At 29.1% G+C, this 64,158-nt stretch overlaps 6 protein-coding genes across 12 annotated transcripts in view; 4 read left to right on the forward strand and 2 right to left on the reverse strand.

Moving 5' to 3' along the window:
* The window catches only part of LOC112681910 (adenylate cyclase type 5), a 223,621-nt gene extending 213,848 nt beyond the window's left edge, over positions 1–9,773 (forward strand). For all 5 annotated transcript variants that reach the window (XM_025552266.1, XM_025552268.1, XM_025552265.1 and 2 more), the window contains 3 exons: positions 4,704–5,055; positions 6,803–6,927; positions 9,568–9,773. In XM_025552266.1, coding sequence (XP_025408051.1) covers positions 4,704–5,055; positions 6,803–6,927; positions 9,568–9,696 — 606 coding nt within the window. In that variant the 3' untranslated portion in view covers positions 9,697–9,773. The remainder of the gene's footprint in view (positions 1–4,703; positions 5,056–6,802; positions 6,928–9,567) is intronic.
* A 14,581-nt stretch (positions 9,774–24,354) lies between these two features.
* Positions 24,355–25,114, forward strand: LOC112681927 (nuclear factor related to kappa-B-binding protein-like). The gene is made up of 2 exons (XM_025552294.1): positions 24,355–24,816; positions 24,917–25,114. Exons 1-2 carry the CDS (start codon positions 24,454–24,456, stop codon positions 25,112–25,114), a joined length of 561 nt encoding a protein of 186 aa, XP_025408079.1. The 5' UTR covers positions 24,355–24,453.
* Positions 25,115–25,221: 107 nt separating this feature from the next.
* Positions 25,222–26,063, forward strand: LOC112681923. The gene is made up of 3 exons (XM_025552287.1): positions 25,222–25,355; positions 25,426–25,542; positions 25,849–26,063. Exons 1-3 carry the CDS (start codon positions 25,272–25,274, stop codon positions 26,002–26,004), a joined length of 357 nt encoding a protein of 118 aa, XP_025408072.1. The 5' UTR covers positions 25,222–25,271; the 3' UTR covers positions 26,005–26,063.
* A 5,432-nt stretch (positions 26,064–31,495) lies between these two features.
* Positions 31,496–38,810, reverse strand: LOC112681919 (ubiquitin-conjugating enzyme E2 Q2). 3 transcript variants are annotated; one of them, XR_003148444.1, is made up of 8 exons: positions 38,067–38,810; positions 37,879–37,983; positions 35,222–35,458; positions 35,000–35,159; positions 32,694–33,085; positions 32,524–32,590; positions 31,874–31,988; positions 31,496–31,803 (listed from the first exon to the last, which is right to left on the reverse strand). XR_003148444.1 is itself a non-coding variant. In XM_025552285.1 (7 exons), exons 1-7 carry the CDS (start codon positions 38,226–38,228, stop codon positions 31,957–31,959), a joined length of 1,131 nt encoding a protein of 376 aa, XP_025408070.1. In that variant the 5' UTR covers positions 38,229–38,810; the 3' UTR covers positions 31,496–31,956. The 3 variants fall into 3 exon arrangements, 2 of the variants coding, with proteins under 2 accessions (XP_025408070.1, XP_025408069.1); XM_025552285.1 differs by having other exon boundaries at positions 31,496–31,988; positions 32,718–33,085; XM_025552284.1 differs by having other exon boundaries at positions 31,496–31,988.
* Positions 38,811–46,044: 7,234 nt separating this feature from the next.
* LOC112681911 (von Willebrand factor A domain-containing protein 8) lies at positions 46,045–60,707 on the reverse strand. The gene is made up of 22 exons (XM_025552271.1): positions 60,608–60,707; positions 58,594–58,745; positions 57,932–58,012; positions 57,389–57,630; positions 57,153–57,320; positions 56,929–57,093; positions 50,502–50,660; positions 50,201–50,413; positions 49,888–50,094; positions 49,670–49,830; positions 49,431–49,594; positions 49,261–49,367; positions 48,989–49,179; positions 48,729–48,933; positions 48,442–48,590; positions 48,042–48,370; positions 47,632–47,982; positions 47,377–47,576; positions 47,135–47,290; positions 46,961–47,069; positions 46,333–46,888; positions 46,045–46,183 (listed from the first exon to the last, which is right to left on the reverse strand). Exons 2-22 carry the CDS (start codon positions 58,733–58,735, stop codon positions 46,075–46,077), a joined length of 4,164 nt encoding a protein of 1,387 aa, XP_025408056.1. The 5' UTR covers positions 58,736–58,745; positions 60,608–60,707; the 3' UTR covers positions 46,045–46,074.
* LOC112681912 lies at positions 53,449–55,410 on the forward strand. The gene is made up of 2 exons (XM_025552272.1): positions 53,449–53,950; positions 54,039–55,410. The coding sequence occupies exon 2, from the start codon at positions 54,301–54,303 to the stop codon at positions 54,892–54,894; it is 594 nt and encodes a 197-aa protein (XP_025408057.1). The 5' UTR covers positions 53,449–53,950; positions 54,039–54,300; the 3' UTR covers positions 54,895–55,410.
* Positions 60,708–64,158: the final 3,451 nt, after the last annotated feature.

Below are 64,158 nucleotides of genomic sequence, written 5' to 3' on the forward strand. Positions count from 1 at the left end.
AATATAATGTCTAACATTTTATTTAATAACCTAAAAACTTAGAAATATATAGGTATAATGCAACACAAAAATCAAATACTTAAACACTAAAATGAAATAATTTGTCTAGCAGTCCAATATTATACTAAAATGATTGACCAAAAATCATAATTTAATGAATTATCAATAGAACTTCTTTATTTATTCAAAAAATATCTAATTATTACGGCTATAAATTTGTAGTGAAAACCCTTATAACTGTATGTGCTTTAATTACTAGAAAATCCATTTGTCTTAATTGTTAAAGTTTTTAGTTGAATTACCACTGTTATATTTTAAATATAATCAATCATTTAAAAACTGGTAAAGCTATGATTTAATTTTTATGAAATTCAAATAAAATACTCCCAAAGGTGTGTGATTATTTTGGAGAGGGAGGTTTGTTGTTAATTAATGTGGGATAATATGTTTAATTATTTAAAAAAAATTTCGTAAGTTAAAAACCATAACACGCGACCTCATTTTGGGAAAAACTTTATTCCAGGCTCTGGTCGGTAATTAATTCATTTTTACTAAAAAACGATTTTAAGCGGTTAGTGCAGCACACCTATGTAATAAACCATACAATAGATTTAAATTTCTATTAAAATTATGAATAATATTAAAAAAAAAGAGAGAGAAATGGCTAATGAATTCATTACCTCTCGACTTAAACTTTATATTGAAATGCATTGACAATGTGTTTTATTTTAAACACCACTTGCCTACTTTTTAAGAAGTATATTATTCTAAACTAAGGAATATTTCGGTGTTTGACGATAAAAGTTTCTAAGACAAACAAAATAAGGAGGAAACTCTAACCCAATTGATGATTTACCAAATTGGAATAAGAGATACATCAGAGAGCTTTCATTTTCCGTTCTCCGGCGTTCATAAATAACAATCACGACACATTTACTCGATTGAAAAAATTAGAAAAATAACAGCCAAGTTCATTGTTGTTATTTTTTTCTTAAATTGCACGACTAGCCCTGCCAGTCTCTTCCCTGCGCAATTACCTTGTACAACGGAAACGATAAACACCTTCGGGGCTAAAACAGAAAGCAATTCAATTCAACAAAAAATGAAAGAAAAAAACACCTTAATGTGATACCTAGGCAATCCGCGTGCGTTCATTTTGCCGAACAGATTGTTTATTTGCTGCATGTAACCGAAAAGTTATAAAATTAGAACTTCAGTGATAAAAAAAAAAAAATACGAGTGTCCCCTGAATATCCGAGTTTGAGCAAATTTCATTAACTGATGATTTTTGGAAAAATATATTGATTCCTATTTGGTATACAGTCGACGACTTACTTATAGGCTTAAGTAATGTTGATATTATAATGATATCACAACTATTCGGGCACGTAGTGGGATCCACACATAGGCGTAGCCAGAGGGCCGCAGAGTATATAACTGAGCACCTATGGAAATAACAGTTTATATTTTACATTTCTGGAGACAGCTGTTTTTTTTTATAAGTTCACTTAGTTTTCTTGCATACCCTGAACGTGAAGTCTGGCTACGCCTAAGGATCTTGACAACTTGTCCCTAATGAAATTTGTTATATTTTTGTGCACACCCGGAGCCATTGCAAACAAACGTTAGGTTTTAATTCGTTGTGAGATTCGCAGTTCGTTTTATTATGCAGTCAGTATAACTATACTTTTCATCTCGGTAATATATCAGTGTAATATGTAACGTTATAGCTCGAAGGTGTTTCTGAACGATCACATCCGCTACATCGTTTTAGGAGGTTCGAAGAGTTGAGTATGGAACGAAACGTTTTCACCGCGGGTAAAAGAAAACTTAGAGTAAAGCACGGTTTTGTTGTGATCGACGGTGATTAGCGACCGAAAAAAAAAATGTTAAACATTCTGACAGGTACACAGAGATACACCGAGTTGACATTTACTCGGAGTTACATATGTATAAGACAGAAACCGACCTTTTCGACCACTCTAATGATACGGTCCGCGGTACGGTCACGTGACAAGGTCTGACACGAGAAACGCAATGAATAGTACTCGGTTACATTTACAGCGAATTCATTTCCACCAAAACGTACTTGACACTTAATGGAGTGCATTGCATTGTGCACAAGTTCGGAATGTTTTGTGTTTTAATAACATATCGTGTCGCGATCCTTACTTCGCGCTATCCGCTCTCGGTAATGTCACATCGGCCAACCGACACTCCGCACCCAACCGGACGATCACGATTATCGCTCTTCCTCCTACCGTGCTCCGACGAGCAATCATCGACCAATGTACACCAGTTGGATCCAAAATGCAAATATCAAGCATGCAGCCAAACCGGGACGTGATCGAATAAAAAAAAAAGGATTCTCATCGGTTTCCCTCATCTCGCGAAAAGTTCAAAATCATTGCAATGACCAATTTAAATAACTTGTAATTCAATTGTAACAGATAATTGTAATAACGTTGTACTTTTTCATATTGTTTTGTTAAAAGGAATCGTAAAACGTATTTTTTTTTCTTCGTGTAAGCATAATAATGCATTTCCGAAAGACGGGTCTATCGGTCCAATTGAAGTTTTAGTTTGGAATCCGTAACTTTTCAATAGGAACTATTATAGCTATATACTTAATGCTTTACAATTTCAAAGGACGATCGATCCTACTGTATTTTATCGAGCATTAATGTGTGTAGTCATTTTGTAATTTTTAAATTTCTAAATATAGAAGTTTGGAACATATATTATCACCGTTGTGTCCGTACTTTAGTTTCTCTAGAACGTATTGTTGAGATTGTTGATATTAAAATTTAAGGCACCAAATTATGTACATAATATATAAATACTTTATTTATAAATGAAAATATATATTTAACTTATTTAGATTTCTGTGTGCACTTAAGCATACTACCATAGGTTGAACTAGATATTTTCATTAGACTAGGTTATATAACTCAATTAATTCAGATATACATATCACCACATCATTTATGGGGGCAGGTAGAGATGAAAAGAAGTTAAAGATTCATTCTTTAATTTTTAATCCTAAAAATGCAATTAAAGTAATAATATTGAAGCTAAAATTTATTTTTCCCTGTTAATTTTTTTTTAAATTTACGAAATCTCTTAAGCTGTTTTATTTTTATACCTTTAATTTAAAATGTCTAATATTTCAACAAAAACATTTTTCTTCTTCAATGTACTATAATTGATTCATATTAAAGTTTTATAAATCAAAAGAATATTATTAAATGATTAAAAATATTTATAAAACTGGGCGAATATCGTATGTAACAATTATTATAAATTCTTCAATTACTTAATTGATTTTGATATTTTTCACCATGATCAGGTACTTCAAATAAAAATGTCTGCTAATTAATAACGATTATTGTAGAACATACATACTAATAAATCATAATCTATATATTTTTAACATTTTTATTAGGCTTACAAATGCCCATTTAACGTCGATTAACTAATACGAGAGCTGTCTGACAAATAAGATACAAAAATATACTAAAAGATAAAAAATAAATTTATTACTTTAAAACTTTTTAAAAACCATAAATATAACATAGGTATTCTTCTATTTTTCTACATAGTCACCATTTAAATTGATACACAGCACATTTTCCATCGAAGTATTCGTTAACTGCGTTCATTACTTTCCTAATCATTTTGAAAATAATCATTATCAAAAAGTGAAACGATCAATGGTAACTCCAACGCATTGAAACGTTAAAAAATTTGAAAGAAAAATTCGTTTCAAGAAAAAAAAGGCATTACGCTTAGGAAATGTGAAAATGCTGCACGACAATGGAACCTCACATTCAGCGGGAAAAATCAAAGCTTAACTGAAAAAATATACGTGAAAAGTATTACGACGTCAACTGTATAACCCCGGGATTGTTTTGTTTTTTGGTCCATTAAAAAAAAAACTTAGTAGAAACTCATTTTCCAGATGAGGAGCAAGTCAAGTTAGCAAATACTGCGATGGAAATTGTGCTGCGTATTTCCGAGATGACGTTTTCTAGTTACTCCGTCGTTGGGAAAAATGTATCAGCTTAAATGGTGACTACGTAGGAAACTGTAAGAATACACCTGATCTGTTAGGTAAAAGTTTCTGAGTAATAAACTAATTAGGGCCGTAGTCCCGCGCACGCTTTCGAATGTCTTGTTCATATTTTGCGTCTCCTCAGGACCGTATTGAGGTCTGGGGTGGCGCTCCTGGTGAATCACTGTATATAGGCCCCCCCCCCTCGATGGGAAATTTGCATTTTTTTACAAAACATAATTTAAGATGTATAAAGCATGTATAAAAACATAGTATGCAAGGTAATAATTGCTAATAAACTTTAATAACTATTTGTATTACTTTGAAATATAAACAATCAATATATTATAAATACATGTAATTTTCTTCAAATGTTTTTGTTTGACAATTGTGTTAGATGATTTTAAATTTGTTTGGTACAATATTACAATGGTAGTTTTCTTACTGCTTTTGTAGAGGCAAATTTATCAATGTCATTGTCGAATGAAATTGTTTTAACTACATCTTTTTCGTATTTCGTGAAAAATATTACATAAGTAGTGTTGAAATTCGCGACCCTGGCCCGTGCCATGCACTGAATGCAGCCCTGCGCGTCTCCTCCTCCTTCTCCTTCTGCTAATCACCGTTTCCGCTTCATTTTGCCCACCAGGAGCTGTACCACGAGCAGTGCGACAGCGTTTGCATAATGTTCGCATCCATACCGAACTTCTCCGAGTTCTACGTAGAGCTAGAGGCGAACAACGAGGGTGTGGAATGCCTGCGGCTGCTGAACGAGATCATCGCGGACTTCGACGAGCTGCTGGGCGAGCCGCGTTTCCAGTGCATCGAGAAGATCAAGTCGACCGGCGCCACATACATGGCCGCGTCCGGGCTGACCAGGAACACGTGCGACAGCAAACAGTACACGCACGTCACCGCCATGGCTGACTACGCGCTCCGCCTGCGCGAGCAGTTGGCCTACGTCAACGAGCACTCGTTCAACAACTTCCGCATCAGAATAGGTACGTGCTAGTAGGTGAACGGTTCTCCCCCCCCCCACCGTTATAACGGAAAACTTTTTGGGATCTTATCAAATGTGAGACGGGTGGGATGTTCAAATTTTATCTAAAAACTAAGTAAATTTATAATGTCAATGCGTCAAACGTCGATTTATAACTGTAACGATGCTAACTATCCTTTACAATTGCCTTGTCAACGCAGGTTATAAAATAATATTACCTGCAAATGTGCAAAAGATTTTTTTGATCCGATTTCTTAACGTGTTTCTTTTTCCGAAATCTCGTGGTTATTGTTACGGGTTACAGTTCGGTCCGTGAGTATTGACTTATTTCTCCTTGTGGGTCGACACTCGAGAGCATCCTCTTGATCTCTCATCCCCGTACAAATTACACCGCAAATTATCTCGCGCGTATTAATTTTAAGACACGAGAACCTTTGGACTCGCGCAGGACGTTGTGGATTCCGTTTTCGAATATAAAATTATGTTAATACATGTCGTACATCTGCGCGCGTCATTTCTACTCTTTCCGATTTCCTAGAAGGTCCTACGGAGCGTCTGCTCGAACGTATAATTTATTCCGGTCATTGTGCGCAAAACACCGGATGCGCGGTATTGCGTAATGTTTCCGAGAAGATTTTTCCGGTTCGGACCGTGAATCTATTATTAGTGTCCGTCCCGTGTCGCTTTTTAATGTTTTCATCTCGTTTCGATTGCGATCAAATATGTTTGTGCGCTTTTAAATCACTTTTGGCGTAAAAACATGTAAATCGGTAGCGAAACTCGTCTAAACCCCCTTTGGCTCGCGGTTTTGTACAGAACGTTTAAGCGCGTCCGGGTCCTATAAATATTATATGATGTTAATGTTAAACATTCAAGTTATTACCGTCTCAAGTGTTATTAAACCTGAACGAATACAACTTGAAAATATTTGATTAAAAATTACTCTTGAATTATAAACGTAACAATCACGCAGTATGGTACTACTATAGATGAACATTTTCTAATTCCTTCCGATTAAATTCGAACATTTTCCGTTTATTTTCATCTTATACCCGTTATATTACACTTAAAAACACTTGGAGTACGAAATTTCAGTAATATTATTTTTTTCCTGTAACAAAAATATCACGAACTACGTCTTCAACGATGTGAATCGAGTTTTCTATTAACCACCTCGTTTTTCACGATAAAATATAACCGAATCAAAACGTGTGAACGTGGGCTAAACAAAAAAAAAAAAAAAAAATAAACAAAAGAAAGTCCCATACACACTTCAACCCAAATATCAATGATATTACATCAACCCTGTAGGCGATCCGAGATATCCAGACAAATCCCAAAACAAGATTTTTAAATTAAATATTAACTATTATTTTTGAAGACCATTTAAAAATTCATAATCCGAGCGTACTCATTAATACATCCATTATAATTAAATATTAAGTACGACGTGTGTACGGTTAGTATTTTATGCTGTCTTTTTCTGCTGATGTTAGTGTTATTTCTGCTTGGAAAATGTTTTTATTTTATACGTTTCAATAGCTTTTTAATAATTTATCATGTTAACTTAAATATTTATTTTTTTAAATTTACATCATCTTTTTCATAAATTACTTGATACTATTTTCAACCGCTATAAGTACACAACAACAACTGCAATAATCGATTGACGTTTACCAAATAATCGCAAATTAATTCAACAGGACCGCACGTCTTTAAACACTAATTAATGTTTATGATATTCGCAGGCATAAATATCGGTCCAGTGGTGGCAGGAGTTATAGGAGCTAGAAAACCGCAATATGATATTTGGGGCAACGCCGTTAATGTAGCCAGCCGAATGGACTCCACAGGAGTGTTGAATGAAATACAAGTAAATTTATTAATTAATTTAATATCAATATCTTAGGTGTTTTCTATATTTAGACTTCAGTGTTTGTTTGACCCTTTTTATTTTACGGAAAATTTATATAAAATAAAAACATCATTAGTTTTTATTTTTTTAAACATCAAATTGATTTGATATTTTTACATAAAATCAAATATAGACTATGTGCTTAATTCATTGATAAGCATTCCTCACTTAATTTAAATTTCAAAAATTAATTAATTTTTTTTTTTTTATTCATTACTATATTACAATTTTAAAACGTTAATGTTTAATATGTAACTTTTCAATTTAATTATTTTAGATTTTTAATAAATAGTCATGCAAAACAATACGATTTTTACGAATATAATTTCATGTTTTGGGAAATGTATTCAACTAGTACTTTAAAAAGATTATTTTTCAATCGTTTTGCAATCTACCAAAAACAGCAACGTTTCAAACATTAATGTGATTGCTAATATAATTCATTTTGATTATTTTGTCTCAAAAATTAATAATTACTTTATTAATTCTTATAACTTTTAATGATAAATTAATTAAATAAATTGATCCAGCTACCAAGGCTGGGTAATTTAACAATTCTTTTTAACTTGTTAAATTATTTAAAAATAATAAAGTTAAGCTGAATTAAAAGTTACTTTTATTTTTTTGTTGACTCGTTAAGTTAAAAGTAAATTTTGAAAAAAAAAGGTAACTTAACTTAGTTCAAAGTTAAAATTTTCTAATTTGCAAAAATAAAAAATTGCATACATAATATTAGTTTTTTTACGTGCAAGAAAATTACTGGAGAAATTTAAAATGATACATAAGAGTATTAACTAGCTATCAAAAAACCTAATTTTCTAAAATAAATCTTAGTCCTGAACTCATATTCAAATCAATTCACAATTTTAATAATGAAATTAAATTGGAAATTATACCACAATCGTTTTGTGATTAATCCTCCATCGACACTCGCTCTCATGGTATTTATAATTTTCACAGAATATTCTTAGGGTTCCCATGGGTTTATAGTATTTATACAATAACAATGTTATAAAAATATGAAAAAATATACCACATTTAATGACTATTAAAGTTATCTTTCATATTATTTTCATCTACAGGAAATTCATATTAAAAACCTCATTTATTAATTTGCATTATTCTTTGCACTAAAATTAACTTAATTTAGATACTTTTAAATAAAATTAACTTAAAGCTAACACGTTAATCTTTAAAAAAAAGTAACTTATGAAGTTAAAAAATTAATTTGTAAAAAAAGTAACTAGTTAATTAACTTAAGGTTTTAACTTAATTTTAACTTTTAACTCGTTTATACCCAACCATGCAGGTTACATGGTCTGGTGAAATAAAGGAATGGATTTTGGGCTGTGAAACTTAGTACCCATGATATACCATTGCTATTGTAAGAATAATTCCAAAATGAAAAGTTCTGGTAGATCTATTTATATTTCTGAAGATTTAAGATTTAAGTTTATTAATTTAATTTATGGGACTTGAAAATTGAGTATAAATACTTGTATATTTATATTATTATATGTTTTCTCTCTACAATACTTTCATAATGATTTTCCTCGTAAGCTTTTGAAATATTTTCAATCATAAATTATGTCAATTCCATAGATTTCTTAGACATTTTTCAAAATTAATAAATTTATCCTTAATCATATCAATTTAACAGCTTTTACTATAATATATTGTTACAATATATAATTTTTATGTACATATTAACTACTTATAATTATGATTTCGTATTGATTCTATTTAAAAATAATTAGTTTTAATTTATTTAAAACCCTTTGCCCTTGAGGCATTTAAATAAAAATATACTTGAATGTGCATATTATTTTATGAAAGCTTATAAAATTTGAAGTACGATTAGTTTCAAAAGTTTTTTTTGTATAAAAATTATATTTATATTTTTTTAATGTAATCAATCAGGCTTGATGTTTTAATACAACTATAAAATAATGTTATGCATATATACATAAGCATTAAGTTGTTCTTAAAATATCTCAAAAGTCTTGATACTAAGAAACTGTTTTGGTAAACTTATACTTTGTACGCTTGATGTGGTAAACCGAGTTTCGTTCGGTATCATTTTTCAAATGTAATGAACCTTGATTACTTTTAAATTTTAAAGAAATCCGCGTCTCATGGAACTCTTCCTCCGTCCCACTCGAGAAATCCCATTCGCTTGTGCAAGCCTCTGTTTTACGCATATAAAACAATACATGTTAACGGGGCGTGCTCTGATTTTTGAACAGAGATATCGAGATCAAACTGGTACCTACACAGCCCATCAAACTGGTGTTTTATTGTAATGACAGTACCGAGCACTTCCGGATTGTCAAATTCGTAATGTCGTCACAAATCTAGAAACACGAATACACACTTTAGAAAAATTTTAAGTAGATACACGATTTCAACTGTCTACAGGTATTTTTAGTCTATTCCCACCTTGTGATTTAGTAGTTTCACCTTAATACCTAAATGATCATGACCCAATCACCCCGAGTTGGCTGCTACCCCTAACCTTCTTGAGCGCGTCTCACTGTATGTTACCACACTATAAACGTTTTTACTCTGTATAATCCGCCGTTACCAACTCGTTTTCAGGTTACCGACGAAGTGTACGAAATATTGAAGTTGAAAGGATACCCGTTGACCTGCCGCGGTGTCATCGAAGTGAAAGGAAAAGGGAACATGGTTACCTATTTTTTGAACGATTATGCTCAACAGAATTAACTGATGTTGACGTGTTGTACAATATTGTTGTTGTTAAACGAATCATATTATTATTATTATTATTATTATTATTATTATTATTATTATTATTATAATTATCATCATCATTATTATTATATTATATTATTATTAATATTATTATTATTATTGTAAATAAAAACGCCATGTATTGATGTGTTAAATAAGTTTACGGTCTAGTTTTTTTCAATATTAAATTGTAACAGCTCGTGTCAACAAAAACTGTTTTTGATACGATGTCTCGACCGATCCCGTGACAACATGTCATTTGTGAACTCTTAACGACCTCAAAAGTTTTCTTTAATATTGACTTTTGTTAAAGAACTTTAATGACCATTGGACAAAGATTCGTTAATCAACCGTCCAGCCCAAAAATGTCTTTCATTACAAATGCTTGGGCACCGAGTTGTGATCTAACCGAGATACCATGTTGTAAATTGCCCAGTATACGAAAGTACCCATTGTTTAGTGTATTGGTACACATATGAATAATTACTCATATTATAAAAAATAAGTTCTTTTTTGTTTTCCCGCATAACTTAAATGATATCTGACTATTTCAGTACAGAATTTGATTCAAATTTATTGTTTTTAATATTTTACAATTCTCTGAACGATTGAAAGAACAAAAAAACATGTATATAAATAAAACAAAGATTTACTTTAAAAACATAGTTGTTTGGACTGCGGTTTTAATGCTGTATGCAATTCAAATATTGGAAACCAGAAAATACTGCGTTCAATAATACCAAACGCATTCATATTACACTCGGAACGTTGTAATGGATCAGATAGATGTGCATATCGACTTTTCTGTAATCGCAGAATACGCGAAATCGCTCCTGGACTATATATTCTACGACACACGTCTAGTACTTAAAACTTGCCATTTTTTTATTAATTTTTTTTTTTAGACCAAGTTAATACGTATTACTCTTTTTTCGTGTTTTGCATTTAATATTAATTATACTCAGTCCATGTGATGTATACATATATTATTACTCCGGTATACCAGATGGCATGGCCCGATGTAATGACCGATGAAATTATACTATTAACGTACAATCGTATCGGCGTTGATTTAGAAAGCTATACTGAATATACACAATGCACGTGTCTGCCATCTATAGATGAACCAGAAAGTTTGGAAACTACTTACGTTTAAAATAATATTGTTCTTACAAAATTAGCTGTAATGATAATAATACAAATATGCGATTTAAAATTAAAACTTAACCCGACATGGAAAAATAACTTTTGAAATTTTGATTTCCATAACATTTCAAAAAAGTCGTTTCGTGAGAGAAATTATTATAGCTTTTTTAGAATATCGCTATTGAAAAAAGATATAATAATAATAAGTATGATATAAATACGGTTAGGTATAATGGCTATTATAATAAATTAGATGACCCTTTCAACGACCACACACATGTGTATAGTAAGCAAACCCGTAAATGTGATCAGAGATATATAAAAACGATCAAATATATACTAATTTATTGTAATAACCGTTATTAGATACAAACGTGGTCCTTCTTTTCAAATCTTACACAAGCCACAACCATGATATTTGTAATGTTTTTAGGCTGTCTATTATTTACCAACCCAGTAAAATAAATATATTTCTATATTCTGGTAGGAATTTATTTAATATAACTGACTTGGATATATTTTTATTTTTTTGATCCGCTAATACTGCCGACAATGCATGTTTAGTTGTTGTAACTGCATTTTCAACCGCACCATTTGTAATAGGATGTCCCGGAGCTGTGCGCAAATGTACTATGCCATTACTTTTTAAAAACGTAATGAATTTATTCTAAGTCAATTGAGTTCCATTATCCAAAACTAACGTTAAAATTAACCCCCATCCACCAAAAACCTCTCGCAATTCAAAAATGGTGTTGTCCGTTGTTATATTTTACATTTTACCTTACTTTTCATTTTTTCTACTTCCAACCACTTTGAAAATGTATCTATAACAACTGAAATGTAACTATTGTGATAAGGTCCAAAAAAATCTATGTGTATCCTCTGCCATACCCCGCTCGGTCTGCTCCGTGGTATTAATTGTGACTTTTTAGGATTTTTTCTGAAACGCAAACAATTATCACCGGATTTAACTATATTTTCTATTTGTTCGTCAATTTTGGGCCATCAAACATACGATCTCGCAACTGCCTTCATTTTCACTACCACAAGATGTGTGCTATGTAATTCGTCTAGAATACTTTTACGTGATTTGTTTGGTATTACTACCCTATACCCTAACATCAAACACCCTTGTTCAACAGATAAATCAGTGTGTTTGTCCTTGTATGGTTTTAAATCATCACTGACCAATTTAGGCCATCCATGGATCACATAATAATAAACTTTACTAATAATTTTATCTCTATTAGTTCGTAATTTAATTGTATTATGATTTATCGGAAAATATTCAAACTCTATAAATGAAATATATGTGCTTTGCGGTTCACTGTTTTTCGACATAATATTCTCCTTTATACTCGTAGGTAACCTTAAAAGTAAATATGACGTGTAATTATTGTTCCCTTTAATGTACTCTAGTGTATATTGAAAAACTGCTCATCTCTGAAATCTTACCGATGTAAGGTAGTTGGTATATTTTTGTCCTCGCCTAAAATCACAATGAGAGGTTTATGATCAGTTCTGATAATGAATCTTTGGTTTTGGAGATATTGAAATAATTTCTTAACCGACCAATAAATTGCTAAAGCCTCTTTATCTGTAACAGAATAATTATTTTCCGCTGCCACAAATGTTCTCAAAATAAAACTAATCGATCGATCATTTCTATCCGGAATTGTATGTAATAAACAACCTGCGATATCGTCTTTAGATCCATCAGTCGTCAAATTAATAGAGAAATTTGTGTTAAAATGTACTAAAACTTTATCTGAAATAACCAGTTCCTTAATTTGTTCTTTGACAGTCCCGAGTCCAATAAAACTGCTTATTTTTCGTTAATAATTTATAAATAGTCCTCATAATAATCGAATCGTTGGGTAAGAATCTAGAATAATAATTTACCATACTCGCAATTAATTTGACTTGTGTTAAATTATGAGGCGCTGGTGCGTCTACAATCACTTTAATTTTATTTTCGCATTTCCGTAAACCTACCGCTGAAATAATGTGACCTAAATACTCTATATCACTTTTGAAAAATTCACACTTAGATAATTTAGCTTTTAAACCAGCTTTGCATAAAATGTTAAATACCTTATCAAAATTATTCAAATGCTCTGCTCGGTCTTGTCCGGTTATTATAATATCATCGAAAAAGTTAACTACACACTCATGACCTTGAAAAAGTTGTTCGATTAGTTTTTGAAATATAAAACTAGCTGGTGAAACACCATATGGCAATCGGTGTACTTTAAAAAGTCCTTTATGGATGCTCCACGTTAATATTCTCGAAGATTCTTCATCTAACTCTAATTGGTTATACGCTTCACTCAGGTTAATTTTACCAAACTCTTTTCTTTTACTCACTTTTTAAAATATTTCTTCGATTCTTGGTAATAGATATTTTACCTCCTGAACAAACATATTTACCATAACTTTATAATCCGTATATATTCTAATTTTCCCATCACCCTTTAAAATCAGTACTAATGGACTTCCCCATTCACTCGACTCCACCTGGGAAATTATACCTAACTTCTCCAATCCACATAACTGCTCTTCCATCTGTTCCTTAAATGCAAAAGGAATTTGTCTTGGCTTATAAAAAATAGGCGTAGCGTTGATATTAGTTAATTTTATATTAAATTTTACCATAAAATCTCTACCTAATAAATTCGAACTTCCTTTTTTCACTATATATATTTTAAAATCTTCGAAAGTTTTATCTTTAAAATTAATGTTTGTGAAAAAAAACCCAATATATTTATTTTTTCAACAGTATAACCATTAACATTTTTAAAAACCTTTTTTAGAATCGTATTTTTATCAAATAATTCGTAGAAAATTTTTTCCGAAATGACTGTTAAACCTGAACCTGAATCTTACTATGCCTTTAATCTTATATTATTTATTTTTACGTTTATTATAATAAGTTTTGAATCGTTCGTTTCTATGTTCAAAATTAAGCTCTCATATACATCCTTCTCTACCTTCTCGATAGTTAAAAAAATTCGTACTCTTAGACTTATTACACAATACCGCTAAATGTCCTATACAACTACAAAGATTACAACGATAATTTTTATATTTACAATTTTGAATACCCGTGTGTCATTTACCGCAAACTAGATTTACCTTTGGTACAGCAATGACTCCTTGATCCTTGCTCTTTAAATGTTTGCTGCTACTCGTTGATTGAAAATGCCCCTGTGTCCGCGCTTCTTGGTCCCATGCTTTTTTTTATTTTATTCAAACTTCGTGATTCCCGTGACTCAAACCCATGTTTTTGTACTCCGCCGACGACATGTGTTGTTTTTAATGAAATATCCCTAATTGTTTCTTTTGCAAGTGCGATTTCGACAATTTGAAAAAAAATTGTTTCTTCTGTTGATTTTTCCTCACAAATCCTGTCCTTTATTTTCCCCGATTTTAATCCGAATACTAATTTATCGATTAAAATGCTTTCAAGGGTGATACCAAAATTGAAATTTGCTGATAGATTCCTAAGTCATTCCTAATCGCCCGGGTCGACCGTCGTGGAAACCTAATGCGATAATGAAACATAATAATAATAATAATATAATAAATATCACAATATTTATAAATAGTTATTCACGATTAAATACAAATGATAAATTCAAGAGTTATGTATCCTATCCGGTTAAGGATATAGAAATACGAATTTGACATTAAGTTTTTTATTCCATACCTGTCTATAATAAAAATATACTTAAACAAAAAAATTGGAAAACCAATTAATATACACGGTGATGTTTTGATCGAGAAAACATGTTGCCTGCATCACCTTGAAAAAAATTGTTGTAAGTGTAGGATAATGATTTGTGTACGAATGTGGACCATGGGCGTATTTTATAAGAGAGCGAAGGGGTGATCCCCCCTGAATCCGTATTTAAGGAATTAATTATAAGTGAGGTACACATTTCAAATTTTTTAATATGGATCATTTTATAACGAAATCAAATTACGTGTGGCTGTGAATACTAAATTGAGCTTTTTGTGGGGTCAATACTTAGTGAAAAATCAAATAAAACATAATTTTAACATTCAAAACACAGACAGGTATTAAAAAATAACTACACACAAGTCGATTCTAAGTGGATCCGGCATTAGATATTAAATATACGTCCACAAATATTAAGGATTCACCTGATTTAAATATTACCAACAATTTTACTTGTAAATTTTGTGCCTGAATTAAAGAAAAAAATTAAGTCACCCCCTCCCCTAGAATTAAGTCTAAATACGCCCCTGATATGGACCTAAAATACCACTTATCAAGAGATATGATCTACAGCAGATTGGGCAACAAATTACTTGTTATTATTATTTTATTTTTATTTTATTATTTTATAATTATTTTTATTTAACACATAAATTACATACGAATAATTGACTATAAAAAAGACTTGAGTGTTTTACAATACTTTATTGTTTTAAAAAATATTTAGTTAAATAGTGTTTAGATGATATTCTTTAGTATACATTATAATATAGAGGTAAAACGAACATTATACTTTTAATAAAATAACAAAAGTACTTTTAATTTCATTGATTTAATTGTAAAGGATTTTTTAAAGGAACGTGAAATTATTGGCACGGATGTTTTTCAATTTCAAACAAGATTTTTAGCGTAGGTGGAAGTCACTAAATATACGATTTCAAGTTTTTAACTTGCGCAAACACCATGGGAACGTCTGCAACTTGAAAAGTTCTATAAATGTGTATATTAACAGCAGCTCGCGTGTCGACTAAGAACCTTGAATTTATATTCTGAAGTGTTCTTCGAGGGATATTAATTCAAAACTTATCTAGTTTGAGAAACATTTCTGAAAGAACTCTTCAGAATATTATTGAATCAAGGTAACCCTCCTGAAGGAAACTTGCTGTAGTATAATACGAATATCAGAAGATCATCGCCACGTGTACCCCCGTTTACTTACCCGCTGTATTAAGAGGACATAAAACCCTCATAATTTAATCGTAAAAATACGTTTTTACTGGGCGAAACCATTCTGTGTAAATTCATAGTACTTACTGGTTTATTTTTTTCCGTTATTAAGAGAACATTATTCCCTGTGATGTATCGCTCTTATTTTTTCACTTACAATATGAATATACTTGTATATATAATTATTATATTATATTATATTATTAAATATTATTACTGAACGGTTTGGAACTGCGAAACATGGTTTTTCTGCCTTATAGTCGTAAAAAAATTATTACTTTTTGTATAGATCCACAGAAATATGATTATGAGGTGCGAATACGTAAAACGTTTTTTTTTTAGTGTGTTTTTATTTTTTCAATAATTTCTTATAGTTAAGAAAAAACCACACCCGCATATCTATGCCTGACAAATGTTCGAATTTAGTGATGTCAGCTTTAAATTTCGAGTGAAATGACCTATAATAATACTTTAAAAGAAGAACATTATTTGTGTATTGTTGGGCGATTTTTTCCAATATTAAAATGTTTAAGCTAGTTATGAGTAGACTGAAGTAATATATTTTCGTGGCATATACAATTTCGTGATGTTATTTGTTGAACATATATTACACGATGGTCTTAAAAATTACATTGATCCTTAAAATGACTGTATTTTTAAAGATCAATATCATTTTCAAGTATTTCCATTATAGGGAATAATACGTTTAACAAATAATTTCACAAAATCGCCTATACCACAAAAATATTTTACTTCACCCTATGTGGAAATATTACAATTAAAAAAACTCGCTTAAACATTTAAATATCGGGAAAAACAGACCAATAAAACGCAAAAAATTGTCTCACCTTAAAAATATTATTGTAGGTCAGTTCACTCGAATATTAAAGCGAACATTACTACATTTAATTTACTGAACGCAAATGTTCTATGTTATACATATGTCAAATGAGTAGACAACACATGCCATATTAGTGTTCTCTTAAAAAGATGCTACAGACATTAATAAATAAATAATTTTGAATCCATTTTTGTTCGAGAAAAAACAAAAACGCTACATCACAGGTTAGTGTTAAAACTATGTGATTTGCTTTAAGCGGACGAAAAACACCGTACGGAGCAGGACCAAGTAGTGCTCGCCGCGTCTATGGTAACATTACCGTTTCGCTGGACGAGTACCTCTGATATAAAATGATATAATAAGAACATTAGTTAAAAAAAAAAAAAATCCGTTAAGGTGTGATTCCTATGCACTCGTATGTGATAAAGATGCACGGCCGATGCGGCGTGATTTCATTTTTGGCTGCGCAGTAATTTCTTCAGATGAAAGCGAATTCAGGGAATTTTTTAAATTGAGCTGGAATCGATTTGAATATATATCATACTGTATATTTCGACATTTTTATCAAGCTACAGGTTCTCGGGTCGCACGACTTGTGCGTCTCAAAAGAAAAAATCGGTTACTTGTTTTTAACAAGTAAAATAGTACCTACGCGGCCGAAATTAAATCGCGAGTCTCCGGACGCATGCATATGAATCGCACCTTTAGACCATCCTCCCACTAGGGCAATGCGACGCGACAAAACGTTGATGCGATTAAAAAAAATAGTTGCCTAGCAAAAAATCGTACGATATGATTTCGTGAGTTCTGCACACTCTAGGCGATGTTTCAGCAACTAGAGTTGGTCAGTTGCAAACATGTCATCCTCTGAAGATGACGATACCATTGCATTATACTGGTATTATCAAAACCACAATAAACGGAGAAGGAGATTGTAGGTACATCCATACATACAGATTAACGATTAACAGTCGTATTTTTTCTTGCCGCTAATGAATTAATACAAGATAATGTCAGATTTCGATCTTTTTATCGTATGTCGAAAGAAAGTTTTAACTTACTTATGGAAAAAGTGGGACCAGAAATTAAAAAATTTTTGAAGAGACTTTTTATACAGTTTGCACATTTTTTGACATAATTTTATAATTATAGTTATCTATATAATTATTATATTATATACAATACTATTATAATATTAATAATGAATTAATAAAATATAATGAAATAAACATGAGTATAATTTAAGTGATCTAATGGCAACTATTCATCAAGCGACTGATAGCACTAGTGGCGCGCGAGTTTAGTTGTTATCGTGTCGCGTCGTAGTCGCATTGCCAGAGACGTATTTAGGAATTTTGCGCCCCAGGTAAGAAAAAAAAACGCCCCATTCTCCACATCGACTCCAAGTTTATCACCTAAATGTCCTAGGCACCATATTATATCAAAATGCTCTTCAAAATTTACCGCCCGGGGCCCGAGCCTTCCCCCTCCCTAAATATGTCTCTATGCATTACGTCGCGTCAGTGGGAAGTCCCCGATTTTTAATCCATGTCTTATATAACAAACGATTATCGCGCGATATTTAATTAAAATCGCGTTGCTCTAGTGAGAAGATGGCCTTAATCTTGATCATTTCCATGATGGTCTCACGTCATCATCTTCGGCAGCAGCTCGATCTCCATACTGGACTGAGACGAGTCGTAGTCACGTATTCCCAGCTTTATGCGCACCGGCTCGCCGGCGTCCTCGCTCCCCGGCCTCCTCGACTCGCCTCTCGTATTCCCGCCATACCGGACCCTGTTCATTTCGATCCCATACTCATTTTTCGTCTTCTTCAGCGTCAAGAGCGGCTTCTCGCCCTTCTCGAACCCCGAATACATCTGCTCGTAGTGTTCCGACATCTCGGATTGCGAGTGTTCCCATCTGTGTCTGTTCCTGGTGAACGACTGCAACAGCGATTGTTGGCTCGATTCGTTACGCATCCCACCTCTCCGTTTCGCCCTCTCCGGGTGCAGTCGATCGCCTATGTACGTCTTCCCCTCTGACGCCCGTTTCATGACTTTTGCGACTTGCACTGGTATCGCCCCGGGCCTCCAGTTCCGATTGATCTGCAAGACCCCATGGGATTATTAATATTTTATTTATAACACATGAGATAATACCGTTATACGTAGATAATCGGTGGCGTTGATCTATATTTCGTGTCATGGGGAAAACATGCTAGTGTTAGACCCACCAGCTAAGAAAATGTTTAGTTGTTCGAATAATGCTTTATTTATAAATTTGGAGACCTGCCATACTATTAGTAATTATTATCATCAATACTTACCATTATTGTTAAATAATGATGATGACCGATCACTTTTTATCACCCACCCAACCATAAATAGTTCTGGGAAATTTTCCCCAGTTCATATCCGTGTTCGGCGCCACTGTACGTAAAAATATACCTTAAATAAAACCCGGATTTTTATGCAAAAAATATTGTTGAATACTTATAAACACGAAAATTAAAAAATAAGCAAAAATTGTGTAAAATAAAAAATGATTACAAATATATTACATGAGATTAGTTATTATAATTTAGTATTATTTACAAGTTACCAAATAAGTAATTATTAATAAATTATTTAAATTCAGAATTGACAACAAAAATATCAATTTTTGGGGCGATTGCCTATATTTAACTAATGAAAAAAATAACGGATCATAGAAATTATGTGATTTTTTTTTTCTGTATGAACCCAATTATGCTACCATTGATTAAATATACCTATCTATATATACCTACAATAAAATAAAACGTATTTTAAATATAATCAATGACATAATGATATATCATTTAAATCAAACTTAACACATCCATTACAGTGATTTTGAAAAATATTTGAAACTATCAATGTTGACAAACTACACCCAATTTGTAACCAGAAACTTTCCTCAAAGTTAAATATTGAAGAATTTTCACTGCTATAAATCGTGTACACATACTCATAAAAAAAAACACATACCGGTATACATATATTATTTAAATTTGCTTTACAATGTATTGGAACAAAATATTTAGGTATCTTGAATCTACCAGAATTTATAATCCATTGTCTCGATCTTTCTAAATCTTCTGGAAATCCTAATAAACTTAAGTTAGCATTATGTCTTAGACTCTTCCTACATAAATAATAAACACATTTTTTCCACAAGTCATTTTGATGTTAACGTTATAACAGATAAACTTATTAACATCTAGACTACAACTCAGTTTCAACTTCAAGAGTTTAGGTTGTGTTAATACATATTCCCCAGGTATAGTTATTATAAATTAATATTCAATACCCGAGAAGCCACAAGCATACTATTCGGAAATCGATTTATTCATAATAGTCAATGGATTTTTTTCGCTTGTCGTTTCCCGTCGGTTGTCGATAAATTTGATACAAGCCAGAGGAATTATAAATAATCGCGTTTGTTGATCGGTAAGTGTACGAGTCGTGTACGAACGACATAACCGTCAAGTCAAAATACTCGACGAACATACGCGATTACGATGCTCGCCAAGTACTAGCGGCCGAGCGGGACCGGTTTTACGAAAATGAAATTTATAATATTAAAATTTTTTTTTTATATTAAAATTCGTGGTCCTTCGAGTGAATTTCGTACCTTCACTCCACCGGTGCTGCGAAGCGACCACAGCCAACCCATTTCCTTCGGCGTCTTGACGGGCTTTCCCAAGCAAGCCTTGTGACCAATGCTCTTGCGTAACTTAACGGTCCACATATTCTCGTCCATGAATACCTCGCTCGTTTTGTGCTTTTTATTTTCTATGAGGCTTTTTTCGTTGGTCTTCAGGTTCGATGTTGGCTTGACGACGTCACTTTTTGCGGATACTCGGTAGCTCATTTCAAGAATTTTGGTATAAGTAAAATGAAAAAATAAATAACGATTTTAATAATTTTGGAAATTTGGAAATGTAAAAATAAAATTTATTCCAATCTTAAATAGGATTGGGTAGGCTTGAACTATTAACTCTGCGTCGTTGCCCTGGATAACTGATCGTCCTCCTTCAGTTACCATGAAACCGAATTACAAACATCACAAAACGAGATTAAAATAAACAGTAACAAAATACCATGCGTTTGGCCATTCTATTTTTTAAAACGTTGTAAGCAATAATATAGATTATAAGTAATATAATTCGAAAAAAGAATCCAAACTATGATCATTAACATCAGTGATAATTATTATAACACAAGTGTCAATTATCATATAAAAACATCTAAAATAAATTTAATAGGCCGTCCTATAACAAATTTTTTTCACGTTTATATACTTACATGTATTACCAGTAGCATGCTAAGGAAATTTCAATGGAGGTACTGGAACGGATCCAGCGTCTCATTGTATGGGGGCCCTTTTGAAAAAACAACCAACTAAAATAAACAAAATGTAAATTTTAAATGTATCGAATAAAAATTACTACTTTTAAAAGTAATGATTTAAATTGTAGCACACCATCGTGCATCTCAATCCACCGTGTTTGACATAATCCTTTTAATTTGTGATTCAAAGTACAGAAGAATCCCGCTTATTACGATGCCGTATACGACGATATTCCGGTAAACGATTCCTAGCCAAGTACCTATTTAGTCGGTTTTATATCTCACGTAGATAATGTTTTCGTAATCCGGATACAATGAATTTCAGATATAACGATCTGATTCTTTAGGTCCCTTTAGATCGTTATAAGCGGATTTTACTGTATGTTTTAAAATAAATTACCGTTTTGCAGAAAATTAAAAAATGCAATAACTTTTTTCAGTATGCTGATAGTATTTCTGACAGAAGCTACTTAAGATAAATAAGAGAGAGAAATATTTAACGCATTATTGAAACATGGACATCCTACATTACATCCTATACAGCCATTGGACATTCTTTTAAAATTGCAGTTATGGCACCAATTTATTTTTTAAGTCATTACACTGCATCCATCAGTTCCTACGCCTACATGAAATTTCGAATTCAGTCAAAAGTATTTTAAAGTATCTAATACATTATAACCATTATCAAATCCTGTTAGTTTTGACTCTACAAATATAATATCATTCACATTAATCACTAATTGGGAGGGTGAGATATAATAAGTAATATTTACATTTAAATTAATTATCGTGATAATACCAAAAACACAAATAAAGGACTTTATGTTTCATCCCCTCTAAAATCATTTATAGCATAAAATTGTGTACATTTTTGAATTGTTAATAATAATATGTGGCAGACTACTGCGCTCCTGTGTGGGCCAGAAGTGCGCATTGCAAGAAGGTCGACGTACAGTTGAATGAAACTATGAGATTAATAACAGGCACCGTGAGATCTACTCAATTAGATTGGTAGCAGGTCCTGTCCAATATAGCCCCTCCATATCTACGCAGACAAGTCCAGACTTAGTCAATGTTATTGAAATTGAGCAACTACCAAAACTTATCGGTACAAATAAACATAGTAAACCATCCACCTAAGATACTTATATTCATAAACCTTATATAGAGCATGGTACTTATATATAACATGGTTAAATAAATCAATAGAGGAGATGTGGGCAAACAGATGGTCAAACACTAATGCCCGAAACCATTTCCTAGTTAGCGTCCCTGATAACAGAGTTCCAGGCTTTGAACTAAATGGACAGTCCTGGGGGTCTATTCTCAAACGTATCGAACCACGCTTTGGATCAATAGTTGATCGAAAACTACTTTGATTTCGATTGATAACAAAAATACTATTCTCAAACCGCTTTCGATCATTAGTTCGATAGGAATATTCGACAATATACAACGATAGTGAATTTGGTGTCGAAAACTGTTTTCGACACACAATTTTCACTGTAATCAACTAATTTATCAGTTTTTTCAATTTATTGTTCGTACTTGTATCGTATTTAGTACTATAATCTATAATTAATAATTAAAAGAGTATAGTTCGCGAACGATAATGAATGTTTAAATATTTATCATGGCATTTGATGATGATTTTGAGATTTACAATATAATGCAAATTAATGAATTAGAAATTCAAAACGAAATTAATATTACTAATGAAGTAAGACGAGTTATGAAACAAGAAGATCCTTTTGGTAAGTTTTTATTTTATATATATATATTTAGTTATAAACAAATATATAATTGCTTATATATTATAAAGGCTTTTTTATGTATTGCTCGAAGTATACGGAACAGCTGCTGTTCTCCACCCCCTAAATCTCTCTGTAAACGTCACCGATATGTATGCGTTATTATGAAATAACTCGTGTACAGGGTGCGAGCGCTATAAAAACATAGTCCTCAACGCGCATTACGATCGAATTCTCCGATGGGCGGTCGATCGTAACCCGTAATACGTTTCAACTTCATTTTCTGACTTGTTTTTACCTGATACGCGTACCCGCAGTACATTTCAATGTCTCTGGATTATATTCAATCATCGTCGGCATAATCCGAATAAATATAAAAACAAATAATTTTGATAGCGATATTTTTGATTTATAAGTTTAATGATTTTTACGAAGAATTACATTATGTTATATTGATTATATCGCATCCTTCGTAAGCTTTACGTGGTAATCACGATAGAAACTTTTAAGAACAATACTTGTACAATTGTATAACCATATTGATGAACATTGTACACTCGCATTTATCCCATGACACGTTTGACAGTCGATACGACATTACTCGTCTGAATGTTGCCTAATATTAAACAATAATAGATATTTGACTACCGTCAACGGTACATTTTACTTCGAGGACTATTCAATTCTACCATAATTATATAATGCGTATACATAGTTAAATAATTAATTCTTACTTGAAAAATCAAAAATAAATCCGCAATGTACATCATCATACATACATCATGTTAGTGCAATAATTGTTAATACACAAAAGACTGCTAATATTTAAAGCTTGATGAATTTTAAAAAAATTATAAAAACATTTAAAACTAGAATTTATTAATTTTTGATAAAATGAGGGGTTTACAGAAATTTCTATGAGGGATACAGCTCCCACATAATAAGGTACATTTTTTTATTTGTTTATTTATTTTTTTTAACAATAAATGGATGAAAACCTTAAACAATGTAATGTGATAGTATAATACAGATAATACCTAATTGGTGACACACTTTATAAATGTATACATATAAAAATATATTAAACTAAGGGTCATACCAAAATATTAAGATAAATAATAATGAATAGAATAACTACTATTTTATTGAGGGTAGTTAAAATGATAAGAACATAAAAGTGTAATGATATTTTACTTAATAATATAAATTAGATACCAAGTAAATATTAATAACTAGCAATCATTTATTTATTAATCAATTTATTTAATATTTTAGTTATATCTTTTATCCGCATTATTTTTCTAAATAATTTACTATTGGTAGTTTTTTTAATCAATTAACATGTTCGATGGAAAGTAATTATGTAAAGTAATTTATATAGAAATATTATTTTATATTTTATTTTTGTTTGTGATTTATTGAAAACAGATTTTAATACTTAAACAAAAAATTTCAAAGTGTCTTCTGAACTACTTTTTTATAGCCAATATTTTATTTATAACATTTTTAAAAAAATTGAATATTACCTAGGTAATTTAAAAATATAAATTGTTTATGAAAATTTTATGTTAGTATTAACTTTGAAACTAGTGATTGGTTTAATATTTTTTATACTAATTTCAGTAATTATATTTTGACTCAATAATGTCGGGGTATAATAATTATGAAAATTGGCCGCAAGAATCAACTTCAAATACAGATGAAGAAGAATTGTCGTCTCCTGAAATTGAACAGGATGATAGTGACGACGATTCTGAAACATCAACATCTAGCACGAGTACATCTGCATCCAGTAGTAGTGGTAGTAGTCAGTCAGGCTCTGATTCTGAAAGTACTAGTACTGCAGATGAAGACGAAACTATATCACTCAAAACTGAAACTGTAGTGGCTAATAAAACTGAGCTTAGTTTACCTGTTGGAATGTGCGAAGATGAAGAAGTTTTCAAGCAACTTTTTTCTGTTAATTCTTGGGTATGCTTAAGTGACCAACAAAAGCAACATTTAAAGGTATAATTGTGTAACAGAAACTCACCTTTATACAAATAAAACTTATAAAAAATGAAATTAAGTGTAAAACATACTAACATTTTTTTTTTTTTTTTTGTAGAATTTTCTTCCAACTTTTCCTGAAAATGATTTAATGGAAAAAGAAATCACTTTAAGAATGCTTTTTGGTGGTCAAAGTTTTCGATTTGGAGTTAATCCAATTGATGATTTTCATGACAAATTAAAAAATGGATATTATCGTCCTGATATTGTTAAAATGAAATCTTTGTTAAGACGTACTCTCAAACAAAAAATATAGGTATGGATTATTTAAAGAAATATTTTTTAATTTCTGTTAATGTACTTAATTAGTGTTATTAATTGATGTTCCAGAAAAAAATCAACGTATTAACCGTTTTAATACATTAAAAAAATTACTCTCTGAACGTCTAGATTTGTCTAAAATTGCTTTGCCTATGAGTAATCATTTTGATCCAACTGAAGATATGTATAGAGAAATGTTGTTATCTTATAAGATAAAACAGAAGAAAATTGAACAAGTATATTTTTTAAAACAATTTAATATTTATGACAGGTATAATATTTTTACTTATTTTTTTTTTATTTAAGGAAAAAGAACAAATAAGACTTGACCTAATGAAAGAACAGATAAAACCAGCTGTTTCATTGGGAAATGAGAAAAAGAGGTCAGCAACTAGCGATCGGTCTCGAGTGAAACGAACAAAGGTTAGTAAACAATCAGCACAATCATCTTCATCTTCATCTTCACAATTAGATGTAAAATTTCCTGTGCAGTTGGATGGATTTGATAATATTACAGTAAAACAAGAATCAATTGAATCAGAACCAATTAGTATTCCATTGATTAAAAAAGAGGTATTTCATGAGCCATCTCCAACTACACCAACATCACCACCACCGCCACCACCACCTTCAACACCTATACTTGATTTGATTCAAGAAGAATCAATTAAAACCAATTTAGATGCCATAAAATTAGAACCAAAATTAATTATAACTGATATTGTTTAGACGGAAGAAGAAATAGTACAAGAGAGGCAAATTGAAGTTGAACCTATCAGTTTAACGGTTGATGAAATACTTATGGCAGAAGAAGGTCAGGCTGCTGCAGCGATGTTGTTAGAGATAATGAGTGATGTGGAAGAGAAGTATAATAATTCGCCATAAATATTGTCATCACCTTCATCTACACCTCCACCATCTGAAAACAATTTAGAGTCCAAGTACAGTCCACCTATTTATCACAATAGTTATAATATAAAATATTATATTAATAACTGATTAATTTATAATTTAGTACGTTATATTGTATTCTGTTAAGAAATTATATCAAAAATTATATTTAATTATATTTGGAAAAATCATTATTTATTTTACACGATTTCTGTTAGCTGTTATTATTAATATTGTAATGTACCTGTTATAATAATAATACATAGTACATTATTATTAAATCATGTAACTGCTATTCTCCATTACTACACCGTTGTATTTTAAATTCTGAGTGAAATGTGGAATGTATTGGCTTAAATATGATGTGTTTTATTTTGTGTTTGTGTACACAATTTCAACCAAAATGATAATCACAATTATTAAAGATTTTATATAGAAAATGTTGTCTAGTTGGTATGTTGAAGAGGTTGATTACATAATTTCTCAACAGTTTTTAATAATTGAGAAATACTGACGATAAGTTATAAAAAAAGGCAACATTTATGTACGGTATATTTGACAAAATAAAATATAGGTACGTATATTATTTTTCTTCGTAACTCGAAAAATAATAATCGTAAATCGTTTTGGTTTAAAAAATTATCTTGAGAATTTAACAAACATTTTTTCAAATATATTTATCACTACTTAATGAGAAAAAAAAAATTGAAATTATTTTCAAAAACAATTTTATGAGCCCCATGCATACTACGCACATTCACCACAGTAGATTCGACCCAAGTTCACTGGCCATGGTTTCACTCAAGGGCTTGACCTTGCCATCAGTACTAAGATTCGTGAAATACATTTTCATTTTAACTTCGCACCAATTGTAAAATTAAGCAGGTGGCATATATGCAAATGATCGAAATACAGGAGACTGTTTCGCACGTTCTATGACATTTGCAATAGGTTTATGCACATGACGCAGAAGTAAAGTACTGGGAGGTAACATAATGGGTTACAGTTCGGGATTGTATCAACTGAAATTTTAGTCATGGACATTATACGAAAATTGAAAGGTTAAACATTTTAGAATTAAACTGACAAGACAATTTTTAAAAAATGATAACTTTGATAAGCAACATACGTTATCAGAAGAATAAATTTGGGAAAAAAAAAATAGGTATATTATACCAATTTTTTTTTGTTAAATATCTTACGTTTTTTAATAAATATTTTAGCAAAAATAAGAACATAAATATTTACATATTTTGACTTTTTTATTACATAAAAATCTACACCCTACTTACAATAACATTTTAGTGATTTAAATTATATAGATATACATTGATGTAAAGGAAACTTTTTAGTTGGGTCCCGAGATATTTGATTGCTTAAAAAAGCACGATTTGGGTCCGCGGTTCTTTAATAATACTCAAATTAGGTCCATGGTCACATTTGATACTACGTGAATTGGGTCCACGGTAGGCGCGGATCCAGCCTACCATAACGGGAGGGGCGGATTATAAATAAGTATACTCTATGAGTCGGCTGGGGCTGGCCGGCTGACGGTTATCGTCGATCATACAGTCACAATAATATTGTTTTTATCGACAATTCATTAATTTATGTTATAAAAATAAAAGACGAAAATTTGTAATAATAACAATACATTATAATGTTATTACGTAAGATAATGCAATTTAATAGATAATATCATGGAAAAAGCAATGATTTTTTTCGTCTATCGAATAGTGTATTGAATATTACTTTATTCGATGATCAACATTCGAAAGTCGTTTGAGATTACGATGGATCGAATATTCTGTGTCGAATGAACTTTTATGATCGAATAGTGTCAATCGAACTATTCTATTCGATCATCACTTTCGATGCGTTTGAGAATAGGCCCCCTGAACCGTATAAGAACTGGGCAAGGTAGGTGTAATTATCTATTACAGAAATGGGGCATGACCGATTCTCCGTTGTGCGAGTGCGGCCTAACACAGACTATAAGCCATATCTTTGAGCAATGCCAAAGAACAAGATTTGAAGGAGGGTAGCAACACAGCATATATGTGGACCAATGGCGATCAAATGGCTAAAGGAACTTGATATTCTACTCTAACAGCTTTGTTTAAAGAACATGTTCAATTAACATTTTCTAATCGGTTTTGTTTTATTTTGTTTATTTTATCCTTTATTTTATACAATTATTATTGTAGTTTGATTTCGTTATTAGATATTCTGTTTTATTTTATCTTATATTCTATATGGTGATGCCCGTTTCCACCAAAAGTGTATCATTCCCTTTTCCACCAATATCCGTTTCCACCAAATGAGATATTAACCACGTTTTTACCGAAACCATTGTATACTACGCTTAAATTAAAAGCTATATCACAGAAATAACTTTATTTAACATATACTATTAATTCAATAAATGTAAAGGCATTATATAATATATACAATATAGGTTGGAAAATGTTAAATTTTATTTAAAAAAATGGTCAGATATAAAAAAATTAAAAAATAATATATTGTGATATACGATACCTTAGTTATGTAAATTGTAACTATATATATGTAATTAGTTGACATTTGTTAACTGATCCAACAAAAAATTTAAAGTTGTTTAGTACTAGTGTTTAATTTCCACGTTTACTTTCGATAACTTTAGCCATCATAGAACTATAAATTTTAAAATTTACGTTTTATTTTAACACACACGCAGTTGTAATGCACTATTTAAACTGTGCCATCTTTTCACTTGTTCATAAAATATTTGATTATTTAGATATTATAATGGTTAATAGGCATAAAAGTACATGCATAAGTACGATAACGGTTTAACATACAATTATATACAATAAATGTACAATGTACATTGATTATATTGTATTTATATATATTTTACATCAATCCGAAAAAACTTATGAAAAGTATAAGTATTTTATCTTATTTAATGGAAACGGATATTGGTGGAAAAGGAACCGAAAGATACACTTTTGGTGGAAACGGGTATTGGTGGAAAACGAAAAGGTCTACTTTTGGTGGAAACGTGTTACACCCATTCTATACATATACCAACTTATTAATTCTGTAATAATACGAGTAGCTCATGCCGAGTGTTATATGCATAAATAAATAACTTTTCAGGGGGGGCAAACTTAAAAAAAATTTTCAAATTTAAGATAAATAAAGGTTTAATATTATTTCAAAATATAAATATAAATATGCTATTATTTATATAATTAATATTTTCATGGTATGTAATAATTAATTAAAAAACATTTTAAGTAGATACTGGAAAAAAAATCGAAAAAAATATAATCAAATGTTATTCGGTATCGGAAAATAAAAATTGTAAATTTCTTCTTTTCATTCCAAATAAATTAATGACATCTTAGATGAAATTATTTTTGTTCACCATTTCACGATGAGTAATGTTCAATTTAATAAAATATCCGTTAATTACTTAGGTAAAGGAATTTTTAAAAAATTTTCTAGGAAATAGGAAAGAAATTTATCACGATTGTAACTTTTACTTATTGCTAAATATTGATTACTTATATAATTATAGGTGAACATCTACCCGTATATATGATGGTTACAAAAAAACCATTAATCAGTAGGGATAGCTTACGGAGTCAATTTTAAATTATCAGTATTTTAATTAGAGCTGATTTAGGTAAATGCAATAAAAAATATAAATATATGCATTTATTTTATTGAAAATATGCAATGAAATATACTATATAAATATTATTAAATAAATACACTTTCCAGGCATTTTTTTAAAAAAAACATGAAATTTTCAAATATCCTCCAATAGCCTTAAAAGTTAGATATTTTGAAAATTAAATAAATGTAATTTATATAAATAGGTACATGACGTGTAAATAGAAAATTTGTATAACATATATTACTTAAATTATTTAAATAGAAATTAAAATTTTCCAAATAAATAAAAACCAGATGTAGCAAATTTGCTGTTAAACATAATCAAATTAAAATTTACTTAAATGTATAAAGAACTATATTGAAGTATCTTTTTTCATAATAGCAGTACGCACTTCGTTATCAACTAAATGAAGGATTAAAAATATAAAATAAATATATTCTATGCCATATGAAACAAATATTTTATGACGGGTATCACTCAGATACACGGAATCCGATAGGCAACTAGCCGTATCACTGTTTATAGAATATTTTACGTTTTTCATTTTGTGTATATATTTCATAAAAAGAAATAACTATTAGTTTTAATATATACTTATACATATCAAATGCAATAAGCCAATAATGATGGCAATAAAATGTATTTTTTTTTTTAAACATAATTACCTGTCGCATACTCAAAAAGTAAAATATCTAAAACAATAATTGAAACAGTGAAAAGTATTTAAATAGCAATTATCTGGAGATCTGGTCATCAAATATTCAAATACTTAACAAGTTACAAGACTTCAAATAAGATAACCAAATGTTCTTTAATTATTACCTGTACATCATTAAAAAAAACATAAAACCATGTTGAATATAATACATAACAAAAATTATATGAACAAAACATTAATATCACTTACATTTCCTCCCTAAAATATAAGACGCAGTAACAGGATAAAATTAATTGAGAAGTCTATAACAATATAGAATTACAAGAGTTCACTTGTAATGTGGAAATAATTACGACATTTTTGAACAATTAATAATTTAACTGTTAACTTATTTAATTATATCACTTGAAATAATTGACCATAATCAGCAATATGAATAAACAATATTTATAAATGGACTGGAGGAATTAACTTCTTTTTTTTCTTACAACAAAATATGTATTTAACTAAATTATTTGTTAATAAAACAATATTTTATATTACGATAAACTGTATTGAAAATATAGTTACAGCTCATTCATAAAACGGACAGTAGTCCAAGTGATGCAGTCTCTTAAAAATAATGAATATGTACAAATCATACATTACAATTTTTAATACATACATATGCGACACAATAACTCGCAGCATATGATCAAAGTATAAACTTTAGTTACGACAAATTCAAATATTCATGAAATAATGCCTCACATTGTACTAATTTTTCTTAAATTATTACTAGTACAGTACATATGTAAATTCTTACTATTTCTTCCATTTGCCAATACAAATTATATAAAATTAAATTAAGTAATATAATTAACATTAAATTTTACAAAAAAAAAAAAAAAACTCTGATGAATCATGTGTGTATATTCATTAAATCTAAGAAGTATACAGACATAATAAATCACGTGACTTATTCTTTATACATTATACTATATATAAGCAGTAAGAGTAATTTTTTGAGCATTGCAACATAAAAATATATGTATAAATTTATAATATGCCTTAGATATTACTATCAATTTATTGTAATATATACTTTTTTTTTTTTTTTTACAAAATGGTGTTAAAATTAATAATATTTCTAGTTGAATAAGCAAATAGTAACGCACAACTTCAGTAACACATTCCATGTCATTTATTGGTAAATAAAAAAAAAAAATCAAAATCCTTGTTAAAAACATGAAAAGTAATCACAGTAAAATAAATATATGAACATAGTTGAACTTTAAATTTAATTTAAATACAAAAAAAAAAAATATATCAATACTTAAAATACAACCAAATTAAACCAATAACTATACAAGTTTGACTTGTGATAGTTTAATTATGTCACGGACTTTTAAGTCCAGGCGGAAGGACTGGACAGTTGAACTTGTATATAATTAGTTTACCAAATTGATGTGTATAAAAGTTTTATTTTCTACAATCATACAAAGTAGCTTAGCAAAATAATTAACGTACAATTCATACTGTAAAGGAGAAATACGTACTCTTTTTACAAATGATACATATAATTTGATATATTTATTTTTTAAGGAATGAAAAATTCAGGTAGTGCAAAGGCTTTTAGAACTTAACCATCTTCTTTAGGGGGGGTAAACCAACCTAAAAATAAAAAAATTAAAGATATAATTAAAAATATTTAATTACAATGTTTATATAAATAAAGAAAATTTAAATTTAGTAAACCATAATAATGTATGTGAGAAGTAATTTAATATAACCAAAAAATAATTAATACATTACCTTATTGATTATATTAATTCAGTAAAAATACAAGGTAACTATTGTTTCATTCATGACTAAATTATACAACCTACTAATAAAATAATAAACCACTAAAATATTTAAAAAAAAATACCTTAAGTGGTAAATTGTGATTAATATTTATAAATTTACAATTTCATTACTTAATTACAAATTTGATCAGTAAAAAGTAAATAAAACACATTAAAAACAAGAAAATCAATATTTCAAATCTAATAAAAGATAATTTCACATATAATATAAAACTAAAGGAATTAATCAGGTATCATAGTTCTAATAACTTTTAGTTATTTTAGGTAAAAATCATTATTTTGATATGCATATTAATCATTTCAAATGTAATTATTAAGATCAGTAAACTGAAATTACTTACCATTTTTTTCATGTATTTGCACAAGAGATTTAAATGATTGCTGTGCTCTGGCTAATGAATACTGACCCTAATTTAAAAATATAAACATGCATTTTAGATTAAGTGTAAATCATTTATTTTTTAAAATTCTGCAAAAGCACTATGTATAGTTATAATAAATTTGAACATACTACTGCATATGTCCCATGTGATACCTGGTTCATTGTTTTTGGCACACCAAATTGGATCCTGGCTTTTCCTTTCACCAAAGTAGCTGCAATTTGCATAATCACTGCTTCTACTGTGTATGCTGAGCTCCATCCCTGTTTGGTTAGTAGTTCCATACAAATTGCTCCACCAACTAGGACATAGCCACCTTGAATAATAGGATGGACTACACGTACAAATGGTGGTTCAAAGGGATATGTCTCTTTGAATGTTATATTTAATAGCACAAAGTCTTTTCCTTCTTTCTCCTTCAATTTTTGTAAATCATGATATAGAGCAGAATCTGGATCAACTGTCATAAGTTTTATATTCCACTCATAAATGCTGTCACAGACAAGTTCTACACTGTACATTCCTAAGTAATAAAATATAATTATTATAATAATTATAGTATAAGTATATGATCGATATTGAGAAGTCTTATTATAATAATTTGTGCAATAATGTAAAGATGAATGTAGCTTAGTAAAAAATGTTATACAATTAATTAACAAGATTAAAAACCAGAATCATCATTTAATTACCATTAATATTACAATAAATGATATTTATTTATAATTTATTAATGAAACTATAGTGTATATATATATTATAAAGCTTTAAATAGCATTTAGAAACTGTAGAATATGTGAAAAAAATATTACATAAAAAAATAATATGGAAATATGAAAAATAGTTTACTTATAAATAATTATAAATAAATGTATTAAAATTTTAAAGGTCCTAAAATTCTTCAAATTACTAAATTTTTTTAATTTAATGTAATAGTAAAAATTAGAAAAAAACTGATAGTACTGACTATTATATTTAATATTAGTTAATAATATAGAAAATGTCAATAAAAAAAAAAAAAAAAACAATAGTAAATATATAATGATTTTAGTTTTGATATTAAATATTATTGGATTAAATATCTTTAGGAAATTAAACTGTGGAAACACTTTAATATATGAAAGTTTATATTTATTATAATTAAACTAAAACTAGCAACAATAAAGAATTTGTAATTAATAACATACATCCTTTAGTTATTTTATTTTTAAGCAAAATGATTTTCTTTAAATTTAATACATTTATATTTTTATCAAAAGATTTTTATTAAAATAACACAATGATAAAATAGAAATATTTGATATAGGAACATTTTTCAAAAATCATTACTCCTTTAACTTATAAAAAAAAATGTTTTCTTTGATTATATTCTCTATTTAGCATATAAAAAATATTAAATAACACATGTTTATAACTGCCCTGTTAAAGAAAATTGTTGTAAATTTCCTACATGCCATTTTGAGTAAAATTCATTTTAATGATCTGTAATTATTGGTTGTTCTATTTTCATAAATATAATATTTTTCAAAGTAAAATATATAATTTCTATTAGTAAAATACCTGATGAATACAATAGAACTATTCAATTTTATTTTCAAATTTTATTTTATTGGAATATTCTGATTTTGATATTTATACTAAGAACGCCATCAATTATTTAAAATTGTTTACTAAGTAAAAAAAGCCATAATTCCAGTTACCATTTTTTACCTAGCATACAAAAATGTACTAATCACTAAAATATTAACCAAATATTATAGAGAAGTGAACCAAATATGTCTGTGGTGAATAACAGTGTACAACAGTGAAATCCCAAACATTATCATTTATCAGTAATTTAAAATAAAATTTTTTAGATATGGCATTATTTCGACATGTTTCCTAAACAACAATGCCGTAAATATAGATTATGAGTAAAGTACTTAGTAAAACCGCCGTATATGATATAAGATAATGGCAATCTTTTTAAGCAATTTGCGTTTACGGCATTTTTGATAAGTATCAATAATATTTAATTACAATTGTGGCAATATCATCTTCTTTTAAAGACCTATATCTGGATAAATAATTAGAGTTACGGCATTTTTACTTAAGAAAATCGTGTAAAACTATTATGTTATACGTAAGAGAATACTATCTCATTTTATTTTTTTTCAAATTACGGCATTTTTTCTTTGTATACGTATAGTACATGTTCACTATTATATAATTTATTTTAAATAAGATTTTTATTATTAAAATTAAGTATCGTATATACCTTTAAATATACTTAGTTATTGCTTGAAAAATATAATAGATATGCTAACTATGAAATTTGGAGAGTATTTATCGCCTAATATAAGTAAGAATAAAATTTTTTGTTGTTTTACAACTTAGAAATAATCTATAATGGACAAATGTTATAAGCTGACATGGACCAGTTTTTATTAATTGTTACCTTTTTTAAAACTATCTGATCTGTATATATCTCTAAGCTCCTTCATCAAACGGTCAGTAGCTTGAACAGATCCTGTTACAGCTCCTTTTAAGTAATCCTGACGCTGATTCTGACGTAATCTTTCCAATGTTTCCAAGTGTTGAATTTCCATGTCATCAACCTAAATTGATTATTTAAAAGAAAAAATTAAAAAAAAAAAAAACTTTGATAAGAATATCTTACTTGTTTTTTAGTAGATTCTGGAATAGGCTCTTCCATTTCAAGTTGAATATACTCTTCAACTTCTTCTTCTTCATCATCATCATCATCTTCTTCATCTGTAAGTTTACTTGAACAAGAGGTAGAGGTTGATGCCCCAGAACTGGAGGGCATTTGTATCAGTCTTTGTAGCTCGGACGGTTCAGATAAGCAATATGTACGGCAAAGTTCACTAATCAATATTCCAACTTGGTTGATTACCTATATAAATAATAAGAAAAAATAATGGTAAATTATAGTTAAAAAAGGTTAATCATATAACAAATGCAATCACTACTCTTAAAATTGAAATTGTATATACAACATAAAAATAAAAGTACAAATAAATAATATTCATTTATATCAATTTTAGTTATTTATTTATCATTAAAAAAAAAATAATAATAATCTTAAGTGTAAACAGTAACAAACATTTTACTGTATTTTAATAACAAAAATTACTTTTATATTAAAATATACTCATATAAATAATAGCTGAAAATGACTATAATAGCTAACATGACATGGTTAAAGTCAAATCAAAATATAGATGACTATAAATATTAATTTTTTATAAAACATTTCATAGGTAAACCAACTCAAAAAAATAATAGCTACTATGAAGTATCATGAGATAATATTACATTATTTTAGTTTTTACCTTTAAATGTCAGAACATAATATTTAAATTCCTATTTAGAGCTGTTTTAATATTGTTTAATCACAAAAATAATTTATAAATCATACATGGATACATAATTATTACATAATTATTCAAAACAAGTCAACAATAGTTAATAATGCTTTTCTCTTTTTCCATAGGGGGGTATCATATTCATTCATACAAATGGCAATAACCACATGTTAAAAAAAAGACATAAGTATTGATTGCAATTATGATTATATGACCCTATAACATTATAAAATCATCATATTATATGTTCATATGTATAAATAAACAATTTTAACAAAATAAGTTTTTTATACAATTATCTAAATAATTTATGAACATTTAAAATATATTTTATTCAATTGAATATTTTGTATACAACCAAATATTATAAGATAATACCTAACAGAACTTAATTGATAAATGAAATAAAAATAATTAAAATCTGCTTGTTTTCAAATAAAATTATGTTTTGTATGCAACAATGTATAAGAAAAATGTAATAATTAATTTTGTATTCAGATATAAAATAAAATTCAGTGAGCTCCACTTAATGTGATAACATTGGTTAAGGTGATTTAGATTCTAATAACCGGATGAATCCATAAAAAAAATGTTTTTAATCATGATTAAAAAAATTATATATATAAATATTATTAATAATGTATCTTTTTCTTCGAGTTTCATATTCATTAACGGACATTGGCAATCATGTTAGCAATTTGATCTTTATTAATGGCTGTTTGGAATAAAGATATCATAGATGTATTGAACTACTCTCTGAGATTGTCCAATCAAGGAATTTGAGGTCTTTCATAGTTACTTTTTTCAATTATTTTACACTGAATTATATTAATTGTAGTAGACTATATTTTTTAGGATGTTGCATAATATATCCTAAATATTGAAATGTTTGTGATTTTATTGTTTTCACTACTTCAAGATCTTTATTCATTCATTCTAGTACATTGATATTAGTTATGTGATTGCACCAATTAATTTTTAATATTTCGCGGTGAATTCACATCTCGAATGCTTGAATTTGGTTGATAAAAATGTTTGATATATTCTGATTCAGAGGTTCAAGCTTAATTTATACTGTATATTTAAAATAAAACTAAAATAAAATAAATAAATAATTTTAAATAATTTAAAAAAAATTAGAAAAACTATCTATTTTCAACTGCATTTAAGATTATTCTAGTATAAAAAAACTTATCAAAACGAACGAGGACATTTTACTTTTTTTTTAGACTAATCTTTCCATTTTCTTGACATTTAAGAAAAATGTTTGATCACATACCACAATTAACTAAAAGAAACAAGTACACGACATACAATACATTGTTACATTGATAAGTTTAAAAATAAAATGGTTCTTAGAAATTAATCAATTTGATAAATACCCTAAAAATGGTAAGAATGTTCATAAAATGTATTAAATTATCCGGTAAATAATGAATTGAATAAAAGATCAGTTTAATATTAGTAACATACAATGTGATTTGGGATTTTTATTTTTGATTCCAATAAACAATTAATTCTATGAACTAGTGATCACATAAAATGAAACTTACTGTAGTAGCAAATAAAAATATTTATCATCCACCAATAAGAAAAAACATTTATTAAATATTTTACTTAATACAAAAGTTATCTATGAAAGTAATGTGGAAATATTTAAAAATTTGAAACAATTATATTAAAATTGATTGCAAATAATAATGGAATCTAATAATGATTGTAACATATGCTTGTTACGTTAAGGAGTATTTTCTAATGTATGACAATACATATTTTAGACATTGATGAGAAACATAGCAATCAGTAGAATGACGAATAAATAAAATTTGATAAAACACATATTTGGTTTGTTCGCATGGGAACCCAAAGGGCATCCTTTTCACCAATCAACATAAAACTACGGTTTGGTAGTGGCAAGTGATAATCAGAATTAGGTGAAGGTACTTACATGATTATTGTGACCTGTGGTCTCACCAAGTTTTTCGATGGCATTGGTCACTTTACTATCGTCAGTGTCTGCAAACCAGACAGGCGGAGTACTGGGATATGTTTCCTACGCAATTGGTGAAAAAAACAAGATTACAATAACGGTAGATGATAAATGAAAAAGTAAAATAGTACCGAAGAGAAGCTTACCGTGATGTTACCAATGATCTCGAACTGGCGACCTGTGGGTCCGACAAACTTGCATATCACCTCGTCGACAGTGGCCAAGTGCACCTGGAACCGGTCGTGGTCCTTAGGGAACGTCGCCTCGATCACTTTGATCTCTTGTTTCAATACGTTCAGACAGGCCATGGTCGATGGATCTGTCGGTGGCGGAAAGAAAAACGATCACCTACGGTCTGCTGACCACTGCTGGCGAGCGGCTGGTACGGCGCTGGACACCGCGATCGGGCGGGATCTGTGAGTGCCGACCGGTCGGCCACGGACCATGTCCAGTCGGAGACGACGCGGGACGGATGGCGCGCGGCGGGCGACGTACGAACGGCCGAGTTGCTGCGACAACGACGGGCGTGCAGAGTGCGACAAGAACGACGAGGCGGTGCGTACGCGTTCTACCGTCTACGGTCCGCTGCGGTGTGCGTGCTGTTGTCGCCGTTGCGCGACGATACCCATGTTACGTTAATGAGTTGACGATGACGATCGGTTCTCACGCGGTTGCAGCGACCGTACCGCACGGGAAAAAATCGTAAACCGAACGAAAACAAAATAAAAGAAACGTGGGACAATACTATGTTATAGATAATGGACCGTGTTATTCGTGTGTACGAATGTACGTGCATGCATATGTGCGTGCGTGCGCGCAAGAGCAGTATTATTATTTATTATTATTACTATTACTATTATAGTGCTTTCCCGAAAGAAAGAATCCGCGATCAGATGGTGGCAGACCGCCGCATCGGTACTATAGTGGCCAGTGGCGCGCGCAGCGGTCGTGGTCGTAGCGGTGACGGTGGCGATGGTGGTACCACTCCTACAGTACCGCGGTCGCTAACAGTATAACGGTCCGGTAGAGTGAGCCACCTGCGCAACGTAATAGAAACGCGTTCGGTAATCCCCGCCACGCACGCCAGTACACCTGTATTATAGTGTGCCCGTGTACACCTGTACGGTTCGTCCCGTTCCGACGGTCGACCACCTGAACCGCTCGTCCCGTCGGTTTCCTCATTAGGGTGTTCGGATTTTTGAAACTGGCATGCAGTGGCGTTATCTAATGTGCAATGGTTTTGTAGATAAAAATTATAATAATAAAGGTATATTGATATTTTACCGAATTGTTTATTTTAAATATTGAGAGAGATAATATGATAAAAACAGAATCAATGCTTAAAAATAATATATGGCTTTAAAATAATTCTTTTATAAAAACCGGAGCATCCGAGTTGGGACCCGAGTACTAGGGGCTAATCCCAGGTAGTGTACTAGTTGGGTCCTGAATTATTTTAGGCATTACACTATTTCCTGAATTTTTTTTGGTAAGTACTACATTATACTAACATTTTCCTTCTCGTTTTAACAGACTTAGGACCAGGGGTGGATCTAGGGGGAGGTTCAGGGGGTTAGCTGACCCACAGTTAATATTTGTTGACAAAATTGGCCTCTTGGAAATTTTTTGTTCTTTTTAGACCTTGATTTGGACTCTTGGATAGTTGGCCCATCGGAGTTACTTGAAAAATGAATGCCATGTAAATTCAAAATTTAAAATTTTTAAATTCATAATTTATATTTTAAATTATATCGTTTTAGTAGAAATTTAAATAAATCATATTTTATTCCGCACGTTTGTTGCGCTGATAAAATTAAATTATATTTATTAATCGTAAATATGTCATTATCGGTGGTATCACTAATTCTAAAATGTAATATAAATATACTTATGCGCTTTTATGAGCATATTGTGTTTTTTTTTTTTTACAAGGTATTCATTTATAATTCAGTTTCATCCCTAATAAATGGCCCCTTGAAATGGTCTGACCCACAGTTCCCCGACTCTGGATCCTCCCCTGCTTAGGACTGTCTATGATGTATTTAGACCAAAGGTATGGTTAAAAATGGTTTTTATAGTTTTTTTTTTTTGTTTTTTAGTTTCTTTTCCATTGAAATATAAATTATTAGAATTGTGTTGGTAAAAATATTAAAAATTTTAAAACCATTAATTAATATAAATAAAAATTAATGGAAAAGAAACTAAAAAACAAAAAAAACTATAAAAAACATTTTTAACCGTACTTGTGGTCTATAAAGATCATAGACAGTCCTAAGTCTGTTAAAATGTTATTATAATATAGTACTTACCAAAAAATATTCAGGAACTAGTGTAGTACTTATAAAAATCCGGAACTCAACTAGTGTAACACCTAAAATAATGCGGGACCCACCTAGTATAGTACCTAAAATAATTCGGAACCCAAATAATGAAGTAATTTTAAATTCGGGATCCAATTCGGATGCAGTTATAAAAACGAAAAAATCCGGATTGATTCATAATCAATACACAGCTTAAACTATGGTAGCTAGTAACTTGAAATGTTCAGAGTATGTTTATATTAGAGTGTAGACGTGCATTAAGAAAATATTTTGAATAATTTTGATTTAAAGGGATTAAAATTGGCAAAAACCAAAATTTAAGTAACGAATTTTTTTTAGGTTTTATTTTTTCTAATTGCCGTCTTGCTGACCATATTGAAATGATCAGAGCTATTTCAGTTACCTTCCTATCAATGAAATAATTTAGAAGTATACAAAATCGTAGTAGCTTCGTATCAAATCAAACCTACTGAAAATCATAAAATAACGCAAACTATACGAGCGTAATAATCCAAGAATTCGGACAAATAATTGACTGCATGTTAAACTAGGTACATGTTACACATGTAATTCTTGTGATATTTAAGAGTATTATTACACACGCACAATTAATGAAAAAAGAGTACCCTCCCATTTGCATATGCTGTGGAGTCCCTCTTACAGTAAAACATATTATCACCGAATGTAACGCACACAATATGGAGAGAATTAAGCAGCAGATATCTTATCACCTGGCAGAATCACTAATCCCCAAACCAGACAATATCGTCAAGCTCTGCCATTCCTCACAAATACACACCTCATCAACCTCCTGTAACCAACCTGCACCAATCTATTTGTTTATTTTATGTATTAAGTTTAGTTAAAAAAAAAAAAATTGTAACGTCCAATGGCCATAGAAGCCGCGGATATATTATATAATAAAAAAAAAAAAAAAAAAAAAAAAAGAGTATTATTCTTTTATATTATTCATTAATAATAAACTTTCATATAAATCTACTTTTATATGTAGTTAATTACTAGTATATTTAATTCAGTTTTGATACACTGTTTTAATAAATAAAAAAGATTTATAAGGGCTCGAAGAAAAAATTGAATACAAATATAGATAATTGTTTTTTTATTTTTCAAGAGTTTTATATATTATATGTATTAGATAAAGTTTTATTTAAAATGTTATTTTGGGTGATTTAGACTTTAAAAGACATTGATTCCATAGCGAGTTACACTTGATAGTTATTGAACAATCATAATTATTTGTTCGCGGAACAAAAATAAATAAAAGAGTACTTTTCTATTCGCTGTGCTTAGCAAAATAACATTTTTGAATACCTAATAATTATTAATAAATTATGAAAATAACAAAAAAACGTAGCCAAAAAAAATAAATCATGGTGTCATGATGAATGCACTGTTACTAATTTCCAAGCCTGGGCATTAACTAGTTGATAAGTTAAAAAGTAAGTTAATTTAACTTATTAACTTAACTTATTTCATAAGTAATAAATTAACTTAAGTTATTAACTTAATTCATTTTCCTACAAATTAACTTGAAATTAAATTGTATTATTTTTTCATTTGATTTGCAAGACCAGAAAAATATTTTTGTATAATACCGCATTCGATAACAAGTTTAAGGAATTTAGAAAAATATAAAAATAAAAATGTCGAAGAATTTTTAGATGAGACCATAATATTTATCACGGTATTAACTATTAATAGGGGTCCCACCGGTCTCCAGAAAAGTACTCAACCGTCTTTAGACTATTGAGTAAAAATAGCCATGCCACCAATGAATTACATTACCATTGTCATAAAAAGTAGTCGTAAATCTATAATACAAAGATAGGTACATATTATCATTGACTAAATAATTATTTATAATAATTGTACTCTATTGTTAAATATTATTGAATAAGAGAAAAAATTTAATAACTGATAAACATTTTGAGATGACTCTTTTATTGAGATTCAATTGGTATTTTGATTAATCTGTCCATTGTATTGTTTTATTTGTTATAGATTTTAATAAAATGAAAGAATCTTTTATATTTAATTTAATTTTTTGTATCAACTGTATACAGTATACTGTATACTGTATATTTCCTGTGTAGTTTTATAGTTACATTTTTAACTGCAGTAATTATTTTTAGTTTTTATACTATTATTGAACATTAAAAAGAATACTTTTTTTGAATTATATTTATCATGTGTGATTTGTATGAAAAATTAATAAAAACAAACGATACATAAATTACCATAAATTTTGACATTTGAGTGCTTAAAAACAATAACAATAAAGAAAAGTATATTTTTCTACTCTAATTAGAGTCTAATAAGATTTTTCTGCATTTTCATTATCATTAACGTAAAATAAGATCTACTGTAAATTATTTATATATATATATATATAACACATAAATCAGTGCTTAATTTAAATATTTATTTATTTTTTTATTATTAACTTAATTTATTGATAGAAGTTAAGCTATGTTAATCATATTTTTTAACTTAATTTTTATCTTAATTTATGTAATTCTCATGTACATTAACTTAATTGTTAACTTAGTTGAATATTAACTCAACTAACTAAACTTAACTGAATCAAAAATATCATTAACTTATTCCCAGCCTTGCTAATTACCATCGCCACAATAATATATATGAGAAGTGTGACAAAATATATTAAATGTGGCTCGTGCGAGAATACAATGTCAGTCTTCAGTGAACCGAAATCATTGCTCGTTTCACATCCTTGCCGCACAATATACTATAATATCAGTTTACTTTACTATCCACGGACGTCAAACTTCCATTGAATAGCCAAACAGTTTCTTTGCATGTGTAAAAAAAAAAATAAACTATTTTAGATAAGATAAACTTTTTACACTTCTATTAAAAGACAATAATTGCTCTAGGTCCAGAACCTCAATGCTTTAGTTATGCACCATAATCCAATGCCACAAAATTTCAATTTAATCACATTACTTTTTAAATACACAACATAATGAACTAAAAATATATTTTATCGAAATAAACACGCCAATAAACCATAGATTATATTGTGATATTTATTTTTTGTATTAGATCACTAACCTACATGTAGGTCCACAATGCTCGACTTGGTAAAATTAAAGTAGGGGGACTCTGTTTGCTTAAAAAAAAAATTGCGTTCCCGAAACTTGTTAAGCGTTATAATTATAACGTAATAATAGTAGGGGGACGTTAAAATTTCTAAAAATTAGTAGAGGTACTCTGTCCCCCATGCGTCCTCCTTCAAGTCGAGCACTGTGTGTCCAAAGATAAAACAAAAATTCTCGAATTGTAAAACACCACACACTCGAACTAATCAATCAAATCAAATGTAATTAAAAAAAAACACATTTTTAAATTAATATCCAAGTTATTTATTAATTTATTTATCGTATGATTAATAATTAATATCCAAGTGTTATCATCAAATACATAGATACATAAATAATTCAAATACAATTATATTCGTCGAAAAAATACGGCGACGATAACAGAAGAGAGTCTAAACACAAAATTGAATAACGCACCTTATACCTCGTTTAATTCAGCCAGCGGCGGCTCGTATACATGTATAACAATAATATGTATAACTTGCCATACCTAATTAAAAATTATTTATTCATAACCTACTCAAATAAATTTTTCTTCATTTAATTTTCAGTTAAATAATTAATTCTCTACATTTATTTAATAAATTTCAATTTTAATTGCAATATTATTTGTTTTTTACTATTTTTTTGTTTCGCCTATATGAGTAGTTTTTAGTCGATGCATAGATTACTTCGATAAGGATTTTGAAAACTAATTTGAATTCGTCATAAAGTGTTTTTTAGATCGACACCCTCACATTTTTTAAATTTTGTACTTAACATACCCAAAAATTAATTTTTATGCTTCCAATTTATTTAATCCTATTTTAAGTAATTTTGGAAGATAAAATCAAAAAAGTGGGAAAGTCGATCTAAAGAAGACTTTACAACGAATTTAAATCAGTTTTCAAAATTCTTATCGCATCAATAGATCAATCGATACGTTTGAAATATAACACGGCTAAATCCCTGTATTGCGCGTATAATAGTAAGAGAAAGGAAATCATGGCTTGCAATCCCCTTAGATTAAAATTTTTATTATTTTGATAATTATTATTGATTTAAATTTTAAAAATTAATTTAAATGAAGAAAAAATTATTTATTAATAAAATTAAATGTATTGAGTTTAAATTTAAAATTGAAAAACTGTTAAGGCATTATTTATGAACGGTAAAAATTGAGTATTAATGATTTACAATTGATTTTAGTTATTTCTAAATTTATATTTATATTAATGAGACTACTTAATTATTCCTTTGTGTTAAAAATAATAATAGAATAATTAAACTTATATAATTTTTTTTAAATTTAAATAAATAATATTCATCAAATAAAATAAATCAATTTTCCATTTTTTAAACCTCATTTAATTCTTTAAAATGTACCTAATTTTATATTCAATATATTTTGCTTCTCTTTAGAACTAAAAAAATTTTTTTTTACCCAAAATTTCATGCGGAAGTCACAGACCAGTTTTCATTTTTTTTTTTTTTTAGTTTTTTGAAGTTTGAAAATGTAATTATAATCAAAATAATAAAGGTTTGCATTCATACTACTTATACTACTTACATACTACATACTTCAGACGTAATTCAAAAATCCATAAGCCACTACCAATAGAGCATCCAACACCAGTTGGTCATCCGCGACCAAAAATTGTAATCAATCAATTACAGGTTAAGCATTGGACATCGTACCATAATCATCAAAAAAGTGATGGAAATTTTGCAAAATAAACCATTCCGTTATCAATAATGCCTTATTACTAACATTTTATGGTAGGCAATATTTCAGTGGTACGGCGACCAATGTAACCGTGGTAATATTTTTACGTTTAAGAATTGTTTTTTTTTTTTTTTTTGTAAAAATATATTATAACTCAAAAATTATAAACAGAAGATATTGTTAAGACCGACATTAGTTCGTTTGAAGAAATGTATGCGCACCTACGCTCGTAATGTGTTCCTTTTTTTTATTTTACTGATTTAAGACACGCAAGCTTGATTATAGTCATATGTATTGGTTAATAAAACATTTAGTTATAAATCTAAATTTAAATCGTAAAATATTTTTTTTCGAATAATCTTTTTCGTTTAATCAAAAGTTTCGTCGACGTTATACAAACATATCATTTAATGTGATTTAAAAGTTTTATATGCTAGAGAAATTTGTAAAATCGTATTTTAATATTATCGAGCATTATTGATTAACAATAAATGTTTTTTGGTTTATAAACTTAGAAGAAATGTGTCATGGTTCCTACTACATAAACAAATCAAATTAAATTGATCTCTATCATAGTCAAAATATATTTGAGAAGACTGATTTTTAACTACACATTTTTCGCAATCACAAATTAGAAAAGTAGTAGACGATAAACTAAAAAATAAAATTTACAACTTTTTCAGAAATGAAAAAGGGTAAACAATTTACGTACCTCTATTATAATCTAATTGATAAGATAATATTTACTAATCAGTAATTAGATATTACATTTTGACCGATTTTTTATGTTTGTTTTTATTATTCATTTTATTGATATAGGTCAAAATTTAGTTCCATCACAATAATTTTTATTTGTTTACATAGTACATAATCAAAATATTCGGTAACTACTATTCATTAATAAATAATTAATTAAAAATAAAATAATAATAACAAATAACAATTCATTATCATATAAAATTATCATTATAAAACATATAATTGATTAAAATACACTCATAATAGAAGACATGAAAATTTGTTGAATGATTTGTGGGATGTGTTTAAGATCCATACACACAAAACTTTTGCCCGCTGGTAAACTTCTTGTCAACCTATAATTTATAAAATATAACTCTTTTATAATGCAATTATATTTTAAAACAAATAAATAATCCCATTAAGGATATATTTTAGAATAATTTGATCTCAAATTCAATAAGTCAAATATTTATAAATTTAAATTAAGTAAGTGAAAACTTACATGTCAGCTTGGTCACCAAGAGATCCAATAAAAATCGCAAAAGATTGAACATCTTCACTTAGATTAAGTGCAGCTGATAATCTATCAGGCCTGATATTGTAACGCGATAAATTAGCATCTGAGAGAAGTATAATTATAGCTTCATCAAAATCTGCACGCTCAGCTTCCAAGGTTTTTTGTGCATATACGACTGATTGAAGGGTATTATCACCAGCCATACAAAACTGAGTATGAGCATGCATTTTTTTAATTACATCTAACCGTCTCTTATTGTCAGTGGGTGGATTTGATTTGTCAACAAATTTAAGACATTCTGTCTCACCTGAATGCCCAATAATATCATAACTGATTTTGTCTTCAAAACCACTAAGTGCTTCCATCACCATTACAACAGCTTCAAGCTCACGGTCTAAACGGCCATCATAGCTATTGAATCTATACATACTGCCAGAAACATCTACAATGAAACGTAAACGTTTGGGTTTTAGCTGAGGCGCTCCAATTTGTGGATCCACATTACTACGCTTTCGATAAATTGAACGTTCTCCAATAACACCTAATAAAAAAATAAAGAATTATTAAAAAAAGTTATAAAAGCAAAATAAAAAAAAAACAATAATTTTTTTACCTTCTATCAATTTACTATCATCCAGTTCACCTGATGTTTGATGTTTAACCCATTGTCTTTCTTTGGATTTTGCTTGCAGTGAATTCAATATTACTCTTAGTGCTTGCACCTTAATTAATTCATTAATTTAAATAAGATGTATTACTTAAAGAAAAGAAAAAATATATATTTTACTTGATTTTGTACTGGTACAGAGTATTCGTTGTATACTTTATCATCATATTCAGACATCTCTATTTCTTTGAGACGTTCTTTATATGCTTTTTGACCCATTTGCCTTGCAGCTTCTTTGACATGATCTGGAACAGCATCTTTTTCTGCATCAGACACCTATTTAAAAATTTCATTTTTTATTGGAAAATGTATTACAACTATATCACTTTTTTTTTAAAAAACAAATCTATTATTTATGGTACCTGAAAAACCTTATGTTTTGCATCAAGTCTGTATGGACCTCCTTTTCCACCTAATCCAGCTGTATCTCGACCACCTGTACCACCAGCCCAAGTATTTCCACCTACATGAGGTTCATTTTTTTCATCTACTTTACCATGTTTAGGACTTGAAACGTCAAGGCCACTTTCTTTCTCCACAGTTATTTGTAGATTTTTTTTTGCTGTAATAATATAATTCATTAATTCTGAACTCTTAAAACATATTGGAATACTTACGGGTTGGGCCTGCCCAAGGAGATAGGTTTATTGGTAATTTATGTTTATTAAGAACATTTGTAATTATTTCTTGTGCTTCTTTTGAATAGCAATCAAAATCAAATACATTTTTAATGGCGTCTAATAATGTGTCTTGGGGATATGATTGTAAATGTTTAATTATATTAACTGCTTCTCTAGTAGAATATGGATATGAGACTAAATTTTTGTCAAACAACTGTCTCAAGTCACCAAAGGCAGAGATCACTTGGTCAATAACTTCAAGAGAAACATCAGGACCATAACTTTTCAATAACTGTGTTTCAGATTCACGACTAGGGTTTTCTACGACGTGACAACTGAAAACATCACCTAAAGAATTCACCCAACAATAAAGTATTTATAAATAAAAAAAAATATTGAATATATACCAAGTGTACTAAATAGATTATTTCCCAAAAATGGAAATCCTGGTCGATTTGCTAAGACTATCATTCTAAAGTCTGGATGAAGAATGATAACAGAGTCATCTTTTGGAAAATCAGTATTACTAACAATTTTTCTTCCATCAGCTAGTCTCATATTGCCAGTTTCAACAAGATTTTTCAGTACACATGTCACATGAGCTGGTGCTTTATCTGCTTCGTCTACAACTAAGACATAACCAGCTTTAACAGCTTTTACTAAGGGTGAATCCTCAATTTGCAGTACACCATCAATTACAGTTTGTTGACTAGTCAACGATTGAACTGTTGTATCTCTAAAAAAAATAATATTCAAATATTATAAATTGATTTTAAAATGAATGATAAAATTATAAATTATTTATACCTATGAAGTTGAATGTATTCTCTTGGCCTATTTAAAAGTTGTAGAAATCTGTCAACCAATTTGTTTTTACCAACACCTTGATTGCCAACTAACAAAAGATGTTCTCCCAAAACAAAATCTTGAAGCATTAATTCTAGTTGTTTTAAATGCTAAAAGATTTTAATCACAAAAGTATTAATAATTAATAAAGGATATATTCAGTGGGACCCATTATCTTTTCATTGGAGTAAATAACAATAACAATATTGTTTATACAGTATAATTTTTTTTAACAGGTTTATTCTTACTTGTGGTAAATCATAAAATAAAATATTTGGGACTTTGCTTGATGCATTAGTTTTATACCGAAGAACAGTTGTATCACCAATAGTTAAACTGTCATCATCATATACACACTTTATTGAAGAATCATTTAAATTAGTAGACATTGGTTGAATACTGCAACTGTATAATGTTTTTTCAAGCATTTGTTTTGTTAGTTGCGGTAAAAATCTATAATTAAGAAAAAGTTATATAAAATAATTTCAAACATAACAAATATACATACTGTGATAAACAAGCCTTGTTTATAATATTGTAAAAATCTGAATCTGGATATTTATCAAGCCTTTTTGTAATTCGTAATAACTGTCGCGTAGACAAAGATGGAGCTAAAGAATTTAAATAAATATCATTCGATTCTCGTAGTTTTTTAGTGACAGCAACTAATTTCTTCATAGGTTTTACACTATTCGGGTACTTTATATACCAAATTATCAATATAATTGTATTTGGAAAAAAAGAATACAAAAAAAAAAAAAAAAATGATTCAAAACTTACAAGATTTTGTACAATCTTTAATTCTTCAACTGCAGATAGCGGTCTAATTTCATGAAACATAAACATGTTTAATACTTCAGGAGTAATCCATTGAGGAATAGTCCCACCTAGTAATAATAAAATATCAGAGGTAAATACACATTTTTTTTTTTAAAAAAAACTACACAAACCTGGTGGTTCTGCTAAAGCAATAATTCTAAATGCAGGATGTACACGAATTATGTTTGATTTCTTCATAACGTCTATTCCTAATTTCTTAGCAAGCTTATCATATCTGTCTGACCTTAGTAATCTAGTGCCATCGTGAAGTTGAAGATCTCGATCTTGAATAAGTCTAAGAAACACATTTCAATATTACAGAAACCATATGTAAGTTGTTGAAAACCATGTTATTTTGTACAATATTAACCTATGTAAAATAGACAAAGTAGAAGAATGCAATCTATGAAGGCCATCTAGGACAGCTAATTTTCCCTCAATAGCAGCAACTACTAATGGACTAAACTTCCAAACTGTGTCACCATTTGGTAAAGTAGTTCTTTGTTGAATTAAATCTCTCGCAGTCAAATCCTAAGGGTAAAAAAATATTTGAAGTACAATTTTAAAGTATTACAATTTGAATTAAACCTGATATAAAGAAATGGTTTCCACATCGTAGTTGAACGTTGTCGCAAACCGATTTATAATGGCTGTCTTACCACAGCCTCTAGGACCTATAATACACATATCAGCTGCAGAATGACTGAGAGCAATATCAGACAATATGGAGTTTTGATAATTGGTGTCTATAAAATTTGAAAATATAATGCCAATGAACGCCTGTCCAGATGGTACCTGTAAATTACAGTCAAATTGTAGTTTCAATACTTAAACACGAATTATTTTCCGTGTCTATTAAAACTTATAAACAAAGGAGATAATATCGATTTTGGACACATACCGTAAAACATTTAGAATTGTCAAGAACAACTTCGGCACTGTTATCATTTGATCTTTCAACAGATGAAATATGACTGACTGCTTCATCGTTATCTTCGGGGCAAAACGACGAAAGGATACTATTCACGGATCGTTTACCATCCAGGTTCATAAAACTTTCATACGGGTAAAGTCGTTTTAGTAGACTGCTTGGTGATACAGACGGATTGTTGAACTAAAACATGCAGCGTTAAAATACCAAACGTATCTGTAGGTACGATAAAATCAAAATAAATATTACTTATAAATAACATTTTACTCACAATTAATTTGGCGATTATAGGGATATTTTCGATGGGAAAATTGTGCAAGCCTAATTTATTGGATTCTGGCGAAGCTAAAGCATATGCACAGGAAAGAACTTTTTCCAATTTGTCTTTGGGTGCTGTTGGATATTCGGCAGTTAAATCGTTTAGCATGTTCTAAATAAGACGTTTTAATTTAATTACAAATATTACAAAGTCATTAACAATAAATTAACTTCAGGAAACTTTGAGGTAGGTACTAGACAAATTTTCTTAATAGTTTTAGTCACGCTATAGGCATTTTAAAAGTTTATTAAAGGCGATAAAATAGGAAATATATACGAGCTGTGGGATTGATTACAATGTTTAGTTCGACGAATTTTCCCACTTTATAGTTGTTATTTTAACGGCTCCGAAACATGATTTCTTTTAAACTTTAAATTTTGATTATGTCAATCTATCTATAGACTATAAACATTGGAATAATAATCACTTCAGGGGGAAAAAACCTTCTCATAAAAGCATTAAACAACAACCATTCAAATAGTTGATGTATTTTTATGGAGGTGAATACAAATATTTTTATAGGTACGATTTAAATTGAACTTAAGATAATTATTTGCATACTTTACACAGTTATGAATATTATAATATAATTTTTGTATGTGATAATACATATTGTGAAATGACTATATACTATGTAGTATATATTATACAGCATTGTTAGGAAACAAAACAGTAGGTAACTTTACAGTGTACATTATGAATTATACAGCAAATTTATAAAAAAAAATTGCGAAACACAAATCCTTTTTTTTTGTTATAATATAAGTAAAAATAATTTAATATAATATTTTGAATATTATTAAAATATGCTTCATATTTAAATAATGAGTTTAAATGTGAAATTACTGGTGAAAATGATTTTTAAACGAGTTTTTAATTAAAATATAAATTCAATTTGTAATAATAGCATCATAAGATACTTATATAAGTATACCAAGAATTCTGGACAGAATTAAAGAAATAATGATCTATATACATTAAACATCTATAAGCAGCAATGCATTTGAAAGGTACAGGGGAAAAACGTTAGTAGTCCATTTCTATAAATTTTTCAGGGGAGCAAAAATAAAGTATAGACTAAAATCTTTCTTCACCAGTATACCTAATCTTTTCCATTTAATAACTATGGACTGAATGATTTTTTCATTGAATCAATTTCAACTGTCGATATTATTCCTTATTTGCTATCGAATCAGACCACAAAATCAAAATCGAAAAAAATGGACTACTACCGTTCTTTCCTTGTACCCTTCATTTGCTTTTAATATTTTAACAATTTTGTAATATGACTACCCGAGTTTTATCATCAATAACAACTATTATGATGTTTACCATGCAATATGCGATCGAAAATTCGTATGGATTTTAATATTCAAAAATTGATAATACTTGTGATTTACCCTGAGAAAATCTATAGTTTTCGTATGAAAATATATTATATTTAATTTTGAATTGAGTGATTTTACTAATTTTAATTTATTAATTATAAGTAGGTATAATAATATAGAAATATGAATATTGAGTGACAATTTTTATCAGAAAAAGGAGAATGAAAATTTGTACAACCAAGATCTTTTTTAGTAGTTACATTTCTAAACAACCAAACATTTATATAATTATTAAATCAACTGTTATTTATCTTAAAGGCAGCATTATCTCGTGAAATGGAGCTATGAAATTTTAAACTCAAATTATATAATAGATACCTTTCATTTATGTTTAAATCTTAAATAATATAAATGATTTCTAAAGGGAAATAAATCACTATGAAATTCAGAGTAGGTACATATTTATAATAAATAATAATTTGAAATAATTAGCAAAAATATTCATACGGAATGATATTATTTTGTAAAATTATTACCTATATAAATATAATATAAATCAATAAAATGAAGTATAATGTAATTACAATAAACAGTGGCATAGCAAGGGTATGGCGAACTGCCTACGCCAGGGGCGTGAATTGTAAAGGGGCGCAAAATTGTGCAAAAGTCATATTTTTATCCTACAATCAAATCGAAATTTTTCCGTTATACTTTTTGAAATACGTATATGCTGTCTATTCGTACACACTACGTGTGAAATTAATGATGAAATTATGAAAATAGCATAAGGGCGTTTAAATAAAAAATTTCATATGAAGGAATAAAGTCATAAAGCGAGAAAAGCAAATTTTCAATGTTTAAAATGAACACCAAAATAATAACATATATATAAATTGTAAATTTATAGGTTAAAAAAAATCATAGTATCAAATTTTAATTGGTTAAAAAGCACTTTTTATTAAGTTTGCTAGGGGCGCTAGTTAGTCTCCCTACGCCACTATCAATATATATATTTAAATATTCCACTCATTCTAAAACCTTTTTTGTTTTCGAATTAGATGTATATTTTAGTATTTATAGTTTAAATGTGGATACTTGTTTACCATATTAATGAAAATAGAAAAATAAATAATTAGAAATTAGAAATCTATGCTTTGTGTGAATGCTTTAAAGTATGCATATTAACCTTAATAATAATCAAATTACTCAATTTTTGCTGGAAAAAAATCATTAAACGTATATTTTCTTATAGTTAAGAAATACTTCTAAAGTACATCAACATTAGATAGTAATTATCTTTCATAACATGAGTTTAGACAAACAATTAACAAAAACAATTATTTTTGTTGTTTTTGGTATGCTATTTATTTTAACTATCACAGGAATTTATCAGTTTTTGTTGAAAACTTTAAAAAGTAATTAATTTTTAAGACATTATTTCTATTCATTTCATTTTGAGAATACTTTTTTTCTGTAACTTTACAACTTACTGTAAAAATAGCATTTGTACATTACATACCTAAATCACAATTACCATAATTTCTTAATGAAAATACACCAAAAAAAATTTATAACAAATCGCAAATGCTATAATATTCGACAATAAGTCTTATTTCGTTACGTTCACCTCACGCGATGTGAAGTATCATAACTTAACATTAGAAAGTACCGACAGTCGTATTCTAAAAAACGTAAGACATGTACTTGTATACATTGGTAATTCCGTTTTTTTCTATTCGAAATATAAAAAATCGAAAATAACCACGGAAACGTATTGTGAATATGATTTACCGTCTATATTTAGGTGTACACAAAATACGATACACGGCACGTTTAAGAATCATTGCGGATCCTAGTATATTCATAGCATACATACTAGCAATCATTACGTTATTAATTGGTATTTACATTCAACAGTGGACGGAAATTAGAAACGATTAAAAACGAACTTTAAAGCCTAACGGGTACAGTTGCTGCTGCGGTAGGGTTCAGCGTTTATGTACATGCACGTCACGGAAATGTCTCATTTTTATTCGTACCTCGCGTTAAACATTTTACCATGGTAAAAGCACGGTGAGAGCCAACTAACATACCTATATATATATATATACACGAACATTCGTTTTTGAAAACCATAATAACGACACTGTCACATTAAAAGGAACTGCTTTGATACGCTGACAAAAATGTTTCGTGGAAAACAAAACGCAAGACCACCATGCCTGCGGGGTGGAAAACAGTGTGCATGTCTAGAAGTAGTTGGTTTCGTGCGCAAGGGTTGTTGTACGTTCACGCGCGCGTGCGTGCGCGTTGTACTCAACTCCCACGCTTTCGTGCTGTACGCTGGGAACGAACACGACGATTTCGAATTTAGATAGATACGGGTCGGTTACCGTTCCGGTCGCACTGGCTAACCTAACGTGATGAAAGGCACCGCGGCGGCAGACCGGCCGTACGAGTCTTGCCGCTGGAAGTCGTCGCGCGGACGACTGGCCGTTCGCACCACGTGGGTAAAAGGGGTGCGACACGTCATAATGTCCGACGATGACGACGTGACGGACGAGCGGCCACCGCCGGAAAAAGAAAAGCGGTCGCGCCTGCAGCACAAGAACAGCGGCGGCAGCACTAGTAACGCCAAAACGAACAGGTCGCCGTTGACCGTGGTCAACGCGAACGGGAACAACAACAACGGCAATGACGACAACGGCAGTTACGTGGACCGCGTGCTCCGGTGGCTGCATAAACCGTCCGGGGGCGTGTTGGAAACGTGCCAAAAGCCCATGTCGGCGCCCGGAAACGGCGGCGGCGGTGTTAGACGTCCCGCTCTGATCAAGACTTTTTCGATCCCGGAGAACAAGTTCGTGCACCAACAGGTGGCCGAGGTGACCGGGAGACCGTCCACCACCAAGTCCTCCGGCGCGAGCAATGCGAAAAACCATCGAAAAACCGAGTTGCACGTGCACATGCCGTCCACGTGCCCAGACGGTCACGGCGAGATCTGGCATCGTTTATCGTGAACATCATAATACTGTTATTATTTCATTGTACCGGGTAACCATCGCACGCATTTGTCGTTTTATTATCGCACGTGTCTAGTTTAGGAACAGTACTCGACTTGCGGACGGGACGGAGTACCCCAACTAATTTTCAAAAATTTTAGCGTACCCCTACTATTGTTACGTTATTATTAAAACGCTAAACAAGTTTTGGGGACGCTATTATTTTTTAAAATAGAGATGCCCTTCTTTCATTTTGCCTAGTCGAGCACTGGGTATATATATACGATAGACGCGTTGACATATTATTGTTCACACCGTCGAGGATCGGGCGTTCGAACCGAGCGGCAAGAAAATCAAAATTAGATAACATTAGCAGCAAGGCCGTATTCAAGGGGTGGTTTGGAGAAGAAATAGCTCCTCTCCCTAAAATATTTAAGGGGCTAGCAGTGTTTCTACGGTGATTCTAAATAAAATAAAATCAATTTTAAATAAAACTACATAAAAATTAAATGTTGTATTATAAAAGAATTTATATTATTTAGTAACGTACAAAATGGATATCTATTTAAGAGTATTTTACTTGACGTAGTATTTTATTGAGATTATTGGTTTAATCTTGATTTGTGTAGGAATGGGACCGAAAGATACTAAATTATTTAAGGACACTACCATCAGTATTATAAAAGACAATTGTCAATAACTTTATTTATGTAATTATAACTCTGTTATTATTTTGGATTTGATATTAATTACAAATATTGTGTAATAGTGTACTAAAAAGGGGAAAATTAATTTCGAGCGGCTTTTTAATTAATAATTGGAGACACTTATTTTCAATTTTACACTTTAAATGTTATTGCCCCAGGGTAGAGAATACGGCCATGATTAGCAGGCATATTTCGATGCAAATGTATTTACTTGTTTTCGTTTCCAATTTCCAACACTGCTATGGATACCCCACCGATCTTAGTTGATTGGAAAACATGAAAGACCATAACGAGGAATTACCAAAATAAAATTGTTTTCAAATATGAAAGGAGCCGAAAACTTATTTCAGAAATACAACATGTAAGGTTATATATATGTATTTTTTTTCTGTGCAATTGAAAACTTTAAGTATAAATAGCATTTTAATAGATTAGCCGTACTATCGATTTACTATATTAGGTCTCCCAAAAATTTGCACTGAAGTATAAATTAATTTGTAGTACTAAATTGATGTACAACAAAGAAAATAATGAAAGTAATGTATACAAGTGATCGAAAATTACAGTTTGACTAATTCATGTTGGGAATTCTATAATTTTCACAAATTTTCAAATTCCATAAAGGTGAAATAGATAAAGTATTTTTTATTATTTAACATATTATAAATAAAAATAAAAACTTTAACATTTAATAATTTTAATTCATTGATGGTATTTTAGAATTTTAATGCAAATATAGGTAAATCGGTTTATTAAGATTCTGAGTTAATAACCAATATTAATTTTCTAGAGTAAATAATAATTTGAATCAGCCATAGTCTATAAATATAATTTAGCTAATAGCTCTTATACTCTTATACTGTTATTAAATATTAAGTGTATTTGTTAATTAACACTTGTTAAGTAAATGACAAGTTTAGTTTGAATTAAAAAATTATAAATTATATTACAAATAAAAAATTATTTTAATCGAAAAATGTATATATTGAAAATAACAAAATAATTTATTATTCATATAATATATTTTTATGTTTTAACAATTAGATGTTAAAAATGCATGAGATTTTTGTTGTAAATTATAAATTTTAATTGAAATTGTTAAAGTAATTGCTTTATATTACCTGTATTACTAACCAGAAATATATTTTTAATATTTTTCTGTTAAATCAATAAGCATACTGAATATAAATATTTAAAAATGTTGATAAGATTTTTTCATTGAAAAATAGTTTTTTATAGAATTCGAACATGGCACTATTTTAAAAACGGATATGAACTATTATACTCCTGGAAGATATGGATGAATATGTTATTTCACTATTTAATTTATAAAATATTAACTTACCGTATAGGATGGTATAATAATATGTCTGGCTTGGAATCGAGATCGCAGTGGAGGATCTAAAGGAATGCCATTAAATGTAGGTACAGGTAAACCTAGTGCAATCACAAAGAAATCTTCACTGACACGGACAAGATTCCATTTCATCATGTGTTCTAGACCATGTTCCTAAAAGTAAAATACATATATATTACATTGACTAAAAAAAATTATATTTTTATTCTTACTTGTAATAGTTTATCATATGTTTTAGGAGCTACTAAAAATCTACCATCTTCTAAATGAATCTCTCTGTTTTCTAGTAGGTTATTTAAAATCGGTAAAACATTACGCTCAGCCTTTTCAATTCCATCAAGAATCAATACGCGCCCTTCAATTGCAGCTTTAACAGCACTCTATTAGAGCAATTCAATGCACAAGTATAAATCATGAAGGTGTTTTTTTTTATTTTTATAAAATTTACCTGATTAATGTACTTTGCAGTACCACCAATAATTTCTCTACGTTGTTTTAAATCTGCTTCTGTAGTGTCTTGAGATAAAGAAACAAATTCAACAGACTTATTAGTAAGTTCTAAATAGGCTAAAGCTAAACGGCGTCTCAGAGGTCCAGGTTTTCCAATCAAAAATATATCTTGACCAAGAATGTCTTTTTGAAGCATCCATCGTAAATGAGACATAGCTTCCTGGTTGCAATTCATGTTTACTTTAATCAAAATAAAATATGGTTTTAAATTTAAATTCATACATTGCTTTAAAATGTACAATATTATAAAAAATAATTTTATGATAATAAATATAATTATAAGTATAAAAATAAATTATAAATTATAAGTATAATATATTACTAATAAAATTATTTGAATGGCCAAATATTTATAATTGAAACATTTAGGACTTGGTTATATTTAAAGAATTAATGTAGTGTTTAGATATTTAAACAATAAACATACAAAAGAAATAAAAAATTGTACAAAAAACATTAAAATATATTTTAGTATACTTACAATAATTAATAGGGACAAGTTCTGGAGTTTTTGATGCTTTGGTAAGTTTTTTTACATCACCAATGGTAATTTTAAGAACACCTACAAATATTTGAATTAATAGGTATTAGTTAATAAAATATTATTTCTTTAAATTACAGTAAAAACCATTAACAATTATATTGAAGAATCAGTTAAAATTATCATTTTATCTGATATATCAAACAATTAATTGTAACTACAGTAGTAATACTATTGAAAAATACCATTTGTTGTTTTACAGGTAAGTTGTTTATTATAAGATGTACATTATAAAATTGTATGGTTATAATTTATAACTTATATAGTATTTTTACAGTTGTGTACATAAAATGTATAAAATGTACATCAAATTATACATTAAAATCTGATAGCCAAAGAAAAGATCTATACAAATTTATTTAAATTTTTAAAATAGTATTTATAATTATTCAAAGTTAAACTCAAACATTTAATTTTTTTTCCTTTGATACATAATTTTATTTCATTTTAACAGATATCTAAAACTAAAAATGATAAAAATGGAGTAACATAATTTTAAATTAACTTTTAATAAAATAAGATAAATACCATATACTATATGAAATATATGTATATTTCATATAGTCTGTGTAAATATTAACATTTTCAAGACATTTAATTACTTTCATTATTATTTGATTGGTTCTCTTGTCCAATTCTTTTTCTATCAGAAGACATTGCTTGAATTTGTATATGTTTTATGTGGGCAATACAATTTCTGTGACTTATTCGATATTTCCATACACTTGCCAAAATCATCGACATTTAGTATTATCTAAAACATTCAATGTACATAAACTAATGTACATAAACTCATACATAATAATCGATCAATATAAGATAATTAAAAATATTATAATAAAATCATTGATTAGGTAATATTTATTAAAATATTAATGAAGTATATCTGAAATTTGAATAACCATTAACCTTTGTATTTAGTTACATATCTGTATATTTATAGTAATTGATAATATAATAAACGCTGTTGTTTATAAATTGTAAATGACTAGGTAGTATACACTGAATGTATAACTGTATAAGATAAATATTGGTGAAAAGTAATGAATTAATCGTTAAATTTTAATTTATTTTTCCAAGTAAAATATTATAATAATAATATAAATTTTTGATTTAAGGATTTTAAAATTCTATAGAAAACTAAGGTTAATGTATTATTTTGGATTTTTTAAATTATACATCATTCAAAGATAAATATTTGCATGGAGTAACAGAAGAATTTAACGTAGAAGTAGGTGTACATCAGGGGTTGGCTTTAAGCCCTTATTTGTTCCCTAAGGTAATGGATGAAGTTACAAAAGAGATACAAGATGAGATACCATAGTGTATGATGTTTGATGATGATATAGCTATATAAGAAAAAAATCTGGAATAAGTTAATAATAGGTTGGATGAGTGATGGTTAGTCCTTTAAGGAAAAGGATTGAGAATTAGTATAAATAATACAAATTATATAAAATATGACTTTGGAGGAAGATGAGACCAAAGACAATAAGTGATGATGTGATAGGCGAAGTTGACAACTTTAATGGAGTGAAGCGTTGGGCTTTTTATGTGATAAGAGAATTTCAATGAGGCTAAAAGGTAAATTTTATAGTTGTGTAATGAGACCAACAATGCTGTATGGTTCAGAATGTTGGGCATTTAGGAGAATAGAACAGAGTATGAGTGTTGAAGAAATAAGAATGCTTAGATGGATGAGTGGATTGACCAGAGAAAATAAAATAAGGAACAATTATGTGAGAGGTAGTATTGGTGTAGCATTGATAGTGGACATGATAAGAGAAAATAGACTGAGATTATTTTGGCATGTGATGAGGCAAGAGAAAACAAAAGCAGTAAGAGTAGTTATGAAAATGAACGTTAAAGGGAAAAGAGAAAAAGGAAGACCAAAAAAAGATGGTTGGATACGATTGAGATTTACATGAGTTGTTGGTGCATATGTAGGGCATGTAAAAAATTGAGGAGAGTGGAGGTTTAGGATAAAGGTGGGTAACCCAAAATAGTTGAGAAAGGCGAGGTAGAAAAAAGAAAACATAATTCAAAGAAAAAAGTAGAGAAGCAAAAAACCTTTTATTTAAAATTTTTTTCTAATTATTAATAATATAATGCTAAAAACAAGATTGACCAAATGCATTTTCTAATTTTTAAATCTTTTTGATACAAATGTCTACTAGTACTAGAAACAATTAATAAGCAGGAATTAGACAGAATATAATGATTAGTATTTTTAAATATTATAGGCATAGTATAAGTGTTTAAAAAAATTTAAATTATATTTATAATTATATACACTAATTCAAAGTAAATTTTAGCTGTCTGAAGTTTAATAAGAAAATTAACCCATGGTAAAGTAAATATTTTATTTGCTTTACAATATTTAGGGAATGATGCTTTAGGTAACAATAACATTTTATAATAACAAAAATATGTAAGTATATAAGTATAATAAGTGTAGGTATATAATAAAATAACAAGTAGTTTTATTAACAAGTCAGTTTAGAAAAATGTTAGAATATTTTAATATTTGACTGACACTGTAAAAACTTTGAAAACAACTTAAATAACAGCAATAAGAAAGTATAAATATTTTTAAATACTAAATTGATCACTTACTTCTTGCTTCTTTTTAAAATTTTTTATTTTAGTTTCACTCCTCGATATTAAACTTTTCTTTGAAATGTTATCTTGTCAGTTTTCAGCACGTGTGGTGATAGCCCATTGATAATAGAATAATTATTCTGTTATCTATTGTGATAGCTACAGACGTCTCTGTATTACACCCACGAATTATAATTATATTTCTTAATTCCATTTATATCTTAAATTGTGATCTTAATTCGTTATTACAACACAGATGTCTATATTATACTATCTGTCCATAACATAGAAATCTGTGTATTATACGCATAATATATGAGTCATACAATGACGGATCTAGGATTGTTTTATGGTGGGTGCTATTTTGTCAATAATAGCACTAGAGTATTTTGGGAGCAAAAAAAATTAATAATTTGATACTTAAACAGTGGCAAAAATCAACCTTGCAATGTACATATATTTTGGATTTATTACACAATCAATCAATATAAAAATTAGGTATAGACAATGTAACATACAATTATTAATTAACATTATACGAGGCATCTTATATTACATAATATGTTCTATGATGTTATCATAGATAATATACAAAAACTAATATTTGTACAACCGAGCGGCTGACTTATTTGTTTGCTTCACTGTTGTCCACGGTCATAGAAGATATAATATAAATCTAATATAGATTTATCTTCTAAGACCATGCTGTCAGTGGCGGCCTGGGTAAATTTTTTTTGGTCGGCTGAAAAATAAAATGGTCCTTCATCAATGAAGCCAATAGCAAATGGTAATATGACTTTTTACAGTTTAACATTTTTAAATATAACTAGATAATTGTTTTGAACTTCTAAAACCTCTTCCAAAAAAATGTATATGTACCCAACTATTTTTGTAAATACCTTATTCTACTTTAGGTTCCATTTAAACTTTTACCCCTTGGGTATAATGATAAAAATAAATAAAAAAATTTCTATAATGATACCTATTTAATATTAGTGTTGATGCATACCTATACTATAAAATAACATAAACAGATATTTGTATTGATATTTATTATTTATTATAATATTAAATAAAATATTCTATGTTATTTATTTAAATATTATAATAAATAATAAATAGTAGTAATTAATATAGTTAAATAGTAAAGTAATGATTATAATTCTGAAGACGAATTTACATAACAGATTATTATTTCTTCTATATGAGGAATTATGTCACCTTCAATATTAATTAATAGAAGAGACTCTAATTGGTCTTGATTCAATGATAACCTAATTCTTGGTTCAAAAATTTTTAATTTTGAAGGCGACCATTCACAATGCACTTGAGTACATGAAAGTGATAAAATATATTTGTATAGGAACCCAGTATAAATTAGTAAATGGCTTCACTCCCAAACCCCCGATATTGATTGTCAACACTAACATTTATATTTATATTGATTGGAAGTCCTTACGACCTAGTCGTATACTGTACGTATACGTAACTATAGTCGTTAATAGATTCTTTTGAAGTAAAATTTTGTCACTTAGTCACTTTCTACTTACAGACTAGCTACCTAAATAAATATGAATAAGAATAATATGCATATATAACCAATAAAATATACAGTTCATAGCTATTAAATGTTTATTATAAAGCCTAATTAAATTAACATTATTTTTCTATTTTTTTCAGTAAATTTATTTACAATTTCATTTTTGTCTAATTTGTTGGTTACATCCCTCTATATTTAAAATAGATAAATTTTTAAATCGATCTTGGAACATGGAAGATCTAAGCCAATATTTTATTGGTCTCATTGAAGAGTACGACCTTTCACACAGGGGCGTATTTAGACTTACTTATAGGGGGTTGGGGGACTCAAATTTTTTCTTTAATTCAGGCTCAAAATTTACAAGTAAAATTTTTGGTAATATTTATATCAGGTGAATCCTTAATATTTGTGGTTTTTTTTTTTTTTCAATCTAATGCCGGATCCACTTAGAATGGTCTTTTGTGTAGTTCTTTTTTAACACCTATCTGTGTTTTGAAAGTTTCGCTTGTGTTTTATCTAATTTTTCACTAAGTATGGACTGGGTCTTCAATCAAAATAATATATATTATTTATCGTATTATTTATTTCCGTTTACCGTTCTTAACAATTAAAACGTTATGAAAATTGTATCGTTTTGCGTTATTTAAATTAGTGTAAAATTTGAAATGTTTTCAAATGTAGTAATACTATAAAATAAATCATAGTTTTTGTTTCTTAATAAAATACCCATTACTTATATAAAAATTGTCTTGATCTAAAATGTTCGAGGGGGGGGGCGGTTGCCCCCATCACTATACTCTCAAATACGCTATTGCTTTCACAGGTGGCTGAACTTGTAGGAATCGATAAAGCCACTTGTAAAAGTTTAAAAATGTTTGGAAATATTTGTTTTTCGGCAATCTTTTTGACATCATTTATATTGAAACTACTACATTACTTTATTACATAAAACATAAAATGCCACTCTCATGTCTGCTTCTAAGCTATTCTTTGAAATGTTTAGTAATTCCTATAATTATAATTAATTTGTTATCATTAATCTCTTATACAAGTAAAATGTATTTATATATATATTACCAAATTACCTTATAATGATTAATAAACTTAATTTAATCGGTTGTACATATCTAATTTACAAAATGAACCAACCGAACTAGATATAGCCAAGCTTTCATCAGAAAAACTATATTTAGGATTAAAAATAATACTGTCCTTAATTAAAATATGTAGAATTTTTCCAATTATTTTCTACATCATTTGCTAATGATGAATTATTATCTACCGCCGTGATAGCTGTTAATACTTAGTCATGAAGGCTAGTTGACTCTCTTCTACGACGCTTTGATCCTATATTTTTTATGTATTATTTAGGTTAGAAAATATAAAAGAAATGATAAAAATTACAAAATATATTCACCAGTTAATGGAGTTTGTAACCACATACCTTTCCATATTGTTTCCATATTTTTTTAAATTCATCTTCAGATCTTAGAGTTTCAAATGTTTTAATTCGTTTAAATGCGTTCATTCAAAATTTACAATCTGTACATTATATACAATAAGTAAATGTGATGTGGCAACTAATTAATAAAAACGGCTTTAAATAACTTGAAAGAGGAATTGTAGTCCAGTTATAGTGTCGTGAACGGTTTTGATTTGGAGGTCATCATGAAGAGATTTGTTCGTTACGTACCAGGGAGCTTTAGCAATGATACGCAATAAAATTGATTGGAATGCTTGAAATCGTTTGAATATTAGATTTTTTGGTTGGACTCTTGTTTTTTATAGAATTCAACTTTGAAGTTTCTTTAGAAATTATATTAGGTTAATAGATTTTTATTAAACAATTTTAATACTCCCCAGAATAAATTTCTTATTATACCATTGTGTTAAGGTATATAATTTGTTTTGATTTATCATTACCAGGGCTCGGAACTTTATGCGCTAAAAAACCATGAAATATGTGCATACGTATGCACTAAAAAACACCAAAATATGCGGTATAATATGCATTTATTATTTTATA

The sequence above is a fragment of the Sipha flava genome, unplaced genomic scaffold (genome assembly GCF_003268045.1).
Source record: "Sipha flava isolate LNK unplaced genomic scaffold, YSA_version1 199_pilon_pilon, whole genome shotgun sequence".
Taxonomy (NCBI): domain Eukaryota; kingdom Metazoa; phylum Arthropoda; class Insecta; order Hemiptera; family Aphididae; genus Sipha; species Sipha flava.

What these genes read in the sequence shown, in the direction of transcription:
- LOC112681927 (XM_025552294.1), top strand. Translation starts at nt 24,454, where the DNA reads ATGTCGGGGTATAATAATTATGAAAATTGGCCGCAAGAATCAACTTCA. An exon ending in AACAAAAGCAACATTTAAAG is followed by an intron (nt 24,817 to 24,916) that starts GTATAATTGTGT and finishes TTTTTTTTGTAG; the next exon opens with AATTTTCTTCCAACTTTTCC.
- LOC112681911 (XM_025552271.1), bottom strand. Translation starts at nt 58,735, where the DNA reads ATGTCGATGATTTTGGCAAGTGTATGGAAATATCGAATAAGTCACAGA. An exon ending in AAACCATTTCTTTATATCAG is followed by an intron (nt 49,831 to 49,887) that starts GTTTAATTCAAA and finishes TTTTACCCTTAG; the next exon opens with GATTTGACTGCGAGAGATTT. An exon ending in CTGTACCAGTACAAAATCAA is followed by an intron (nt 47,070 to 47,134) that starts GTAAAATATATA and finishes GAATTAATTAAG; the next exon opens with GTGCAAGCACTAAGAGTAAT.
- LOC112681919 (XM_025552284.1), bottom strand. Translation starts at nt 38,228, where the DNA reads ATGGCCTGTCTGAACGTATTGAAACAAGAGATCAAAGTGATCGAGGCG. An exon ending in CCACAGGTCACAATAATCAT is followed by an intron (nt 35,459 to 37,878) that starts GTAAGTACCTTC and finishes TTATTTATATAG; the next exon opens with GTAATCAACCAAGTTGGAAT. An exon ending in ATCAGATAGTTTTAAAAAAG is followed by an intron (nt 33,086 to 34,999) that starts GTAACAATTAAT and finishes TTTATTACTTAG; the next exon opens with GAATGTACAGTGTAGAACTT.
- LOC112681912 (XM_025552272.1), top strand. Translation starts at nt 54,301, where the DNA reads ATGAAAGGCACCGCGGCGGCAGACCGGCCGTACGAGTCTTGCCGCTGG.
- LOC112681923 (XM_025552287.1), top strand. Translation starts at nt 25,272, where the DNA reads ATGAGTAATCATTTTGATCCAACTGAAGATATGTATAGAGAAATGTTG. An exon ending in AACAGAAGAAAATTGAACAA is followed by an intron (nt 25,356 to 25,425) that starts GTATATTTTTTA and finishes TTTTTATTTAAG; the next exon opens with GAAAAAGAACAAATAAGACT. An exon ending in CTCGAGTGAAACGAACAAAG is followed by an intron (nt 25,543 to 25,848) that starts GTTAGTAAACAA and finishes GATATTGTTTAG; the next exon opens with ACGGAAGAAGAAATAGTACA.